The sequence below is a fragment of the Mauremys mutica genome, chromosome 3 (genome assembly GCF_020497125.1).
Source record: "Mauremys mutica isolate MM-2020 ecotype Southern chromosome 3, ASM2049712v1, whole genome shotgun sequence".
Taxonomy (NCBI): Eukaryota; Metazoa; Chordata; order Testudines; family Geoemydidae; genus Mauremys; species Mauremys mutica.
Window position 1 is genome coordinate 202,114,706 of NC_059074.1, and position 60,948 is coordinate 202,175,653.

The 60,948-nt window shown below is 42.0% G+C and overlaps 1 protein-coding gene across 2 annotated transcripts; it reads left to right on the forward strand.

Moving 5' to 3' along the window:
• The first annotated feature begins 7,809 nt into the window (after positions 1–7,809).
• On the forward strand, positions 7,810–60,314 carry TMX4 (thioredoxin related transmembrane protein 4). Of its 2 annotated transcripts, none has more exons than XM_045010786.1 (8): positions 7,810–8,021; positions 24,508–24,623; positions 36,125–36,170; positions 37,811–37,939; positions 39,075–39,120; positions 42,070–42,171; positions 55,524–55,587; positions 58,384–60,314. In XM_045010786.1, the coding sequence occupies exons 1-8, from the start codon at positions 7,819–7,821 to the stop codon at positions 58,692–58,694; spliced, it is 1,017 nt and encodes a 338-aa protein (XP_044866721.1). In that variant the 5' UTR covers positions 7,810–7,818; the 3' UTR covers positions 58,695–60,314. The 2 variants fall into 2 exon arrangements, with proteins under 2 accessions (XP_044866721.1, XP_044866722.1); XM_045010787.1 differs by having other exon boundaries at positions 58,387–60,314.
• Positions 60,315–60,948: the final 634 nt, after the last annotated feature.

The window sequence follows — 60,948 nt, forward strand, 5'->3', positions numbered from 1 at the left end:
AAAATCAGACTCACGGTCTTTTAATTAAGCAAAAAAGAGTGCTGTGGCACCTTATAAACTAACAGATGCATTGGAGCATAAGCTTTTGTGGGTGAATACCCACTTCGTTGGATGCATGATCCAGATCCAGACTAACACGGCTACCCCTCTGACACTAGTCTTTTAATTGACCAGCAGTTGACTAATTACTCCAGAACAAGGATTGCACATTTGTTGACAGTAGTGATGATGAGGATGAGGAAATATTATTTTATTCCAGGTTAGGAAGGATGAAAGTGGACTTCTCAAACAGCCGTCAACAGCTTGGTAATACTGGCAGGACATCAATTGCACAGGTTATGGGTTCCAGGTGCATTAGCTCTCACTACATGTGGATGAAGGGAAGGCATACTTTCTTGCTGTGGACATGACAGACTGACAGCCATCAGGAATTTGCATACGCACAGTGGTGAGGTAGGAACTGGTTTCTTTTTATCTGTTTATCTTGTTCCTTTCTTTCTTCAGCAGTATCTGGATTTGGGGATTTAATTTGGCCTGTAATACAGACAGGGGCCAACTGCAAAATTTGTGGAAGACTGGTTTGGGATTTATTTCCAAAGTTCAAGAATGTTTGCTTCTGGGGGTTTGGTTCAGGCCCATTCTTAATCTATGTGTCCAGATGCAGATTGTGAGCAAGAACACGGCTTATGATGCATCAGTTTCCATTATCACAGATATGCCGTTTTTCATGTGAGCGTTTAACTTTTCTATTAACATGAAGTCTTGAAGCATTAGGTGACCTTTAAAAAAAATCTAATTTATACAAGTACAATATGCCTGCTGTATATTGCTGAGAGCACCGTAGATATCATTCTGCTCTGCAGTGACACCCATGAAATCAGTGAATTTACTACAGATTTACACCAGCAGCATTTGGTCCAGTGTAGTTTACTAATAGCCTCTTTTTATATAAATATAAATCCCTGCGGATGTAAATGTGTATAGAGTGACTGTGTACAAAGCTGGCTGTTGCTAGAAACAATGTGATGGGTCGGTCTCACCAGCTGAAGCAGAGGGCATAGCTGCCGAACTGGCAGTATCTGATTTCGCCTTCACATACCTGATCCCTAGGCAATTACTACTAAAGTCAATGAGAGCTGGCCATGCAAATGTCGGCCCACAGCTGGTTTTGCAAACACAGATTTTCTAGCAGCAGAACCTCTCTGAAATGGCAACGTGTTTAAGTGGGACTGATGAGGAAACCCTCACACTATAGGAGAAGCTAGATTCAGCTTCTGTTGATACAAAGGGCCAGAATCTGGGCCTCTTTTGCACCAGTTTTACATGGGCATAACTTCATCAGCATTAATGGAATCATTCCTGACTTGACATGAGTGTGAGATCAGAAGCAATCTTGCACCTAAAGGTTTGTGTATGGAATAAAACATCCTCTCATTTACCCCTGTGCCACCATACTGATTTCAAGGAAGGCTTCTACTGTTGGGATAAAGAGGAACAGTGTCGTCACTGGAGGGGGACAGGGGTATGCGGGCAGAATTTGGTCCTACGTGTTTGCAGCAGATTTACAATTTGATAAGCATAGCCAGCTGGGGCTTGCCTCATAATCTAATAAAACCATTTTATCTAGTTTACACAGCAACATATAGCAGGCATCAGAGGTGTCAGGTCCACAAAGAGAGAATGGTATCTCTGCCTTATTTTTTTTTTTAACTGCAGAAAAGAAATAGATTGCTAGGAACACTTCTTCCCTTGGAAGAAGAACTCCTCCTTCTTGAAAAACGGAAGCAATAAAAATTCACACTTCTCGTCAGTGCTGTTCTGATTGGATCCACTCAAAGTGGAACACTTGCTCTTCTATCTCCTGCGCAACGTCATCCTTCATTTCATGCTGTTGTAGAGGCGAGACAGACATGCAGAGCAGATTGTGAAAGTGAACAGCAGCCGTTGGAGGGGTGGGGCCTGAATCCTGCAAAGAGACAGCTGCAGGGGTCTGTCTGCATACAGACTTCACTCGGGCACAGGAGTTCCCTTGCATGGCACTGGTCTCAGGACTGGATGCTCAGTAAAGTGCACGGAGCTGTGATTCTATTTTCTGGGCCATGCACTTTTATATACCGTGAGGTCAATTGGCCAAGCTCCAGTGACGATATGCTGAATGCTGCCGGTTGAGGACCTGTCCCGGCACGTGGGCCTGCTTGCCTGCTAGGGGCGGGTGGTGAGGCAATTTGAAATGGAGGATCTGGCAACATGAGAGATGCTGCTTTCTCTCCTGGGAGGATTGTATGTTGCTGGTTTCCCTTAAAGATGAAGTAAGTCACCTAGATCTATATTCTAGTCAACTGTCTCCAAGCCCACAGGAGGGAGGGGCTGGGAGCACTGTGGTCCTTATACAGCTGGTAGTGCCCTGGGTGTATAATGCAATGGAGGTAAGGGTTGTAGGCTCTCTAAACACTAGGCCTTTTAGGCTTGGGCCATGGTGAGTTCCCATAAACACCCAGAGGCTGATGGATAACCAAGGACTGCTGCACAAGGACTGCCAGGTACAATCAGTGCCATTACCCTATGCACGATGGCTTTAAGTCACAGACAATCAACCTGCAGTTCCTGTCCCAGGCTTTAGGGATGGCCCCGTTAAAGAGTATGAAAGTGGGTCTCTTCAGGCCTAGTGACAGGATATGCACACCAGACCACCACATTCTTCTAGGCTGCTCTGCAGATTTCCCCCAGACAGAATTCAGTCCTTTTGTCTGCACCCATCTGCATGGCTCCCTTGTTTGCAGGCTGCTTTTCAAACATCCACCTGCCATTGCTACCACTGCCGTCCCCGCTCCCGCGTGCTAGCAACAAGCACTTTTTCAAACATCCACCTGCCATTGCTACCTCAGCCTTTCAGTCCCAGCTCCACAACTGCCTCTGCAGTCAGCTCCCAGACCCAGCCTGCAGCTCCTGCGCCCGGTCCCCTCTGTGCTCTGGTGATACTTTCCTTTCCTGTGCTTTCTAGCCTGTGGAGTCCTCTACTGGCGGGATGTTGCACTGGGGGTTAACACTATGCTCAGTAATGAGCCGGCAGGTTCACTACACTCTTAGGTTTTTCTACTACACCCCTCACCATGGAAGCCACATGCCTTCTGTAGTTAGACATTCAAGGAAGATCAGAGGGTGCATTATTGTATGCCTTGTCTATGAGAAAAGATAGGGGCTGCACATCCTTAGCTTCCACTTAGGTTCCAAATAAGTAGTTGGATTTTCAAAAGAGCTCAGGATGCCAGGTGCTGTGGGTTGTGACCACTTGAAAAATCTAGCCCTAATTCCTTTGTGTACATATATGCAGGATGCTGTATGCTGGACTTTCTCAGATATAAATTCTTAACACCCTATTAAATTAAATGCATATTATTAATGTAGCAATTTCCCTTTAGCCCTGTATGTATTACAAGGGCAAAATGTTACGATGCAATGTTCTCTTACCATTTTATCTCTAATCTACAGTCCATAATAATGGTTTAGCAGATGCTCTGGTGAAGATCCCTTTTAATGCATACAAACAATGAAATGCTTTCCAAGTTTACTGCTGTAAAGAAGTAATGATCCCAGGAGTATGACTCATGCAGGACAGAAGCAAACGCTGTCTGTTTGTCATCTGGTGCCAAAACTGGAACTCTGCTTTTTGTGAAAAAATTTTGGTTCAGTTTAAATAGATACCAAGATTTAGTGCAATGGCAAATTGTTAACCAAGCACCTGCTAGTATTATAGAATATGGTGGTATTAATTAAACAGAAGAAAAACATTTATGTTTAAAAACTAAACATTCTGCTTAAATGTTACACGTTATGGTTTCAAATCACTATTGAAACAGGTTTTAAACACAGCATCTTGTATGCCGTTATGTAGGTGATATCACAAATGTTCTTACTTTCTACCAAAACGTTTGCCTCCATCATTAGGACTGGAAATGCAAATTGTAATTTGTAATTTATACAGGGTGAAATATACTTCTGACTATGTATTTCCCCATACAGTTGGGTTGATCAAACCAGGTGTAGCTTTCCTCCAGCAAACAATCAACAATCCTGTTGTCCATGTGACAATGAGGCAACTGAGTGCAACAGTTACTTTTCTATTAACTTGAACATTAAACCATAAAAAGGGAATTTTTTTGCTATTGTACTTTAGCTCCGAGAGATGTTTTTATGATATGCTCTTGAAAGACAGCAACAACAAAACCCAAACAAACCGTGAAACTTTAGAATGACAGCGCTGGAAATTCAGTATTGACCTGATAAAATTACATAGCTGATGCAATTAGGTGTATTTTAGGAAAATGAGTGTTACAATGATCTATTCTGCTCCGAGGCAGTGTCATGAATCTGTCATGGCACATAGTGAAAGAAGCCACTCAGATTATACATTCCTTACCATAGGGCATCCACCCAGCCTAATAATAGGACAGTGTTTAACAATGTAGAAAATAAACTTGATAGAAGGAAAGTTACAGAAGAGACTTTCCAAACACATGCTGTACCATACACTGTTGTATCTAGAACTGAGTGTTCTGTTAGCCCTTTTTTTGACAACAGCCAGGCAGACAGAAGTCCAAATTCTGGTCCAATGAACAAAGCATAAGTAAAAAGCCTTTATCCGTGGGAAAGACATGGTACTCTGTGTTAACACAGCTTTCAGTACAGTGGACCAGAGTGATCTATTACTTTAAATTATCAGGGATTCTCCTGGTCCTGCTTGCAGCCTACGGGTCTCTGTAAATCTGTAGGCAAGTGTGTGATCTGTCTGAGGCAACAGAGTTAGTCAGCAGACAGCCTAGAAAAAGATGGGGATGAATTTTGCCACTCTGTTTTAGAGCGCAGCCTGCTTTGTCTCTCTCTGGTTTTGGGTTCTTGTGTGTTATTGTTCTGAATTCTAAGAGATAAAATAATGTTACGCTGCAGCCTCTCAGCAAGAGTATTTTGTTTGTATCTAACTTCTCTATGTGTATGCCATGACCATAACAGGCACAGAGGGCAATCTTCCTCACAAACAACAAATGGGACCTGAGAACTCATGCAAATAGGTCATTACTACTGTGGCAGTTTATGAAAAATAGCAGACTCTCTGCTGTTGTTCTCTTTGCCAGTTAGTGGCTATGTGGCATATGGGTACATGGGTCACGCACCCAAAACACAAATTATCCCCTCCATTCCAGCGCAGAGAGACACTGTGGAGCTCTGTACTATGTGTAGTGGTTGCAGATTCCTACACTGCAGGCTCTCCAACATCCTACAGTAAAAGCAAAGAACTGCTGTGCTTAGGAACTTGTGCTTAGGAACTGTTGATAGAGATGCAGCATTTGCTCCATATTGTTCACCAACACTCAGTCTTCCCATGCGTGCATGTGACTTACTATGGACCAGATCCTCAACTGGTGTAAATTGGTTTGGCTTTGCTGAAGTCAATGGAGCTGCACCCTCTTAGAGCAGCTGAGGATCTGTTCCAGTGACTTCAATGGGAATCACATGTGGCTATAACCCACTTCATCAGATGAAAGCTTATACCCAAATAAATTTGTTAGTCTCTAAGGTGCCACAAGGGTTCCTCGTTATTTTTGCTGGGAGGTCTGTCACTTTAAGTATGCCAGTATATTTAAAGCAGCAAAAATGTAAATGTAGACAAGACTGTTAGCTTGTGTGTCACCTAAACTCACATGAACAAACTTATGCACACACTTAAGCATGTGAGTTATCAGGGCCTGAGGTCTTGTTTGCATGAGAAAGTGTTTTTTTTTTGTTTGCGGGTGGGGTATATCCTAAGATGTGAATTTAAATCATTATAGTTATTCCAGTATAACTTCCTGTGTGGACAGTTATTCTGGTGCAAGATTAGCTTCCCAAGTGACATAATCTAAAGAGAAAAAAGACATTCTTATACCAGAACAAGAAGTCCAGAGTTTGGTGAGGGGTGGGGGATATACCAGTATAATTATATCCACATAACTAGTAGGACTTCTGTATAGACAAATCCCAATATTGTAACAGAAGATTCACAGGCTAGAACTTCTTGGCTGTCATAAGAACATAACAATGGCCATACTGGGTCAGAACAAAGGTCCATCTAGCCCAGTATGCTGTCTTCTGACAGTGGCCAATGCCAGGTGCCCCAGAGGGAATGAACAGAACAGGTAATCATCAAGTGATCCATCCCCTGTCACTCATTCCCAGCTTCTGGCAAACAGAGGCTAGGGACACCATTCCTTACCCATCCTGGCTAATAGCCATTGATGGACCGATCCTCCGTGAACTTATCTAGTTCTACTCAAACGACTTCACTCAGGCCTTGCCCTACTGCTTGACATAAAGGAATTATTTTGTAGGAAAGTGGTTTTCAACCTTTTTTTCATTTGCAGATCCCTAAAAATATCTCAAGCAGTGGTGCTGATCTCTTTGGAAATCTTAGACACTGTCAGCAGACCCCTGGGGCCAGGGACCACAGGTTAAAAAAACACTGTTCTATGGTAATGACAACCTTTCTCAGGCTCCTTAGACATAGTCTGCAGAACCTCAGGGTCCATGGGGCACAGGTTAAAAACCACTATTGTAGAAGTATAGGAATTCAGCAGTCCTTTCAGTGGAGGGCATTTTTGGCATTTGCACTATTCAGTGTGTTGCACTAGATAATTATAATTGACTTGAATCCACTGTGCCTGGTATTAGCTGCATCATATCCCATTTGGAAAGTGGACTCTAACATTATGAACATTTTTTTATGGACTGTGATAAAATTACATACCCTCCGTTACTAGATTTTACAGTCATATTTGTAGTAGCACCTATACTTGCAACTGGTATTTACTATACCATAGGAAATGCTTTTGGGGTGTTATTTTAGTCACAGTGTAGGGATTGCTTGGGAGTCACAGATTCAAATGCAGTCTCAGCCCAGTTCTACTGGAAAGTCAGGCAGTCAATTTACAATGGCAAATGGGGACTAAGGGTACGTCCATACTACCCGCCCGGGTCGGCGGGTAGCGATCGACTTCTCGGAGTTCGATATATCGCGTCTCATCTAGACGCGATATATCGAACTCCGAACGCGCTCCCGTCGACTCCGGAACTCCACCAATACGAACGGCGGTGGCGGAGTCGACAGGGGAGCCGCGGACTTCGATCCCGCGGCGTCTGGACAGGTAAGTAGTTTGAACTAAGGTACTTGGAGAACTTGCGTTCCTTAGTTCGACCCCCCCCCCTAGTGTAGACCAGGCCTAACAAGGCCAAAGGAACAAACATACACTAGAACACTGGTACAGAAGGGTGTGCACACGCATTAGGCAATGGATGTGGCGGCATGATGGGCAAGTGCACTAGCGCACACGTGACCCATGCTCACAGCCCTGCCACACAGGTAGGGTGACCAGACAGCAAGTGTGAAAAATCAGGATGGGGGTGGGAGGGTAATAGGGGCCTATATAAATATAAGAAAAAGACCCAAAAATCAGGCCTGTCCCTATAAAATCGGGACATCTGGTCACCCGACAGACAGGTGCCCAGGGCACCTAGCCCCAGCCCCCTGGGCTGCAGCAGGACTCACACCAACTCCCCCCTGGCGGTTCTGCCTCTGCTTCGCCCCCACAGACCCCGCCCCCTCGTTCCCGCCCCGAGTGACGCCCCGCCCAGTCCTCCCCGGGCCCCACCCCCAGGCCCTGTCCCGCTGTCTGAAAGCCCCGCCCAGTCTGCCCAGGCCCCGCCCCCGGGCCGCCCTGCTCAGCGAGGCCCCGCCCCCTGGGCCGCTTCCTGCGCGCGGCTGGGCCGGGCCGGGCCGCGCCGGGGAAGATGGCGGCGGGCGCGCGGGGAGCCAGGCCTGGCGCCGCGGTGACAGCGCTCCTGGCTGCCTGGCTGGCGCTGGCGCTGGGCCCCGCCGCCGCCTCCCGCCCCTCCGAGGTGGGCAGCCCCGGCGAGCAGCGGGGCCATTGCGTGCAGGTCCTGAGCGCCGCCAACTGGAGCCTGGTGCTGCAGGGCCAGTGGATGGTGCAATTGTGAGTAACGGCCCCGCCGCCGGCACCTCCCCCCCGGGAGGGTCCGTCCTGTATAGCCCCCCCCCGCCGGACAGTCCGCCCCCGCCCCCCCCGGGACAGTCTGTCCCCTATAGCGCCCCTCCACCCCCCTGGGACAGTCCATTCTCTATAGCCCGCCCCCCCCGGGACAGTCCGCTCCCCCCCGGGACAGTCCGTCCTCTATAGCCCGCTGCTCCCCCCCCCGGGACAGTCCGTCCTTTATAGCCCGCTCCCCCCCCCCCCGGGACAGTCCGCTCCCCCCCCGGGACAGTCCGTTCTCTATAGCCCCCCCCCGGGACAGTCCACCCCCGCCCACCCCGGGACAGCCCGTCCTCTATAGCCCGCCCCCACCCAGGACAGTCCGCTCCCCCCCCGGGACAGTCCGTTCTCTATAGCCCCCCCCCGGGACAGTCTGTCCTCTTTAGCGCTCTCTACCCCTGCCCCCCGGGACAGTCTGTTCTCTATAGCCCGCCCCCCCGGTACAGTCTGCTCCCCCCTCGCGGACAGCTCATCCTCTATAGTGCCCTCCACCCCCCCGGGACAGTCCGTTCTCTATAGCGGCCCCCCCCCCCCGCGGACTGTCCCTATATAGCGCACCCTTCCCCCCCCCCCCCGACAGTCCAGCCATCCATAGCCCTGCCTGGGACGACCTATTGTCCATAGCTTCTGCCGCCCCAGGAGAGGGCCACCCCTCACCCGCTGTCATCCCTAGAGTGATATTTTCCCCCGTGTGTGCCGTCTTGGAACGAGAGCGTGACTGCATTACTTGGGACATCATTATTTTCGTTCACGTTTGTAGTAACTAATGTCCCCCAAATACAGTGTGTTTCTTCAGATTAGATAAGAATGTTCTGAAATATGGGCCTGATCCAGCAAATCCTTTACATCGGGGGTAGTCAATAGGCAGACCGCGGGCCAAATCTGGACCGCCAGATGCTTTTGAACAGACCCTAAAATCTTTTTATTTACTACTTGTTGTTGTTGTTTTCTTTGGCATCTGGATCTTGACTAAGAAATTTGGACCTTAACAAAAAATAAGTGACTACCCCTGCTTTACGTGGACAGCCTTACCAGGCCTATACTCCTGTGACAAATATTATGTACTGTTATCTCTGTCTTCAACAGGCAGTGGGAAATCCACTAAATAATGTTTGCATAATCAGGGCCCAAAACACTTAAGAACATGCTTAATTTGCTGCACGTTAGTAGTCCCATGGACTTTAGTGAGACTATTTGTGTTTGAAAAGTTAAGCATGTGTCCTGCATCTTCTTTGCACTCAAAGCTTCCATTGAGTTTTGTTGGAGTAAGGGATGCAAAATTGGGATCCAGTGGCACTATACATGAGTGTCAGTAGTTTTTTAAGCTAGTAACTACAAGTGCAAAACTACAAAGTCCATCCCTCTCTCTTTTTACTTCCCAGCAGGGTGTGTCCAATTCTCCTTGTCTTTGGAAGATATGAAACACAAAAAATGCCTCATGAGCGTGTTCTTTCTCCCATTGACATCCATAGGAGTTCTGCCATTGACTTCTGTGGATAGAGCGAAGTTCACTTACGTCAATGGAAAACTCCCATTGACTGGAATGATGCTAGGATTTCACCCAGGATATCAGACCATTCAAGTGTCTGAAGTACAGATATTTTGAACTTACAGGCTAGCCCAGCTGTATTTGTTTAGAAACAACAATTTTGTTTTTCCACAAAACATTTTAAAAACAAGCATTAAAAAGGGTTTATATTTCCCTGGTTTTGTGTGCAGGGATGCTGTAAAGTGCAATTTGTTTCTTGGCATGTTTGCTGCCTTTCTGTAAAAGTGCTCTCACAGCTTGAGTATCCAAGCAGTTAAAAACAAACTATGAACTACTAGTGATGTCCTTTGCAACCACGTGTACTTGTTTCTTAAATTTTTGTTTTCTAAAAAATGCTCTTCATAACAGAGAGTAAAGAGCTTAGTCCGAGGCTGAAGCAGTGAGTTAGTTTGGATGATCTAATTCTGTATGCTTTATTCCTAGAAAGCCTGTGCATGTTTAAATAACATGACTCAAAGTTGATGGTGGTGGGTGTTAAACTTCAGTAAATCCTTGGGTAAATTTATGATGTAAACTAGCATTGAGTCTATGAAAGCTGCATTCAAGTTTGTTTTTAGAACATTTCCCTAGGTTTGTTTCTGCCTTGTTATTTTTCTTCTACTGGGATTGAGTCACCCTGCATTGGGAGGTGATTAAAGGGAGGGACTGTCTAGCTCCACTAGGAATTTTAGATTTCACAAGCCTATTGGAGTCTTAGTAATATCAGTAAGTAGTCAAAATAGACATTATGCCTGACCATCTTGAAGGCCCTGCTTTAGAGACACTCCCTTACTCACAATTGTGAGTAAGGTTTTATAGGATAAGGGCTTGATTTTTCATTGGTTTATTGTATATCCTTGTTTATCTTAAATACAAAAATGTGATATGAAAATTGAAAGGAAAGCTTCTGATATAAATAGAAGGAAAACAAAAAAATAGAGTTGAGGTCATCAGGTAGTTAGTGTCTTGCCTTGTACTGCAGTATGAAAAATATTATGAGCCACTGATAATCATCAAATGATATATTAATGATTTCCTAGTACCTTTTTCAGTAACCATAAGTCATTTAGACTCTTTCTATGAAGGTTTATAAATTAAGGTTTTTATATGAAGAAAGAAGATGATTCACTAGCCTGTGTATGAATAATAACTTTATACTAAAATCAAGTGGGTGGTTCATGGTGGTGGCTCCTCGCTTTCTCTTGGCCATAAAAAGTAAGGTGGAAAATGTTTTAAGCAACCAGCCCCCAAACTCTCTCACAACCTGCCAAAAAAAAGGGGGAGGCGGAAAGGGAGCATGCAAAGATGGTGGTGAATGTCTAAAACCAAAAAGTGGTGGAGCAAGGACATTATTGGGTTAGTTTTCATTCCCTAATAGCTCATTTTGTCAGAACTCAGTGCTGGTTAGACCTCAGACCTTGTTTCAGTCAGATGCACTCCTCTTCTCAAAACTGGTGCTTAATTTAACTAAATCACCTGAATTATGTCACACTGGGACTTTTAAAGACAAAGTAATATACTTCTTGTGGTATTTTAAATTTAAAAATGAAGGCTCCTGTTTTTTTTATAACTGGCAACAAACTCCTCTGTTGGACTGATGTCTACAATGTTTTTTTTTGCCATTCCACTAACTTCATGAATCTGAAAATCATATTTTCCACACTACAACTGTAGTGTTAACTCTGCTTAGAAGTGATAAAGATAAATGATGCGTGGAGATGGTAGCCTGGGAAACCTATCAGCCCAGGTTTTACCACTAGCTGAGTATGAGGGTCCGGGGGGGGACAGGACTTGACTTGCATAAATTCTTTCCCCTTATGGTAGTTACATACAGTGTCTATGTATAAACAGAGTGCAATATGAAATAGCTGTTTAAGTTTCTCCATGCTCTTTCCTTGCACATCCTCAAGTGCCTCTGACTTGACCTCAAGGGGTCATCCCTCTAAGAGATAGTGAGCTTCAGTCTCTGTATGCATTTTGTGCTTGGCCTTTGCTGAAGGAGTTAATCCACTGGTGCTGGATTTGTGATCAGGAGCCTTGATGTCTTTCTACTAGAACAGGGGTGGGCAATCTTTTTGTCCTGAGAGCCACATCTGGGTATGGAAATTGTATGGCGGGCCATGAATGCTCACAAAATTGGGGGTTGAGTGTGTGTGTGTGGGGGGGGCGGTCAGGAGGGTGCTCTAGGCTGGGACCGAGGGGTTTGGAGGGAGAGAAGGAGGGGGATCAAGGCTGGGGCAGGGGGTTCAGGTGCAGGAGGGGTCAGGGATGCAGGCTCCAGGCGGTGCTTACCTCAAGCTGCTCCCAGAAACAGCGGCATGTCCCACCTCCGGCTTCTATGTGGAGGTGCAGCCAGGCAGGTCTGCGGCCAATGGGAGCTGCGGGGGCAGCGTGCAGAGCCCCTTGGCTGCCCCTACACGTAAGAGCTGGAGGAGGGACATGCTACTGCTTCTGGAAGCTCTGCGGAGCGGGGCAAGCCCCTGACCCCACTCCCTGGCTGGAGCACCGGAGCAGGCCAAGCCCTGGACCCCGCTCCCCGGCGGGAACTTGAGGGCTGGGTTAAAATGTCTGGTGGGCCGGATGCGATCCCCGGGCCGTAGTTTGCCCACCCCTGTACTAGAAACTAGTCTGAGATCCACTGGTATTCACAGAACAGCCATTAAATGATGAAAACTGTTTGTCATTGCTTACTTTGTCTGGGTTTGAACTGCTGACCTGCAGGTGAGATTCCCACCCAGTTAACAGTCTCTTGATCCAGAATTTAGCCCGATATACTCCTCTGAAATTGTTGCAGTATTTGACATAAAAATCCTAGCTGATTGGGAGGCCTGGCATTTTTTCCAATTCGTTTGGTGTCTCCAAAGTTTTCTTTCTACACTAACACATGATGAGTTCTCTTAGCACTTCTGTGGCAGCCATAACTACATGGAGATCCCTATTTAAAGGCTGTAAGTTGTCTGTCGTATAGTAAGGGCTGCTGTCTAGACCATGTTGACCTGCATATCTGAAAAATGCTGTCATTTGTTCAAAATGGTACAATGGCAAATACTTAGGGAACAGTGCATAGTACTGACACCATTTATAAGCAGCAAATAGAAAACAGAAAAGTCTTGAATGTCAGCATTTCAATTTTAACTTTTTCTACACAATACCAGATGTGAAGAGTCAAGTTCTTTTTCCAGAATAGTACAGTGTATCACTGCAGAACACACCAATAAAAAAAATGAGTTCTTGGATAGGTTTTTGTAACTGTTCACCCATTCACAGTTGGCAAAGTTGCAGGGTCTGGAAATACTGTAGAACATTTTGTCAATGAAATGTAGGATAACAGTCTTTGAAAGAAATTATAGCTTTTTTGGGTCTTCTGTTTGCATCAATGTGACAAGGAGCGTGCTGAAGTGTGTGAGATCCAACATTTGCAAGAAATGGTGATGATAGGAGGCTAATATGAACAGGATTGTAAAGGCTTTTAAATCATCTTCTATTTTTTCTAAGCTTACAGAGTAGAAAACATACATTCCACAAATATTTTTTTTGGTTTTATGTTGTTTGTATTATTGTTGGTTTTGTGTTATATGAATACATTGCTGACAAGTTGTCTGTGGCAACTTGAACCACTGTATCCTGTACTTGTGGGAGGAATGACTTGAGAGCCAGAAGGTTGTCCGTGAGTTCTCACACCTTTATATGCAAGTGTGACTGTTGACAACTGCACAGGCCTTGAACACTATTCCGGGTCTAGCAGTGGATTGAACGGCCTGATAGTGCCTGGTTTATCTGTTTGTTGGCCATGAACTCTGGCTCAGTGGCGCATTTGTTTTGGACTAGGCCTCAGTTGAACTAATGGTGTAAGAACTAGCAAAGATGCGTAAGGGCTTTGGCCTGCCACAAGTGCTACCCAGGCAAGTGCTGTGAGGATGCTGTTTGTAGATATCAAGTACCACTTATTTGTCCTCCATGTATAGTGTAGGCAAGTCTACAGTGTAAGCCATTGTGCTAATAGTCTATACAGCAATAGAATCCAGAGATAGTGTTTACTGTTGAGGGTTTGAGCATAGGGTAGGGTATGTCTACACTGCAATTAAAAACCCATGTCTGGCCCGGGCTTGCGGGATTTGGACTAAGGGGCTGTTTAATTGAGGTGTAGAGTCTTGGGCTGGAGCTCAGGCTCTAGGACCCTGCGAGGCGAGAGGGTCCCAGAGATTGGATTGGAGCCTGAGCCATATCTACACCAGAGTGAAACAGGCCCTTAGCCCGGGCCCTGCAAGTCGGAGTCAGCTGGCATGGGCCAGCCATGGTTGTTCAGTTGGAGTGTAGGCATACCGTCTGGGCCTTCTGCAGCTATAGTGGACAGATTGATGGAACTCACATATTTTTCTGCTCATAACAAAAAGCATCAATATATCAATCTTAAATTCAGCTCCATTGTGATATGGGTGTTAGTGGATTACAGAGGTTAATTCCTGGATCTTTGTGTTGACTGGCCAGATGAGTGCACTCGAGACTTACTGAGTTTTGTGAAAGGTGACACTCTTCTCATCTCATAGAAATCAGGTCTCTATTCCTGCAGAATCTTGGTGAGTCTACTTATCTTTTATTCCCTTGGAGAATGCAGCCTGTCCTGGATTAAACAACACAGAGTGTTGAGGCAGCTATTGTAAAAACAAGATTTGAATGGTCCTAAAATAACTCCTGAAGAGCAGTGATAACACTACCTGCATTCCTGATGTTTTGGTTTGCGTACTATGTATTTGCAATATACATCTCCCTTGCTTCACAATTCATGGATTAAGGAGGTTTAAAAAAAAAACCCTGCTTCATCAGCCTGAAACTCCTTGAATGTCGGGCTGGTGCTGCTGTGCATGTTAAGAAACCTAACTCAAGTGGTACTCTTTGCTATGCTTTGCCACTGCAACAACAGAAGAGGAAGAAAACAGTGCCAATAGTAGCTACTGCGGGTATATGTTAGTCACCAGCTTCCTGCTTAAGTGAAATGCTGGATTATTTTACCATATTCGGTTATAAAGGGGAGGAAATGCTTTTAAGAGCATGATTATCAATTCTTTTTATATATCTCTGTTTTGGACACACATTCAAAGATTTGAAATGTGATTTCCTCTCTATAAATAATGCCACACTTTGTAACAGACATGTTAATAGACAATAAATCTTACATACATACCCTGAGTGGAGTTCACTGAAAGAATAGACTGTAGGCTCATGTAAAGAGGAACTATAGCATGAAGCTAATCTGAGGAAAATGTATTACGGGAATGTAGAGGGTGCAGAAGATGATGGAAGGAAGCGCAGTATATAGGATATGAAGGGGAGATGCTGGTCTGTAAACTATTTGGGACTGGTGGAAAACAGTGGTAGGTTCCTGCGCACAATAAGATCTCTGAAGTGAAATCCTCATTCCATTGAAGTCAACGAAAATTTTTCCAATGATATCTGCTGGGCCATGATTTCCCTCTCATAATAGCATAAAAGTCCGTATTTATCTTCTTGATCAACAGGGTCTGGCTTTCTATCTTCACCTTCCTCTAGTATGGATTTTGGGTTTCATGTGTTCCTTGTCTCAAAGTCTCTTTTATGTGTCTCTGGGCAGATCTATGCGACCACTTAAGTTGATCTAACTTATGTTGCTCAAGGGTGTGAAAGAGACTCCCCCCTCCCCCCTCCGAGCAGCGCAAGTTACAGTGACGTAAGTGGTGTCCACACTGGCGCAATGTCGGTAGGAGACACCTTCCTGCAGACATAGCTTCTGCCTCTCATGGAGGTGGAGTAATTACGCTGATAGGAGAGTGGCGTAGAGGGTCTTCATGGTACACAGTACAGCGGCACATCTACATCGGATGTAACACTTCTAGTGTAGACCTGCTCTCTATCTCCCTTAGCTCGTCCAGGTCACCCACTCTAGTGTCAAGAATCTGTACTTGGTCTCTGAGGGCCATGAGCTCCTTTCACCAAATGCACACATACACCAGCTGCCCACAAGGCAGGTAATCATACATGCTGCATTCAGGGCAATAAACTGGATAGCCATCCTGCTGCTGCGGGACTTCTGCTTGCATTCTTTATACTCCTGAATCTTTTTTTTGTTTATGTTACATCATGTTATGTTTAATTACATCTCATAAAGGCAACAACTTCCTTACGTGATTCATACTGTTGCCAGGACCTAATGTAGAAGAAATATACTCTCACAGTTGCTTCTGGGCTTTGAAGTGCATGAGTCCACAGCTCCTTCAGTGGATAAAGCTTCGGAAAGCCCAGTGTTAAGTGCAGTCTCTGAGAAAGTAAATATAGAGATTTTTTTCCCCCTTGAAACCATTAATAAGTTTTAAAAACAAGGTGAAATATTCTTGCTTTGAGCACTTGAAAAGGGGAGAACCAGAATAGATCATTATATTAAATATACATTTCTAAATATTTGAGGATCTGTCAGTCTGGACCTTGAAAGACTGACAAATTACAGGCAAAATGAGGGTACTCTCCTGGTGATGATAGGCCACAGATGATGAGTATTCCTTCCCCCTCCTTTGAGAAAATCTTTTGCATATGATCTGAGGCTGCCCTATCAAATTTGGATTTGAACTTCCAAAAAAAAAAAAAAAAAAAAAAAGCTAATCCCCTGTTGCTGTAAAAAGGCATATCAAATTTGATAGGACAGAAGGGAAGGACATTCTGCCTCCTCAGCCGTGTCACTGAGCTGGATGAGTGAGTGAATAGTAGGGAGTACCTGCAGTGGAAGATGTAAGGGACCTCGCCATCGGACCCTACCTTGTGAGCCCCCTTGGTCCCTCCTTCCTCACACACCACCTGAGCCAGCTGTGAGACTTGCAGCCAGGGTGTCACTGAATCACGCCCAAGAAACAGCTGTACATGCTCGTGCTCCTCACTCTTAATTTCCTCACAATCATGTCCCTCCTTGAGACCAAATTGTGGGACCTTTCACCACCCAGGTAGGGCGAGGAACCATAGTGGGTCAGTCTGTGTTCCTGTGGCCCACCGGGGATGTTAGTTGGCATCTCCTTCATGGAGCTGTAAGCATGGGGTGTACTTGGTGTGGTTCACGACCTCCCCTGACACTTGTCCTTTCTGTGGTGAGAGGGAGACACAGGCACACATTTACATCAAATGTGCCAGGTTGCAGCTCCTCTTCCAGCTCCTCCAAAACTTCCTCCTTAAGTTTTGGCTGCACTTTACCCACACCTCCTGATTTATGCACACCCTATCCGTGGCCCCCCAAAGTTGCAAGACCGCCTCGTCAACCTCCTTCTGGCAGTGGCCATGGTGTCTGTCCATCATATCAGTAGGAGGAAGTTGGATGGGGGCTGGGGGCTCTGCAGCTGCAGGGTCTATTTCTGATCTTCCCTCAAGTCACACCTCCAGGCAGAGTTCCTCTGGGTTGCCTTCAAGGAGCAGTGGGCGCTGTCTAGGGTTCTCTGCTCAGTGTCCCCCTCTGGATCCCTCCTTTTGAACCTCCTCCCCCGTTTTCCCATTTTTTTTATCCTCTGTGATCTTTTGATGCCTGGGTCCGTTGGCTCCTCCCCTTAGGGTTTGTGTGTGTGTGTGAGCTTTAGATGTAGGCCGGTTTGAGTCTGTCCATCCCTGGATCCTCAGTAGGTGCAATGGAAGATGAACTCTGAGATAAAACTTAGGTGTGTTAAATATCTGTCCTGATCCCCACTACCACTGTTGATATGATCACAGTTCAGATTAGATTCTTCTGCCTCCCTGGCTTTCTGGGCCATTTGGCCACTTGTAAAATTTAGCACAGCAAATAGTATGGCTTTAATAAAGTTTAACTCACTGTTTTGAGGCTAGTTTTGTTGCCATATTTGGTCCCATCAACAGTGTGCTTCTCTGTGAGTATGTGCTTGGGTGTGAGGGAGAGAAGAGCAATCTAAGGATTTGTTTTCACTAGTGGCCTTTTCCAGCCTTACAAGTAACCTCAGTATTAGCTGGGAGCTGGCTGTACTGAGAGTGACTGAAGAGATAGCAGGGGTGAAGCAGTTAAGATTTGTGTGGAGGAGTCTTACTGTGTCTGAACAGTGCTTAATCCAGCTGGGTCTCAAATCTTGCTTTGGCTTTTGGGTGCTACTGCAGTATAAATAAAAACAATTTATAATTGTATTTTTAGTAGGGGCAAAACCACAGGAGGATTTGTGTGCTTTGTGTGGTTTTGGTGGCCTCTAGGAAATTACTTTTACATTCCGGGATGCCCAGAATTGCTGATTCCTGTGCTCTGTGAAAATCCACCTTTTTCCCCATGTGCTCAACAGCAAAATGCAATAATTGGATGATACAATACAATCAATAATCATGGTTAATATGTCCCTTTATCAGTTGGCTTTCTCTCCCTGCTGCAGTTCTGACTCTTGCACTCTTCTCAAAGGCATGATAGAGAAGAGCTGTCCATATAACCTCAGGTTACTTGGCATCCAGACTTGAAATTTTGACCTCAGTGATTTCACCTTTCTGTTTCAAACAGCGTATTGTAGATAGGATTTGGAAACATTGCCTTTATAACAAGATTGTAAATGCGTATTTGTTCAGTAACTAAAACAATTCTATACTCTTGCATCAGAGAACCTCATAGGCAGTTTTAAAAAGTATAAACAGATACACTTCAACCATATCTGTTTGTGATTGCATTAGGGTACGTGTTTTTGGCCCTGTTAACAACCTATGGATGTCAGTGTGACATTGACCTGTTCTAAAGGAGCAGATTCTGTTTAAGGAGTGGTGCCCTACAATTCTAGCGCGAAGCATTTCGCTGAGTTTTTTTTTTCTCTCCTGGTTGGTGCTCTCATTTTTTGCACTGATCTGAAAAATGTTGTCTACTGCATTGGTAAAATATTTTGAATATTTTCTATTTTAGCATCAGTGTAAAAAAAAAAAGTTACTTCAATTAAGTTACCTATAACTTAATAGACTCACAGGAAACCAGTTATCTGTCATATTTCTTCAAATGGTTTTTGTAGCTTTACTTTTATAACTAGTAGGCATGAAAAACTTCATTATCTAGGAATCTTATTTTAAGACCAGATTGTGCCGTTTTGGTTTAACATTCCCCCCCCCCCCAAAAAACACAAAAAACTTCTTTGATCTTGTAAATACTGGACATCTTGTGATTATCTTCTCAGGTAACACATTTGTAGTGCAGCTGGGTTTATAAAATTCCTATCACTATGTCCAATTATTAGGTTGTAGGGGCATAAACTGGCTTTAGCTTCTTTATTAATCTATTACCCATCCCACTGTTATGTAATTTGATAAAACCTAAATTCTTTCAAGAGCTCAGTCTTTGCTTTCCCATGAGCCTCATCTTTTCTGTAACTTTTATTGAAAACCATTGTCATTTTTAAAGAGGAAGAGGTGTAGACAGCGGGAAATAGGAGAAAGAATACAATTTTTTTTTGTGCTTCTCCATTCCATCCTTCACCTCCATTCTGCATGCACATTCTTAGTACTCTTTTCCTCCAGTTCCCATCCAGTTTAATTCTTGATTATTTTGGGACTTACTACGTTGTTTTTTCTGTACATTCTTTAATTTCACTGCATTCTTTTGATGTCTGATCACTACTGGACTGTAGTAGTTTTAAGGTCTGTAAGGCTGTGCCTGGGAGTAGCTTGCGAAGAAATGACTCAAAACCAGTTGACTTAAGGTGCATAAAAATATGAAGTGTGAAAGGGTGAGTAGATAGCAAGTGTGAAAAAACGGGGCGGCGGGAGAGTAATAGGCGCCTATATAAGAAAGTCCCAAAGAACGGGACTGTTCCTTTAAAAACGGGACATCAGGTCACCCTAAGTGAAAGTTAAAGGCGGGTTGCAGCGTCTCAAAATTTGGAATTGTGCCAAAAGATGATTTCAGCTCTTAGAGCTCTTTCTCACTGTTCTCGGAACTCCTGGCAGAAGTGCCTACATATGGATATGCTATCCTATAGCCCACTGAAGGGGAAAGACTGCCATCGCATATACTGTGTTAGTAGGTCTATGTAATTGTGGCACAAAAGCAGCAGCACCGAGGAGGACAGAGGGTTCTCTTGCCATTATTTTAACATGTTCAATAGTGTCACATTCATAATGCTTGTGACAGGTGCACAGTAGACTGCAGAATGTAGTAATAATCTCCTCTTTAATAATCCTGTCCTGATCTGCAATAGGGAATAAAACTAAATGTAAATACTTACTGTGAACACAGCCAAGCTACACCTAAAAACATTTGAGAGACCAGCACATCTATATCTATAAAAATAAAAATAAAATAGCATAACTGAGGTCAATGGCAATGTTCCAGCTATATTCCCCTTCTTTTAAAAGGATGGGAGGACTGCTGGCTGAGCCTTCTGCATGAAGTACCTGTCTGGAAAATTTCATGTTTGACTTCCTGGGCATGCTGCAAAACCCATTTCTTTTCTCACGTTTGCGGAGTTAGGAGGGAGGAATAGCTAAGGGAAAGATGTTTTTTTTTAATCTCTTCTTTGTAAGTTGTACCTGATTATTTTTGCTACATAGGAAAGCTTGGCTGCTGGGTCAGTCATATTGTGCAATTTGTTTTTAGTGTTAAAGGTGCCTGTAATAGGCACTTCCTCTTTTTACAGTTCTACACATATTACTTACTACTGTATAAGAGCACACTGTGCACCATCTCAACATTAATAAAATTTGTAAGCAAGAAACAGTTCAGTCATGCTGCCACTTCAGTCCTGGCATGTTATTTGTTTGTTTACTATCGACCCAAGTTATGTGGGTGGCCCCTCTTTGGAGTCAATGGGAACTTATGCCTGCCTGGAACCCCATTGACTACAATGAGGGTTCGTCCATGTAAGTCCCTTATTGGATGAGGGTCTACATGAGAGATGAGGTAACATAGGATGTTGGACATATATGAGAGAGAAGGCTGTGGGGTTGCTTATATTACAGGGTTTATGCATTGTATTGGGTGGTATGTGCATAACAGATGTAGGTCGATGTGCGAACAAGCGTCCTCTGGTTGTAAATGAAATTCCCATTGCTCTCAGTGCCACTTGCATATCTTGGGCAGGGTATGTTGTTATGTAATATAAACAGTCTTGTATAAGTCTCCTCCAAGTATCAGTGTTAAGTTCATCTTCATCTCCCTTTTTTTTCATCTAAATATTTATATGTTGCCTATTTTATTTTATATTTTCTTTTTTTGTGGTTAGAGTGGAGACTTCATGTTCTTGCCCAAAACCCTCCTCTCAATAAAACCACTCTCCTTTATTCAATATATTACTTTAAGTTGTGCCCAGCTTTTTAATATTGTCAATTTAATTTAGCCTACAGTGACACAGTCACATTTAGCCTTTCCTATAAATTTGGTTGTAGTGTAAGAGAGGGTTTTGCTTACATTTTACCCTCACAATATAAAATACTTCTGCTTTAGTTTAACATTTCTCATTTATTTTTTTCTTTCCCGTAGTTCTTAAACTTTACATTTTCAACTCTCAGCAAACAAGAAGCTTTGAATTCTAAAAGGATAGCACATACTTAATTCTCTTACTATTCTGAATGTGGAATGCTTTAGGTGTATTCTTAATTCCCAATTTTGCTTGCTTGGATGTTGGCCTATGGATTTTCTTTCTTTCAATACTCTTACTATATTTATCATAGCTCTCACATCAGCTGTCTGCAGTGGCTTTATCTCTTACCTTTTGCTTTCTCATTAAATAGTTTTTCTTCTTGTCTTTTGTATTTTCTGACTACTCTCTGATTTCTGAATGTACCTCAATGATTTATTCTTTTCTTCATAGAGCACAGGGTTATTTTACAGACTTTTTTTCTGTTAATATTATCTGCTTTATTTGTCAGAAGCTCTTTCTCTTAGGGAATCTGACTTAAAAAGTACAGTACAAAAATGTGTTGCTTCTCTATTGGGAAATGCATTTCTACAATATTATCTGTAAATGTTTGTTCCCTCTCAGGATATGTTATATTCTTTTGTTTTTAAATGGTCTCATACATATGCCATTGCTTCATAATTCCACTATATTAGCTTTCAAGCCAAGGCTTCCATTTCTAATTATCACAAGCAATACACATTTTTTTTTCCAATCACAATTTCCCTTTTAATTTCTAAAATGACATCAAATTCTCTCATATGTTATTAGTGGCATTGAAGCAGCTATCAGACAAATTTTTAAGCAATCATACTAAGCAAAATTCATAGTTTTTCTCCCCTATGAAATTGCCCCGGTCATCTATTCATTTTGTTCCAGATACATAGTTATATCTAATCAGAAGAAGTCAGATTTAAGAATAGAAAAGACAGCATCTTTCAACTAGAAATATTGTTGTGTATGCTGCCTTAGCTCATTAAAGGAGTATAGTTTCTTGGTAGTCAAAAGAGAAAAGGCTTGAGAAATATATCTAACACCTGCTAACCTAAGGGCTAAGACTACTAACAAAGATTAAAAAGTAATTGTTCTTCATTTGTGCTAGGGTCCACAGATTTGTTAAAATCCTGCTTATACCTTGGGGGCAGAACCAGACCTGTCAGTCACTGAAAGCAAGGGGAATGCCCTGCCCCCTGGATTTTACCTGTTTTATCTACCTCCACAATTTTGCTGGAAGCCCAACCAGACCGCTGAGCTGAGGAAAATGTCAACCTTTTATTTCAAATTTCTAACTAGCATTTTGACTCCGCATTAGTCTCATCAGTTCTGCATCCTCTTTGGCGATGTTTGCAGTAGATGGTGACCCTTCAGACTTCATGAAGAGAGCTAAACTAAAGAAAACCTGTGGCAAAAGGAAAAGCGTCAAGCAGGGGACAGACGTTATTAAGTGCGTCATTGGGAATCTTGGCTGACTTAGTGGGCAGGATGGAGTTTGCTCCTCAGAACCTAGTCGGGGTGGTGGACCTTGGACCCTTTCCCCTGGGGCAGGAAAGGAGCCAGGCAGGATTGGAAAAATCAGGTCTAGGGACAGCCTGTCCCCCCATCTCCATGAGGGGAGTGGAGCCAGAAGGGCAGTGTACCAAATGAAAGATAGCGCCTAAGTCTCTACAGCCCACATCAACTGCTACGATTGTAGAGCTCAGCATCTTTCTCTTCCTCCAGTTCTGTCTGAGTCACGGCTGGAGTGCACCAGACGCAACATGCACCTTTTTAATGCCAGAGAGTGCACTAACAGGGCAATTTAGCACAGCTCCTTCCTGCTGCTGCTGCCTCCTCTATAACATCCCACCCCCTCACTCCCCAGGGGATGCCTACTCCTATCCCAGTCTGAGACCTCCAGGGAAACACAGACCCATCTGGTCCATGTGGCTTCCATGGAGCAGAAAGGGGTAGAGCTTCTGGGGAGCCCTTCGCTGACACCCAAAAGGAGCCCAAGTGGAGGAGGGGAAACAATAACCCCATGCTTGTAGAAGGCAATGGGAGTACTAGTCACTGGAAATTGTTTTGAAAACAACCTGAGTCCAATTTTGTGTTCCCCTCCCAATCGCCCCTCCTCCCCCGCACCCCAAAGCAGGATCATAGTGACAAACTGTGAAAGAGGAAATAAATAAAATAACACTTTCCCTTTCTGACCTACGGAGCACAGCATGGTGTTTCTTCCCCTCACTGCTCTCCTTCACAGAGTGGAGCACAGGGGGATAAATGCAAAAAGATCAGGCCACAGACACGGTGATTCGGTTTGGATGTGTGCACATGGTCCCACACAGGGAATCTTCCTCCTTTAGCGGAGGAAGGCCAGCTGTCCAAAGTAGAATTATAGGATCAAATAATAAGTATTTATTGAGGATGATGCGGTTGGGTGGGATGCCATTCATGCTCAATGGAGGGGGAGGGATAGCTCAGTGGTTTGATCATTGGCCTGCTAAACCCAGGGTTGTGAGTTCAATCCTCGAGGGAGCCATTTAGGGAAGTGGGGATTGGTCCTGCTTTGAGCAGGGGGTTGGACTAGATGATCTCTTGAGGTTCCTTCCAACTCTAATAATCTATGATTCTATGAAAAACAAATAAAACTTTCAGACACAGAGTACTGTGAAACTATCCTTAGCTCAACAGCTGCCTTAGGCAAGCTATCACTGTTTATCTCCCTCATGTTCTTTGGGAGAATATAATAGAGGGATGGGGATTTCCTGCCAGACCTTAAAAAACGAAATTGTGCTGTTGTTGCCAGCTGCCACTATCAGTTGCCATGTTCTAATGTCCAGGTTGTTACTCCTAGCTTCTGTTGCAGGTTGTGGTGCCTCTCCACTTTCCCAACCCCCTTCCAGTTGGCTCTGGAAACTCATTGTTTCCTCTTCTGTTTAAGTTTCCCACTTTTTCATATCAGATGCCTACATGTAGTCTTTATAGGCTCTTGTTTGCCTTTTTCCTGTTTGATGAACTTTATTTTGTCAGGGTGCATCTCTAAAGAATGTTGTCAAAACAAATATGCTTTGATAGCATAGGTGCTCTGCCTTGATAATATCAAGTAACAAATTAGAGTCAATGTAATTTAGAGGAGGGCCCGGAGATGTATGAAGGTGATGTAGAATGTCGTCTTTAGGACATAATTTTTGAAGATACGCCTCGCTTCAGTAACTCTTGACAGCGTCCATGAAAATTAATCCATTTTGTGTGTAAATGGAGTTATTTGTTTGCTGCATTGTGAAGGATTTGGAAAAGATGAACTTTTCAGACTTGTGAATTGTTTAAACAACTTCTATAAATCCGTAGGGATTTTTTTAAAACTGGTTGGGATTTCTTGATTTTTTTCCCAAATCCAGTAGTCTTAATAAGAAAAAATTAGAAAGTGTCTATTTATCTGTGATCAGTACTTTTATATTTCCATTGTATCAGATGTGTGTTTTCTGGAAAGCTTGATTTTAAAAAATATTTCAGTGTGTGTATATTAATCTAATACATTTTTCTCTGTTCTTAGTTATGCCCCTTGGTGTCCAGCCTGCCAACAGATTGAAGCAGCATGGGAGAATTTTGCAAAAGAAAGTGAACATCTAGAGATCACTGTAGGAAAAGTGGACGTCACTCAAGAACCAGGTACACTGTGAAATGGGCACTATATATAAGCATTTAAAAGGAACACCCGAACCTGTGTAGCTCTTAACTACTGGGGAAATGCTCCATTTTACTGGGGCAACTGAAAAATTGGCCAGCTCAGAAAAATTAGATTATTTAATCAAAATAAATGTTATTTCCTTCCATTTCTTTGTGCTGCTCGCATTGTGAATTTAACAGCATAGTGTTTCTATCTTCCAAAAGAAGGATCAGTGTGGGTCTTCTGCTCTAGTGCCCTCTGTAGTGGACATCCCCTAGAAGCGTCTACCTACAATAACAACAAGGAGTCCGGTGTGTTGATCTACCTCTGCCATGGAAGGCTGTTACTTGACTGAGATATTTCCACTGCCTGATAGTAGGGTGCCCAGATTTCCCGATTTTTATAGGGACAGTCCCGATTTTGGGGGCTTTTTCTTATATAGATTCCTATTATCCTACGCCCCCTGTCCTGATTTTTTACACTTGCTGTCTGGCCACCCTACTGGATAGTAATGGTTGGGGGAACAAGAAGGTTGAAAACCATGGATTATTCTACTTGGGGAAACAATCTTGAAGTCTGCTCAAGCTAAATGGACATTTTTATAAACTCTCTCTTTTTAGCTGGCTGCTTTATTGCTTTATTGTATTATCTAGCTATAGTAATGGTTTTAAGTACTTTGAAAGGACCAGTTTAATTTGTTTCTTGTAAATGAAGTTTGTATAGAAAAAAGCTTTTACAAAATTTGTTCTATAAATTATACTTTCAGATAGGCTATTTCCTGCCTTCGGTTTGTTTTTTGAATAAGTCTGACACAGATAGGTAACATTTTGAAATAAAAAAAGCTTTGTTAGATTTATAAGTGTGTGCAGATAAATGCAATATGTTTACAATTCTATCCTAGCCACAAAGGAATGAAGTTTATTATAGTTAGGATTGGAAGGATTAGTTTTTTATCAGTAAATGTCGGTAAACGTCAATTTCACTGTAGACATATAAACCTATGAAAAAATATTTCCATTGATGATTGAAACTTTACAAATGGGCAAAGTAAGAAAAAAGCTGCTTGACATCTTTTATTAGCATTTGATTTAAGGGTACTTTGTGGTTTAATGGTTATAATCTCAAAATCTACGTTTAAATAATTACTGTCTGTTCCCCCCCCCCAAATTTCCCACAACTATGAAAATTTATATCAATGACAATAAAAAAATACTTTAAAATAAACATCAGTATCATCCATTGAAATTTTTAAAAAAATGAATTCTGCTAAGCTTAATTATAGTAATGATTTGCGATAAAAGTGGGAGGAAGTTCTAGTTACATCCAAATCAGAAAACCATGGCTGATGGTTTTGCTTTATCAAACCGTGGAAGCGCATACACACTTTAAGGGTTTATTTCTCAAGTGCAGGTGATACTGCAATTAAGTTAACTCCATACTGTTAATTTTAACAAGTTCAGACTTAATTTTCTGTACCTGTGAAGCTGAACTCTAATCTCAAGGACAAAGAATATTAGCTGTTCCTAAGGGCTCACTGTGTGCTTGTGAGTTGTATTATTAGAAAGTTGGAGGAACACCAAAATTCTCTGAAATTGAAAGGCTACCAGTATGGGTTCTTCAGTTAGTGAATCCACAAATTGTTAACAGATTAATAAATGGATGAGTGTGAAAACAATTCTTCTTTTCTCATGGGCTAAACCTTAATTAAAACGAACCTCTGCTTCCTCATATTAAAGAAACAGTGAGCTCCTAAGTATTGCAATATCAACACTCTAGTTAAGATTGAAACCAGTGTTCCATTGTGAGCTTGATCTTTCAATCCCTATTAGATTTTAAGCTCTTTTGTGTTTGTACTGTGCTAAAACAATGGGACTTTGATCTTTATTAGGCCCTACAGGCACTTATGTGATGCATATGATTTTTTAAAGAAAATGATTCTTTCAAAAATAAGGCTGTGAGAAGCAGAATTGTTTGGGAAAATTTCAAAGAATTAGTCTTTCTGATAAATAACTTAAAAATTACTGGTAGGATTTTCAAATACAGTAACTCCTCACTTAAAGTCGTCCTGGTTAACATTGTTTCGTTGTTATGTTGCTGATCAGTTAGGGAACATGCCCATTTAAAGCTGTGCAATGCTCCCTTCTAACATTGTTTGGCTGCCGCCTGCTTTGTCCACTGCTTGCAGGAAGAGCAGCCTGTTGCAGCTAGCTGGTGGGGGCTTGGAACCAGGATGGACCAGCAGCCCCCCATCAGCTCCCCCTATCAGCTCCCCACTCCCCGAAGTTCCTTGTGCCCAGCAGGCTATCAATTGGCAGTTCAGTTGTCCCTCCCCCCACTGCCATGTGCTGCTCCTGCCCTCTGCCTTGGAGTTGCTCCCAGAGACTCCTGCTTGCTGTGCAGGGGGGCGGGGGAAGAGGCGCTAATGTCAAGGTGTCCCCCTCGCTCCTGCACCCCGCTTACCCCTTCTCCATATAGAGCAGGGAGGGGAAACGGAGGGAGAGAGAGTGAGCTGCACACTGCCCCTTTAAGTAAGCTGACCCACTCTTAAGTGCACTGTCTTTTTAAGTGGATCAGGAAGTTGAGACAGCAGCTGCTGCCCCAAGCTCTCTCTGTCTCTCTGCTATGCTGTCTCCCCTCCCTCCTGTTCGTGCTGCCTTGATGAGAAGCTACATTAACAACAATGTGTTAACCCTTGAGGGCTCAGCTGAATGCTAGTTCATCATTTAGCAGCAAGGCATTCCATGGGAAATATCCCTCCCTCTTCCACCCTGTAACTTCACCATCTCAACGAAGCGTCACAATCATCATAGCTGTGAACAGTATTAAACTGTTAGTTTAAAACGTATACTGTGTGTATATCTATATAAAATAGTTTTTTGTCTGGTGAAAAAAATTTCCCTGGAACCTAACCCCCCCCATTTACATTAATTCTTATGGGGAAATTGGATTCGCTTAACATCATTTTGCATAAAGTCACATTTTTCAGGAACATAACTACAATGTTAAGCGAGGAGTTACTGCAGCCTAAGTGGTTTTGGCTCTCTATGGTTTATCATCTGATTTTTCTTTTAGTAGATAAGTTTACAGTTACCGTGTGCCCCATGTGGGAATTCAGTTGACCATAGGCTTCCATGTTTTTTGTGCTCTAGAAAGTTTTTTGCAAGGGACCTGTTAAGGTTACTTTAGTTTAGTCAGTTTTTGGCTGTAACCTAAGTTGAAGTATTTTTCAACCATAGGGGCAATCGTATTGGGGGCTTTGCCCATGTCAGTGGAGCTAGTTCTTGGCTGGAAGGTGTGTGCTGGGAAAGATCATTGTTGGAAGTGGGAACCTGGTTGTAATCAACAGGTGGGGAAGAAGTTGTCAATGCCCTTGCCCTGCTCTCCCCCAAAAAGTCTCCATTCAGATGGAGTGGGTAATTGGATAGGAACGGGAATACTTAGGGATAGTGAGGGAGACTTTCAAAGGCCTAAATGATTTTCAGGTGCCTAACTCCCACTGGTCAATGGAAGTTAGGCACCTGCCTCCCATCTGTGCCTTTGAAAAGTAGACCTATTAATGGTCATCATTCATTACAAACTTAATAAATTTACTGAATGAATGCCTTATGCATGTCTCTTGGGATGATTGCCACCATGGCTAAACAAGAGAGTAAATGAAACGGTTAGAGGCAAAAAGGAATCCTTTCAAAGTTGGAAATCAAACTGAGGAAAATGGAAAGGAGCATTAATTCTGGCAAGCCACGTGTGAAAGTATAGTTAGGCAAGCCAAATTTGAAGAGCAACTAGCAAAACACACAAACTAACGGCAATTTTTGTTAAGTACATCAGAAGTAGGAAGACTGCCAATCAATTAGTGGGGCCACTGGATGATTGAGATGCTAGAGAAGCTCTCAGGGAAAAAAAGGACATTGCGGAGAAGCTACATGAATTATTTGCATCAGTCAAAGAATTCTCTGTATTTGTCAAAGGTAACAAATCTGAGGAACTGTCCCAGATTGAAGTGTCAGTAGAGGTAATTTTGGAACAGATTGATAACTTAAACAGTAATAAATCACCAGGACCAAATGGTATTCACCCAACAGCTCAGAGGGAACTAAAATGTGAAATTACTAATTGTGATATGTAACCTGTCACTTACGTCTTCTGTGTAGATGGCTGGAGGATAGCTAACGTGATGCCAATTTAAAAAAAAATGCTCCAGAGGCAAACTTTGCAATTATAGACCGGTAATCCCAACTTCAGTACCAGGCAAATTGGTTGCAACAATAGTAAAGAACAGATTTATCAGAAACGTAGATGAACACGATATGTTGAGGAACAGTCAACACGGCTTTTGTAAAGGGAAATCATGCCCACCAATCTATTAGAATTCTTGGAGGGGGTCAACAAACATGGACAAGGGTGATCCAGTGGGTATAGTGTACTTGAACTTTCAGAAAGCCGTTGACAAAGGTCCCTCACCAACTGCTCTTAAGCAAAGTAAGGAGCCATGGGATAAGAGGGAAGGTCCTCTCGTGCATCAGTAACTGGGTAAATGATAGGAAACAAAGGGTAGGGATAAATGGTCAGTTAGCAGACTGAAGAGAGGTAAATAGCAGTGTCCCCCATGGATCTGTACTGGGACCAGTGCTATTCAACATATTCATAAATGATTTGGAAAAAGTGGTAAACAGTGAGGGGCAAAGTTTGCAGATGATACAAAATTACATAAAATAGCTAAGTCCAGTTACAAAGGAATTTTTCAAAAATGGGTGACTAGGCAACAAAATGGTGACTGAAGTTCAATGTTGATAAATGTAGAGTAATTCACATTGGAAAACATACAAAATAATGGGGTCAACATTAGCTGTTACTACTCAAGAAAGTGGAGTCACTATGGATAGTCTTCTGAAAATGTCCACTCAATGTGCAGCTGCAGTCAGAAAAGCGAACAATGTTAGGAACCATTAGGAAAGAGATAGATAATAAGATAATAATTACAATAATGACACTATATAAATCCATGATATGCCCACAGCTTGAATATCGTGTGCAGGCCTGATTGCCCCATCTCTAAAAACATCCATTAGAAATGAAAAAGGTACCCAAAAGGGCAACAAAAATGATTAAGGGCATGGAACAGCTTCCATATGAGGAGAGACTAAAAAGACTGGGACTGTTCATCTTAGAAAAGAGATGACTAAGGGCGGGGGGGATATGGTAGAGGTCTATAAAATCATGAATGGTGTGGAGAAAGTGACTAAGGAAGTGTTTACCCTTTCATATAACGCAAGAACCAGGGGTCACCCAATGAAATTTGATAAGCAGCAGGTTTAAAACAAAAGGAAGTACTTCATCACACAACACGCAGTCAACCTGTGGAACTCATTGCTAGGAGATGTTGTGCAGGCCAAATGTGTATTTGTGTTGAAAAAAGAATTAGCTAAGTTCATGGAGGATAGGTCCATTAAGAGCTATTAGCCAGCATGGTCAGGGATTCAACCCCATGTTCTGGGTGATGCTGAGCCCCTGACTGTCAGAAGCTGGGACTGGACAACAGGGATGGGTGACTTAAGATTTCCCTTTTCTTTTCATTCCTTTTGAATTATCTGGCATTGGCCACTGTCAAAAGACAGGATACTGGGATAGATGGACCATCTGTCTGACCCAGTATGGCTGTTCTTTTGTTCTAGAAATTTATACTACTATAATGGGAACTGTTACTATGCAGATATAATGAAAATGGTGGTGTAGAATAATTTGACATATCAGTGCTTTACTTTATTGTTATGACTTTGAAAAATATTTTCTCTAGATCAAATAAAATCATAGCACTAATCTAAAATGATAAAACAGAATATCTGGCAACTGATGTGAAAAAGTTAATATCTGTTTAGACTCCAGTTATATTTAAGAAAAAAATGGAATTACTAAGCATGAAGGAGAGTTATAATTTCCTTTGATGGTGATGATAATAGAAACACCAGGAGTTAAGTACTGCTAGGTAGAAATTTCCCGCTAATCTAATGCAACTTGGTAAATCAAAAAATATGCAGTGACTCCAGAAAGTGAATTTCCATTTCATTTTCCATTTCAGTGATTATATTTTTAAATGTTCTGATGTGCTACAGATTGAATTAGATCCCTCGATAACAAGTAATACATAGCTTTAAATCTCACATTGTTTCCTCCTTATTTAATCTAATTGCTTTTCCTTCCTTTGTTCCTCTCCCACTTCTTCTTCTTCTTCTTTTTTTTTTTGGTCTTGCGTTAGAGGTGAAATAAGCAGCAGGTTCTTAATCCAGTGCCGTGTCTTGGCTGATTAATATGAGATTACTCTGATTCCCTCTTACTGCAACAATTTTGAAGGGCTTTTTGGGTATTTGAATTTTCACTTCTAGTTGACCCATTTAGCATCTCATTTTTAACACAGATTTTGGTCTAGTGTAATGCAAGAGTCATAGAATCCTTATTTTAAGCATCATTTAACAAGACCTAAAAAAACCCCCAAAACATGTTTTTAAAATCCAAAGTGCTGGCTAAGAATAAACAAAGCAAAATGCCTCTCCAAATACTTCCTTTGCCAAGATCAGGGAGTTGTGGGGATTCAGAGGTTTGATCCTTAGGCCTGGGGGGAATATACAAGTGAGTTGGCGTTTACACATAAGGCCCTGTGCCTTCTGATTGGCATTTAGGGCCCCTTGCTACTGTCCCTGACTTCCTGCCAGGCTGCCTTTTAGCAAAATTTTATAGAGCTGTGTGAAGTTGTATGCCTGAACTAATGAATATATACATGAATGAATGATAGTGAAGGTTAGAGATAGCAGAATCAGTAATTTCTTCTTGAAGTATTTATCCATGTGGATACCACTCTAGAAGCACACGTGCCTGACGTGCACAAGATCTGAATCTTTGAATGACTAGACATCTCTGTTGGGCTTTGTCAGTGCTTACTCTCCTCCACTTGAGGGCATAAAGGGCAGAGTGGCCACAAGTCCCTTGGTTCCCTCTTACTGCCCATAGCAGAATTTTTCCTTTCTCTTGCAATGTCTTCACCTAGTTAGGGTTAATTTCCGAACAAAATTCCTTCTTTTAAAAAAAAATAATTAATTTCTCCATGGTACTTTGTGCCACTATCATAATCCTAAAATAGCAAATTTGAAGCCTTCAGGCTTCAAACCTGTGTTCCTCTTGCAGCAAAATCATTGCCCTCACAGACTGTCGAAACCACTACCTTTTTTTGTCTTGGTGAGAGCCATGTACCACGCTGCTGCTCGGTTTGCTGATCTTTTCAGCCAAAACAAGAAAAGCCTGGAACACTCAGTATGTTTTTCAGTAGTTGAAGAGAGGCACCTCAGAAATGAAGAATGGACCTCAATTTCCAATATGGGACTAGTCACTTTTAAATCCCAGTCTGCTGGTGCCCCTGTTAGCCAGTATGCAACCCCTGATGTTGATACCCGCAAAAGATCTGCCCCAATGCTGTCTGATAAGGATCTGAGACTGCCGAGCCTCCCGCCCCCTTCCCCCCCGACCGTATGGGCTAGCACCAAAGACCAGTAGTGCCTCTTGACTAAAACTAAGGAGGTCAGAACATCATTCTTCATGCCAATCTTCTCATTCCCAAAGAAGCGTAAACCTTTGCTCTCCACTTGGGATGGAGCATTAAGACCACTCATATGATGGGACAAGTGACATGGGCTTAACTTCTGGCTCAGACCTTCACGGGGCCTGCACCTGACAATGTTGGCAATTGCTGGCATTGGCACAGGCGCCAAGAATAGCAGCATTAATTGTACCAGCTGACCTCATGAGAGAGGAGGGTTGCTACGCTGTGCCTGTTTTATTGAATTCTACTGTCCGGGTTCTCTCAGACACAACAGTAAATAACTACAGAGGTGCTTGTTCATCACTCCAGTGTCTGGAGGCAGTGAAATTATGGACATGGTGTCAACAATCCAGGATAGTTCTAATAGCTCTTCATTTCCCAGGAGCCGGTAACAATGTAACAGACTTCCGAAGCAGGAAATCCATCAGCAACAACAAATGATCTCTGAAGAGCTCCATCATCATGCCTGTATTTCATAGATTTATCAATTTTAAGGCCAAAAGAGATAGTTGTGATAATCTAGTCTGACCTGTGGTATAACATAAACCATACAATTTCCCCAAAATAATTCCTAGATCATATATTTTATAAAAACATCCATGGGGAATCTTCTTATAGTCTTGTTTGCCACCAAAGAAAATAGTGTCTGGTCTTTTTTGCTTCAGAGGATTCATGAGCCGGGATCCTTGAAAGATGCCTGTATCATGGTGTGGAATCACAGTCTTGTGTGTTTCTCCTCTGATCTTTCTGATAACCTGCGTGATTTGGAGAATCAGACAGGCTGCATCTGTACTTATCTTGATAGTGCCATATTGGCAAAGAAAATTCTGGTTGATAGATCTTAGTCTCCTCCTACTCAGCTTCCAATTGCACTTCCAAACTGTCCAGACAGACCACAGAACTAATATAAAGTACTTCACCTAGAAGCAAAATTGGTACACCTGATAGCCTGGATATTCTCCAGTTGACTGCCAGTGACAGATTCATTGCAAGTCCGAGAAATCCTTCTGCCAAGCAGAAAGCTATTTACAATGATAATGTACTCCTCTGAGTGGAAAATATTTTCAATTTGGGTAGCCCAGCACAACCGTGACACATTGGACGCTCCCAGACCTAAAATCCTTGATTTGTATTCTACATTTGAAACACTCTGGACTTTTATTTCGTTCCATTCAGGTCCACCTTGCAGCTATTTATTCATGCCATCCTGTCCAGTCATATTCTGTTTTCTCTCGCCCCAGATTTCTAAGGGTTTCTATAGTTTTCATACTTACCCACCAAAGAGCCCCCTCAAATGTGGGATCTTAATATTGTCCTTACAAGCATCATGGAATCTCTTTTTGAATTTCTCGTGAATGCTGTTTACACCAACTTACTCTTTAGATGGTCTTTTTTATTGTGACGTCAGCGCTCGTAGCTGATGATCCTCACACAACATTCCACAGAGATAAGGAGATGTTGAGATCCCCTCTAAAATATTATTCCCAAAATTGTCAGATTTCCATTTAAATCAGTCTGTTTATCTCTCTGCTTTCATTCCAAAACACCATTCCTCTCCAGGGGAAACAAAACCTCACACTTTGGATCTTTTCAGAACCTTGTTATAATATTTTGATAGAACAAAGTCCTTTAGGTAAACTCCCTGTATTTGTTGCCAAAAGTAGTGCTGCTAAGGGAGAGGCCACTTCTTTCTAGAGAGTATCGAACTGGATTACCCAGTGTATCTATCACATGTTGTGAATGCTTCTTCCGCTAAGCCTCAAAACTCATTCCACTAAACCACAGTTTCTCCTTTGCATGCTTTAGAAACATCCCCATATCAGAGATCTGCAAGATAGCCACTTTGTTTAAACACTACGTCCTTGACTTCGCTGCAAGATCAGGTGCCAGATTTGGTAGGACAGTGTTAAAATCACTTTATTTACTGGCAGTTAGGATTGCACAATTCTACCTCCCATAATGGCATTGCTCATCAGTCACCGGGAGAGAGATCTCCATGGATGCATATTAAGAACAAACGGTTCTTCTTCGAGTGATGGTTCATATGCATATTCCACACATGGGATACATGTGTCTGTCATGTGCCTGAGTCCAGAATTTTTTTTGCAAGCCGTGTCCATTGGCATGCATGTGCGCTGTAGCTCTCCTTGTGCTCTGAACCAAGGGCATAAACGGTGGTGCGGGCTGACACTTGTCCAGTTCCTTCTTACTGCCGCAAGGTCTGAGTCAGAATCTTTGGTGTCGTCAGCACCTTTTTTACTGCATCATAGCTGTAACATATTGCAGATAGTTAGTTTTTTAGTAGCTTTAGTAGTTTTTATAGTATAGTCCAGTATAGTATAGTTAGAGAGCTTTCCCCCATTTCTTCCCCGCCCCGGGGCTTTTTCTCCCCAAGACATCTGGGATTATGCCCAGGGTTCCGGAGTTCAAAAACTGTGTCTTATGCTCTCACTCCTTTTTGGGAAGCGATGAGCATCGGAGCTGCCGCTATTGCTTGGGTGAGGCTAATGTTCTTGACGAGTGCAGCATCTGCCCTCCCTCCACCCCTTCCTCAGAACTCATGAGGGTTGGAAACTGAGACTTAGAAAACATCTCATGGAGAAGATAACAAAAAGGTCTTATTGTGTCCCCACCCCAGGTTCATACCTAAAATAGTTTCAGTGTTTCATGAGAGTCACCTTTCATGAACTGATCATTTTTTTTCCTACACCACATGCCTCATATGAGGAGAGATGGCTGCATTCTCTTGATAAAATAGCTTTGGCCTTTTATCTGCAAAGAACAAAGGATATTAGAAAGATGCCTAAAGTATTTATTTCCATAGCTGAGTAATCAAGCTGTATCAGCCCAGAGACTTTCAAAATGGATTTTGGATCGTATTACTCTTTGTTACCAACTAGCTTGTGTTCCTCCTCCAGAGTGGGTGAGGGTACATGTTGGGCAGGGCCGGCTCCAGACCCCAGCGCGCCAAGCGCGCGCTTGGGGCGGCGTCCCGCGGGAGGGTGGCAGGCGGTTCCGGCGGACCTCCCGCAGGCATGCCTGCGGAAGGTCCGCTGGTCCCGCGGCTCCGGTGGAGCATCCGCAGGCATGCCTGCGGAAGGTCCGCTGGTCCCGCGGCTCCGGTGGAGCATCCGCAGGCATGCCTGCGGGAGGTCCACCGGAGCCGCGGGACCAGCGGACCCTCCGCAGGCATGTCTGCGAGAGGTCCACGGGACCGGCGACCGGCAGAGCGCCCCCCGCGGCGTGCCGCCCTGCTTGGGGCGGCGGAAATCCTAGAGCCGCCCCTGATGTTGGGTACAGATAGGGACTACACATCTCTAAGAATCTTCTGTTACAGGTAAGTAACCTCCATTTACTTAACTTCTAGTAACTAGTAACCTTTAGATGTTGTCATCTGCTGGATCCCCCCACTCACCCTCTCTCTGCTTTTTTTGGAGTGTTCGTTAACTGTGGTTGTGAATTAGCAAGTAAACTGAGGGACTGATGCAACCACTCTGCACTTTATGCCCTCGGGTAGGGATGGGAAGGGGGCAAGCACATGAATGTTGCAGGCACAGCTCAACAGATGCTGCTATTCAAAGATTCTGATCTTACATGCCCACATCTAGATCCACACAGACAAAACTTCTCAAAGAATCAGTTACCATAAGGTAAGTAACAGTTTTTCATACTTTTTTTGCTATTATGCTAGACAATATTTTATATTGAATAGTGTTGTCATGGATTTACTGCGGTATTCTCTAGAACAAAACAACTAAACGTGTTATTAGAGATGTGATAACCCCATTCATGTTCACATTTTGTTCTGAAAAGACACATGTTTATAGGTATCTTTAGAAAATCAAAATAGAAATTTATTTTTCAGAAGTTGAGCTGAACAAATGTGATTTGTATTTTTTTTTCCCTCTCTACTAGGTTTGAGTGGCCGTTTTTTTGTCACCACACTTCCTACTATTTACCAGTAAGTCTCTATCAGACAGGAATCAAAGCTGTCAGTTTCCATACAGATGAAGCATCATGCAGAGCCTGTGAACAGATGCAAATTAAAATGATTCCTTACATACGGTTGTTGATAGCCACCACCTGTTGAACATAATTCTGGCATAGTGTATGTTATGTGACATAATTCTCCTCACTTTCCCCAGAGCATTAGCTGTTGCAGTGGCTAAGAACAAGACTTGCAGTTTATTTTCCTTCTCTGCTAAGGCTGTTGGAGGGTGTGGGATGAGTGGTTATTGCTATAAGAAGTCCTGTGTCTGTCTGTTTTGTGTTTTAATTTATGGGATAAGCATCCAGAACCCTGGATAGCTGCTATAGGTTTTGTTTTTTTTAATTGAAGAAATAAATTTTAGAGCTTAAAATATCTTTGTAAAACAGTTTTTTTGTTCCAAGACAAAATAGCCTTGCTGTGCATATGTAGTTCAGATTAATATAATTTAAATCAGCTATTTCTTAAAGACAATTTTAACTGCATTTTTGCCAACTAATGCTATAGTTTAAATTTGCACAAAGATTTTCCTCTGTTCTCACTTGGTTGTGGTTTTCCTAGAAATTTTCATTTTGAGTTGAGATTTACTGTGACTGTATCATCCCAAAGTGAGAATTTTGTTGGAAAATGTATGTAATCATGAAGTCTGAAGGGAATTATTTGAGCAGGAAAAATAGGAATGTTAATATAACATTAAGGTTGCAAATATAAACATATCAGGAGACTGAAGTCTGGGTTTTCATCTCAACAGTAACTTGCTCGCACTGCATATATGTAGTACTGGATTTTTTATTACTAGATTGTTTTTAAATGTATGAAACTTAAAAATAACTCTCTCTAATGTGTGCACATACCGTGTGTGTGTGCGCGCGCGCACATTCCAAATTCTGCTTGCAACTTTGGTCTTAAACTGGTATAATTGAAAGCAGAATGGGGGTATGAATGGACAAAGAGAACACTCTAATTCTCTGAAATGTAATTCAAGCTTTGGGCTAAAACTTTTGTTTGTGATAACACAGGTAAATTCCTCACTTAAAGTTGTTTCCAAGAAAAATAGTGTCTGTAAATGCCTTGTTTATGCATAACATAATTAAAAACATTCATGGAAGAGATTGTAAGGTGTACACCCCCTCATCTTTCCGCTCCATTATGTTGTAAGAATCCTTCAGATAAATGCACATAAATAATGTGTCACACAGTTAGGTCTATTATAATAAACTGATTTTTAAAAATAAAAAAGCTAAAGGCTATTTCAGAGGAGCCTGAGGAAGCCAGGTGCCTGAATTCTATTGAATTTGAATGAGATTCAGAATCCCAACATTTTTAGGTTTCTCAGAAAATCGCTGTCATAATGATGTGTATATGTGGGTATATTTCTTTTAAAAAGATGTTTAATCCCTCAGGATTGTTTAGTTTGTAAGAGTTCATGAAGTGAAGTATTCATAATTTTTTTGGAACCCTAATTTACCATCGAGGGTCACATTTTGTTGGAGTGCAGGTCAAGCTTCATAAGTGGCACCAGTACCTCTTATGCTGGGTAATTCATTTTGGCTGCAAAGGCAGTTTCTTATAATAAAGGGCATTATTGTAATTACCATGTGTCTGCTCCTCAGTGCGATGGATGGAGTATTTCGCAGATATCGTGGCTCAAGGACGTCGGAAGACCTTCAAGGCTATATCCTAGAGAGAAAATGGGAAGCTGTAGAACCCGTAGCTGGATGGAAATCCCCATCTTCTATAATGTAACTAGAGTATAATTTTAACTTAAAAATAAATGTTTTTTTGACGTTACTAATAAAAGGTGCTAGACTGATAGCATTAAAGACTGAAGTCCTTGTCCACTGGACAAACATAGCATAGGTATTGGCAATCTAAGCTTCTGCAAGCTACCCTGCTATGGTGCCTCAGCCCTGACCCTTTGATGTGTGAGCAGTTTATTTTCCTTGCCTATTCAGTCCTTGACATCTTTAAGATTTGTACATTTTAAATACAGAGAGTTCTTTGAAGGTGAAAAGCATAACTGCTCAGCATTATTATTAACAGGGATGGCAGTTTTTATGTCCACTGAGTATTGGAATGAAACGGTTTTGTTATGCAGGTCTGCCATATAATGACTTCTGGTCACGTGGGCTATTTTGACTCACTAAAAATCCCTGTAGTTAAGTGACTAGCAAATACCTCAAAGTGCAGTTTTCCTTTCTTTGTTCCTGAATGGTAGGAGATAAAACGTAGTGCTAGACTAAGGTATTTTCCTGTAATCTGCTGTGTTTACATAGGGTTTTCTTTGAAGGGAAAGCCACACTTTTACCATCTGAGATGGTGATGAAACAATGAATCATATTTGTGTTGGACTCCTTTTTTACCTTAGCATAAGAGAGTCCTTTGGTCATCATGAGTGAAATTCACATGAGGTGTGGAGAGCCCCAGCATAAACCCCTTTTTGCTGTTTAAGAGCTGGGAAGGCTATAGGAGTTCTACAAGTATAAGGAGCCTCTCCTACTCCAAATAGGCTAGTGTATGTTTGAGGCTGGGCTGGTGAAGAACCACAGGATCCATGGCTGTGCCCTGCATGGGGGTTACAAAAAGGCAGTAGTGGCTGTTCTGCCTATTGAATGAAGTAGTGGCTGTGGACAACTGTCTGTTTGAATTTCTTCTCCCAAGCCTCTACTTAGTGCCCTCTACAAAGCTTGGCTTAACTCAGGCTAAGTGCAGGAGGGGTGACTTTCATCCTGTGTTCACTAATGTGCAATATAAATTTCTGTTTGAACGGCTGGATGTGATAGATGTTGGAAATTTTACATCCATCAGTTTTCATTCAATTTGTACAGTATGTCATGCATCGAACACTTATCTAGAGTGTGTCCTTTTCTTTCTTAGGATGCATGGAATGGCAGGTCTTTTTCATTTCTCTGGATGGATCAGGGTAAGTAACACTAACCACTATTGTAGCGTTTAAGATCCGAGGAAAAAGTATATCAAACAATGTTTAAACAGATATTTGACAGCCTTATATATAACTTACATTTTTCTTATTGTGGCTGGCTATGCCCTTGATGTATTCCTGTGTCCTTATAACTGAAGGCAGAAATCGTGCCCAGCTAATGAATTGTTTGCCAAAAATGACATTTTAAGGTTATAGATAAGATTATGATCAATGGCAAAGAGTACTCTCTGTTCAGTGTTATCTTAATATTGGTTAGCAGCGCTAATAAAATGATCCATCCTAAAATTTAATTCTGTACCGGTACTGGGAGTTGCTCTAGTCTGATTATTACCATTTTGCAGAATATATTTTGCATTCACACTAGAGCTAGGATGCCATCACATTCTCTAGATGATTCTCTTCTTAATATTTATATTTTAGGAGTGGATTGGTGAGATTCTGTGGCCTGCAGTTTTCAGGAGATCAGACTAGATGATCATGCTAGTCCTTTCTAACCTTAAAGTCTGAGGGCATGGCTACACTTGCAGATGTAGAGCACGTTGAGTTAAACTGGCCCTTGAAGAGCGCAGTAGGGAAAGCGCTGTAGTCTGTCCACACTGACAGCTTCAAGCACACTGGCGTAGCCACATTTGCAGCACTTGCAGCGGCGTTGGGAGTGGTGCATTAGGGGCAGCTATGCCAGCATGCAAGTGACTGCAACGTGCTTTTCAAATGGGGGGTGGGATGGAGTGGAGTGGAGTGTGATAGGGAGTGTGTTGTGTGTATGTGTGGGGAGACAGAGTGTGTTTTTGGAGGGCTGAGAGCATGTCAGCATGCAGTCTTGTAAGTTCAAACAGCGGCAGACCCCCCTCTCCCCCACCTCTCTCTCTCACATAGCATTCCACACTAATGGTTGCTTTGTCTCGGAGCAGATAAGCACCAGCTGTCAGAAACGGAGCTTTTGAAGGGCATATCCGCATTCCTACAGTGATTCAAAACAATGACAAGAGTGGCCACTTGACTTAAGGGGATTATGGGATGTTTCCGGAAGCTGATCAGAGCGTAGTAATGCAACACCCCGTTCACAGTGGGGGTGATGGCAGTGCTCTACTGGGGGTGATGGCAGACGGAAATATTGCTTAAAGGGCACCCTTTAGAAGATGCGATGGCAGAATCCAGTACACAAATACACATACATCCAGCGCTCAGAAACACGAGTCTTTCCTCCCTGTGAGTCTAATGCACATGGTATTGTGAACAAACCAGGTTTTTTCTAAAAGGTTGAAGATAACAGAATCATTGATTTCCCTAAGTCCCATAGTACTTGCGTTCTATTAATCAGGCAAAACTAGGTTGATCAGTATGCTCTATCAAGCATGCAGTTGTAATGAAGTACAGAGCTGCTCATAAGTGTGTCACTAGAGCACAAGCAGTGGGTTTCAGCTTCCTTTGAAGGAGAGGCCACATATACCAGAGTAACTTGCAACTCCTAAAGAAGGAAGGCAGAAAAGTGGGCTTTGCAGCAAATTAAAAGAGTGAACTGAAGGGAAGGGAGGCTGAGCAGCTGAATTCCACGAAGGTAGGTTGAGCTACTCGTTAGTTGTGCCCTTGGATGGAATAGTGAATGGCATAGCTTATTGCTCTTTCTCATTCCTTTCTTAGTTGGTGCAAATCTTTTCTATGCCATTTTACAGGAGGGCACTTTTAAGATTCAGTGGTTACATGACTTGCACACTGTTGTGCATCAGTGCATTGTACAAGTTGAATTGGACACTTGGATGGATAACAAGAATATCCAGAGTTTATGGAATATATTTTTAAAAAGAGGTTTCAGAAGGAATATAAAACCTTTTATTTCATGCATGAAAGCCAGTCTAAACTATAGGGATTAGGAGGAGACATTCTCTTGAGGACAGTAGATTATCCTACATCTATGTATTATAAGGTTTCTTGTATCTTCCTCTGAAGTATCTGCTGCCAGCCAGTGTTAGAGACAGGGTAATGACTATGGGTCTGAAGCACGATGGCAGTTCTTATGTTGATTAGAAATTGGGGTAGAAGTCCCCTGAATTGTAAACTTCCTTGTGATGCTAATTGCTGCATGACTATGCGCAGATCACATAATGACGTTTTTAATTTGTTCTACTAGGGCCCCTAACATTGCTAACACTGATGGATCTGCATGATAGTGCTGAGCACAGGGATCAGATCGTTAGGATAATCTGAAGCCTTAAATTTGTTAATATTGTCCTTTTGCTGGTTTCTGAGCAAAAGTAGATGTCAAGGACTGCGTGCTACAAGACCTAGGCAAGAGAGTGAAAAAGATTCAAGTCAGTAATGTGAAGATCACTATATGTAATTATTTCCTTATGACATGGCTTTCTTTTCTTTAATATAAAGCATTGGGTTTACCCTTAAAAGTGCATGTACAACTTGAGTACATATTTATGCGCATGTGCCCTCTTACAAATGTAGGCCCTGTCTCTGTCCCTTCCAGTATGACGAATGGAGTGTGGAAATTGCATTGTAAATTAGTGATGGAGCCAATAGGAAATTTCAATTCAGGAAGATTTGATGTTGTAGCACTAATCACTGCAAGTATTACAGGAAGGAAAAATTGTAGTTTCCTTCCTGAAACAGCTTTTACATGTAGAATTATTAAATAAGAAAAACAAATGGTTTGATTTTATCACTATCATATGTCTCATAAGAATTACAGTATCAGTAGGCTTAAGTATAGTGTGGAAGAGCATGAGGGCAAAGGGGGAAGATTCTTTTAATGTAAATAGTGGCTGTTGCATGAAAGGTCTCAACTGGGAATTAATTTGAGAAGAACAGTTTACAGAATGGGTGGCTTCAGAATAAATAATTAGCCTTCTTTTCTTACGGCGCAGAGTACTAAGTATATGTAATACGAGCATATTAAATCTGTTTTTTCTCCTTCTGCAGCAAATTCACAGCTACTTCACAGGCACTCTTGGAATTCATGTCTGGGGTTCTTATGCAATCTTCATTTTATCCACCCTGTTGATTGGCCTGATCCTGGGTTTGGTAAGAAAGCAAAATTTTCCTCTTTAAAGCAATGAGTTCACGTTTGGCTGTAAAAATTATCTAGAGATTTTGCTTTACAGTAATTGCTGAAAAAAACCCAGGAAGGGTATTTTATTTTTAATGAAGGGCTATAAGGTGGCTCTTTTGTAATACTTAAAATTAAATGTTTGTTTTAATGTGTACGTAGTATATATAATGGCTCTAAACTGTCTTCATAGGGCTGCAAAGAAGAAAACATGTCCCATTAATGGCTGCAGCTACTGTCACAGTAAGATCTTGATACTAAATAGCATCAAGGTACTTCTGTGAATATTCCTCACCTCTGTGGTGTAGGTAGCAGCTGTTTTGTGGGATACTCTGCAGACTGACCTCAGCCCCTGCATCCACACTTTCTGTATGGGAGGAATAAGAGGCACCCTGCCACCAGCCCCTGAACTAGTTCCCTAAATTGGTCGCATTCATGAACAAGATGCTACTGTCCTGTTACCTGGTATGATGAGGTCCTAGCTTTAAAGTTCTACAGTAGGTGGGACTCAGACCTCAGGGTTGGTCTACCCTATGGAGTTAGGTTGAAGTAAGGCAGTTTACGTTGACCTAACTATGTCAGCGTCTACACTACACCCTGCTCCCGCCAGCGTAAGTGCCCTACTGCACTGACGTAATAACTCCACCTCCACGAGAGGCGTAGGGCTTATGTCGGTGTAGTTAGGGCAATGTTGATGCAGACTCTGGGGTACTTACTGCTGGAGCCATGAAATTGACAAGAAAGGCTAATAGGTTCCCTGCTGAGAACCCTGGGCCTGGCTCACAGCTCGGGCTGACGCCCCGTGGCAGGTGTGTGGCTCCAACTAGAGCCTGGCTGCCCCCTGGGCTCCCGGCTACCTGCTCCCAGTAGGCTGCTGCCCTAGCTCCCTTCTCCCTGCTGGGAGCCTGCTGCCCTCCAGGCTCCCAGTGGGCTGCTGCCTGGGCTCCCCGCACCCCATGGGGACCCCTGCTTCCTCCGGCTCCCTGATCTCAGTCGGGCTGCTGCCCAGGCATCCTGCTCCCAGCCCAGCTGCTGGGTGCTGAAATCCCAGGCTCTCAGCTCCGCAGGGAGTGCCGCTGCAATAGCAGCATGAAATTGACAAGAACGTCCCTGTCATTGCTGGTAGGCATTGTGCTGTGAAATTGAGCCTGCATGGGGCTCATAGCTGGGGCTGTCACCCCAGGGTGGATAGGGGGCTCCAGCTGTGAGCCCCGCATGCCTGTCAGTGCCTCACACTTGCCCCACTGCAGTCAGTGCAAGTGTTCCTGGTGAGAACGTGCTCCACTGGCAGGAGGAGAGTAGTGTGGACACCACCAGCCGATTGAATTATTGTGGTGGCTGTAGGTTAACCTACATTAAGTTGACCTATTTTTTTAATGTAGACAAGCCCTCGTATGTAGTTCAGCATCTAACCCTTGAAACAGAGACCATTGGTTAAGTACTTGCAGTATCTCATAGCAGGGTATGGAGAATGCCTGGTATGACAGCGAAGCTGACATTGCCATCCCACCATGGTTATAGTTGCTTCCTATTACTGGTTGATGTATATCTGGAGAACCAAAGTATAAGCACCTGTATTTACACCCATTCAATCATTTCTTGTTTAGTGTCCCCCTCTCCCAATCTGTCCCCCCTCCATCCCTTTGTTGCTGCATTCACTACACATGTACATTCCTGGAGGTGGTGTTCTGAGCTAGCTTATTTCCTTCTCTCATAAGTGAACATCCAAGTATTTCTCACGTTTTTAAGGATCCCAGTTAAGTTACAGAATGGATGCGTGTTTAAAGTTTACCACTTACAAATATATTTACCTTTCAAACAAAAAACCTTTAAAATTAGTTCCTCTAGCCGCAATATTTTCATTTACCCTGCTGATGTCATCACTAACATCAAAAAACTGTACTGTAAGCAAAGCTTTCTTAGGGCATGTTCCCACTCTGGGTAACAGAGCACTAACTCCAGCTGGAGCAGGAATGTCTATACAGCTGTGGTTAGCACCAGAGTGTGAGCCTCCTGAACCTGAGGGTACATCCAGACTACTTGAGGGTACGTCCAGCGATCGATTTCTCGGGGATCGATATATCACGTCTCATCTAGACGCGATATATTGATCCCCAAACGCGCTCCCGTCGACTCCGGAACTCCACCGGCGTGAGCGACAGTAGCGGAGTCGACATGGGGAGCCGCGGACGTCGATCCCGCACCGTGAGGACCCGAGGTAAATAGATCTAAGATACTTCGACTTCAGCTACGCTATTCACGTAGCTGAAGTTGCGTATCTTAGATCGATATCCCCCCCAGTGTAGATCAGCCCTTAGTCTGTCGACCTGGGCTCTGATACTTGCTGCTGCAGCTTTTTGTGTGTGTGTGTGTAATGTAGACATACCTTTAGAGCCCTGCTGAGCACATATTACTCAGACAACGCTCAGTGGAAGATTTGCCTGAACAAGGAGAGTTGCGTGGAGGCCTTATGTGACCGCAGTCAGCAGCAGTAAGGGAAGGAACAGAATGTGGGTTATACTAGCTAAACAAGGAAGCCAGTCTTCAGATAGCTTGTTTTAAAATGTAAACAGATTAGTTAGTTTTTTGAACTCTAGTCTTCCTCATCATATTCTGTCAGCCTCTTTTCCTTAGCCTCTCAAACTTGCAATCTTTGACTTTTCTTTGTCCTTCTCAGCCCTAGGGTTTTTGCCAAATCAGTCAGTTATACATAATCTTCAAAATCCACTCCTTCCTCTGCATCCATATTACTAAAACTCTTGTCCATGCCCACATCATCTCTTGCCTAAACTGTTGCAACCTTTTCCATTCAGCTCTCCGTAGTTCCAGTTCAAGGACACACTTCCTTGTCCGTAGCTCTGATCTTGGTCCAGTGTTTGAGTTCCTTCACAGTGCTCCCATCTCATTCAAACTTCTCTTCCTCAGATCCAACGCTGTTCATGATGATGCTTCTTTGTGTACCACTGATTTTCTCTCAAGACATCTCTTTATGCTCAGCTTGCCTTGCCAATCCCAATTATATAATTTTAGAATGTATTACATTTTTAAACCAGTCTGCACGTATGTTCTCTTATTGGTTTCAATGTTGCTATATTGTTGGGCTTTCTCAAAAGCTAAGTAACAGATGGTGCAACAATACTGAATTAGAACAGGATAGATTGTTCAAAATTTGAGAGCTATTTTTTTCTTCTTTACCCATTTTCCTGTTTAGAGGTTTAGTTTATTTCCCAGTTCTCAACTCTGAAAGAGGAAGTTATGGGAGTAATCTTAGTTGTCTTGGTTATTTGACAAACCAAAAAAAGATTTGCAAAGAAGTGATAGACATTTTTAATTGTTTTTAGCTCTCTTTTAATACTGTTTCAAAATATAATGATCTCCTAAATAGCAGTTTATTAAATAGTCAAGCTGTTCTGTTCTGTCAGTTGTCGTGTCATCACACACCTCTTCCGTACTTTACGAAGGAATTACTGATCTTGTGTAAAAAGAACAGGGGTACTTGTGACACCTTAGAGACTAACAAATTTATTTGAGCATAAGCTTTCGTGGGCTAAAACCCACTTCATCGGATGCATGCAGTGGAAAATCACACACACACACACACACACACACACACACACACACACGAAACAATGGGTGTTACCATATACACTATAATGACAGTGATCAGTTACGATGAGCTGTTACCAGCAGGAGAGAGAGAAAACTTTTTGTAGTGGTAATCAAAATGGCCCATTTCCAGCAGTTGACAAGAAGGTGTGAGGAACTGTAGGGGGAAGAAATAAACATGGGGAAATAGTTTTACCTTGTGTAATGACCCATCCACTACCAGTCTTTATTCAAGCCTAATTTAATGATGTCCAATTTGCAAATTAATTCCAATTCAGCAGTGTCTCGTTGGAGTCTGTTTTTGAAGTTTCTTTGTTGTAATATTGCGACTTTTAGGTCTGTAATCGAGTGACCAGGGAGATTGAAGTGTTCGCCAACTGTTTTTTGAATGTTATAATTCTTGACGTCTGATTTGTGTCCACTTATTCTTTTACATAGAGACTGTCCGGTTTGGCCAATGTACATGGCAGAGGGGCATTGCTGACACATGATGGCATATATCATATTGGTAGATCTTGTGTGTGACCTTCTTGCAACACTTGTAGAACCTACAAACACTTTCTTCCCTTTCATTCCTGTTGCAGGTTTAAATATTATCCATTCTAGAGCAGAGACTTCTTTTGACTTCAGTAATTATCCTAGGCAGGGATCAGGGCTCATTGGTTCAATCCAGTTAGGTTTTTCTTTGATCTTTTTGTCTACATGGATGGAGTAAAAATATTCTTTTAAATTGACTAAAATTTAGTAGTAGTAAATAACTTCACAAGGTGTACCATTATACTGAAAGTTTCCATGTTTACAGGTAAATATTTGGCTCTTTTACATACCCATCTGATTCAGTTTTTCTGAAAGCACAACCACTGTGGAAAAGATTGTGCATAGTAGGTGGAATGGAGATATATATGTAGCATTGTAGTGCTTGCAGTGCCAGTATCTACCCATACTGTTGCTCAAAAACCAGAAACAGTGAAAAATAATCTTATACTAAGGATCAGTTATAGTGAAAGCATAAAGTCACTTTGATTCACTCTGTGATGTTATAATTAATTAAATTTCAAGGTTTGACTTTTGGTCGTTTTGTGGGGGAGGAGCCCAGATTGAAAGAGGCTTTCTGTAATTTCATTGTGTATGAAGATGTTTGCTTTTAAGAGTGGTACATAATTTCTGTTTTGATATTTTAGTCTATACTAAAACTTCATTTCCCACTGTTTCCTCCATGTGTTCCATCCTGGTTTGAGTCCCCCTTGGTGAATCAAAATCAAGCATCTGTGACATTGCCATCTGTTGTACTGAGCAAAACTGACACCCAAGAGTCTTCTGAAATCCCCAGATGGTCACAGAACTACAGTTGCTGAAAAAAGTACTTACAGTAGAGACTTGTACAACATAGGTAACATACCTGTACGCTGAGGACCAGATTCTAGAACCTCCTGTGATATCTGGGTATTAACTCAAGGACTGTGTTAAGATTGTGTCTGGAAGTGAGAAAATGTAAGACCGGAAATTAATCAAAATTGGTGTGTTGGATAATTGGCCTAATTGGTGGTCAAAAGAATGAGGGGATGGGCTGTTCCACCCACCATTCCCTTTTGGGATATCTCCTGGGACTAAAGGCCTTCGTTATCCTGATCCTGAGAGATGTCCTGCCCAGACCAAACCAGAGAGGAACCCAGATGACATTGCCATCTCTGCTGGCTCCAGCTGAATCCCAAACATCTGGGATGAAATGGGATTGGATTTTTACAGTAACAGCTCGAGCCCATCTCAACTAATTTTTCACTTTTCTCCAAAAAGACAGGTTTCAGAGTGGTAGCCATGCTGGTCTGTATCAGCAAAAAGAACGAGGAGTTACTTGCGGCACCTTAGAGACTAACCCATTTCATCGTATGCATGCAGTGGAAAATACAGTAGGAAGATATATACACACAGAGAACATGAAAAAATGGGTGTTGCCATACCAGCTATAACGAGACTAATCAATTAAGGTGGGCTATTATCAGCAGGAGGGAAAAAACTTTTGTAGTGATAATCAGGATGGCCCATTTCCAATAGTTGACAAGAAGGTGTGAGTAACAGTAGGAGAAAAAAATAGCACGTGGAAAAAGTTTTACTTTGTGTAATGACCCATCCACTCCCAGCCTAATTTAATGGTGTCCAGTTTGCAAATTAATTCCAATTCAGCAGTTTCTCTTTGGAGTCTGTTTTTGAATTTTTTGTTGTTGGAGTATTGCAACTTGTAGGTCTGTGATTGAGGGACCAGGGAGGTTGAAGTGTTCTCCGACTGGTTTTTGAATGTTATAATTCTTGATGTCTGATTTGTGTCCATTTATTCTTTTGTGTAGCGACTGTCTGGTTTGGCCAGTGTACATGGCAGAGGGGCATTGCTGGCACATATCACATTGGTAGATGTGCAAGTGAATGAGCCTGTGATGGTGTGGCTGATGTGATTAGGTCCTATGATGGTGTCCCTTGAATACATGTGTGGACAGAGTTGGCAATGGGCTTTGTTGCAAGGATAGTTTCCTGGGTTAGTGTTTTTGTTGTGTGGTGTGTGGTTGCTGGTGAGTATTTGCTTCAGGTTGGGGGGCTGTCTGTAAGCGAGGACTCGCCTGTCTCCCAAGATGTGTGAGAGTGAGGGATTGTCCTTCAGGATAGGTTGTAGATCCTTGATGATGCGCTGGAGAGGTTTTAGTTGGGGGCTGAAGGTGACGGCTAGTGGCGTTCTGTTACTTTCTTTGTTGGGTTTGTCCTGGAGTAGGTGACTTCTTGGTATTCTTCTGGCTCTGTCAATCAATGTTTTCACTTCAGCAAGTGGGTATTGTAGTTTTAAGAATGCTTGATAGAGATCTTGTAGGTGTTTGTCTCTGTCTGAGGGATTGGAGCAAATGCGGTTATATCTTAGAGCTTTGCTGTAGGCAGTGGATCGTGTGATGTGGTCTGGATGAAAGCTGGAGGCATGTAGATAAGTATAGGAGTCGGTAGGTTTCTGGTATACGGTGGTGTTTGTGACCATCGCTTATTAGCACTAGCACTGTCCAAAAAGACAATTACTTTACCAACTTTGGTATCATCTAAGGGACTGTCTGTCAAGGGGGGTTTTCTTCTAAAAACTCTCTCTGGATAAAGGGAAAGGGAGTGAGCGGGGGATGTTAAAATGAAAGCTTTACTTAGTACTTTATGTTACCAACGCTTTAACTGCCTTTCCTTCTTTTCTTTATCTTTAATAAAAGGTTAAAAAGATTTTTTATAGTGTGTTTGCCATGGTACTAAGCAGGCCAAGGTCTCTGTATACCAAACCCTGAACCTTGTTTAACACTGTTCAGTTTTACCTTTGGCTCATATATTCCATCTAAATTAATACACACCTGTGCACTACTTCAGCAATGGAAAGGGACCATATAAAGCTGACTTAACTGGACAGCTGAGGATTCACCTATCCTCCCCAAGATGGTGTAGCCAGCATCATACATACTCACCTCACAGCCCCTGGCATGGGGAGTGTGGCTGGAGTAGCAGGCACGGCTGGGCTGTAGTATTGTTGTACGCCAGTGATCCACTGGCATAATAAGCTTCGTGTGCTGGTTGCCAAGCAGCATCAGAGCTGTTCTAACTTGTAGCAGGGGCTGAACTAGATCCCCGTCTGGCCTAAGAACCACCTTTGGGGCCTTCCCCTTAGGTCCTGAGCACAGATTGCTGGGATTGGGATTGAATAAAGGGCCCTGAGCATTTGATTATAAACAGAGCAGTAATTGTATCAAAGCAGTGTATGTACTGTATGTTTCTCTATCCTTTAATATATACAGCATATTGTAGGAACCAGTGTATAACCTGTGCTAAGATGAATGTCCTGTATTATAATTTTTATAATCTTTAGATGTCAGGATGTTCTTCTAAGTAGTAAATGGGTATTTTTATGAGAGTCACAGTTAGCAAGAAACAATATATTTATTACCCAAAAATGGATGAAGATGAAAAGTTTCAGCTCATGGATCATTTGTTTGCCATTACTTCTAGAAAAATGGTATTCTGTGACTGGAAGATCTGTTTCTTGAAATATATGGTACCATTTTCTTGTTTTTCTACCCTTTTATATACAAATTTTAGTTTTAGCACTTACGTGGTGCACTTTGCAAGAAGTGATAAGATGATGTTTGCATTTTAAGTCACAACTTACTCCGACAGCAAAGCCTTGTTTAAAAAAACAAAAAACAAAAACCCATAGCAGGAGGTGAAAATATTCTATGCAAAAATAACTTGGATAATTATCCAGTGGATAGAAAAACTTCATAGGCATTGCAAATAAATAAACCCCCCAAGCCAGCTCTTTAATGTGAAGAACCTCACTTTATTAAATGGCAGTTGTTGGACATTCCCTTTTCTCCTATCCTAAGGCATTTCAACATGCCATACATAAAGGAAGCAGGAGGAAAGGAACTGTCAGGATAAATACCCTGGCGCCAGCCACTTCCCTTCAGCATTTTTTAGCTTCTTTAGAATGAAAACAGGGAATTCTCACTCATTCCTCAACTTTGAACAAATATTGTTTCATACTTTTTATTGTGAATCTTAAGAGGGGGAAAAGAGATCATTTAGATAAAGGAAGAGGAGGAAGAGGGAAAAGAGGTTGAAAAGAAAAACGTGTAGCTTGGGAATCACCATTGACGCTGCAGGTTCCCAGCAAAAAGAGGACAACTGTCTGAGTCATGACCCTACTGTTTGTGTTCCTTTCATGGAACATGGATTAAAGTTTCATGCTGAGATTCACTGTAGGCTTGGACACGCGGCTTGCCTTGTATACTAACCTTACATCGCTTCTACCTCCAGAAAACTTACTGAAATAATTACTGAGAAAGCACTGCAATGATTTGATTGTGGGAACCTCCATTGATGTTGCACTTGAAATTTTGTCTGAGGCAAACATGCCATTGCCCTTGCAATGTAGCCACAATAATTAAGTTAGTTCTTGAGGCCTTTCAGCGACGACATTGAGGAGTCTTCTCAGTGCATGTTTGCCATCCAAAAATAGCAAAGAACAATTAGCGATTATCATAAAAACTGAGTGGCAAAGCAGTGAATTTAATAAAAACATTACAACTGTCATTTCTGCTAACTTGGCCTTCAGTGTAGCACAAAACGAGTAATTTAAAGACATAACTGAAGTGTTTCATACTGGATATACTTCTCCAGACAGATTTAAGCTTGTAAATCCACTGCTAGATACTGCTAGTGAAGAAATAAAGGGAAAATGAAAGGATTAAACTTATCAACATGGCATTATTGTAAGATTTTTTTGAATGGAGAAATATGTTCCTACTTACTGCTATTTATTCTTTGTCTGAAAAGTAACTTGCAGAATATTGTATCCAAATTGCTGCCTGTAGGCCAGGAATGCAGAGAAGTATAAGAAGGTCTTTGCTCACACAATAAAAAGAAAAAGAGAAAGTTGGTAACTTCTTTGATTCAAGCAACCTAAACTTTGTGTGTTCAGCATGCTCCTCAAACCTCTTTGAGGAAAAAGTAACATTAAACACCACCCTCTATAGCACACTGTGGAAGTTAGAAGAGTCTTTGGCCACCACCCATTGTTGACTTATTGAAGGAGGAGGCTAAATACCGTAGCTTTGTAGGGATAGGAATCTCAGGAAGTTGTCTTTTTGCATCCCATTCCCATAAATATGCACTGAGCAGGAGGTCGTCTTTGATGAAAACATAACCTGCATTTTACACCCAGCCTTTCCAGAGAAGCAATGAACTTACAAAAGCAACTGAAGACCTGAAGAAGATCTCTGTGTACCTTGAAAGCTTGTCTCTTTCACCAACAAAAGTTGGTCCAATAAAAGAGATTACTTCATCTGCCTAGTCTTTGTAATATCCTGGGACCAACACCGTGACAACAACACTGCAAAAAGCAACTGAAAAGTTTGTGAGGGAGTTGACAGATTACAGGCTGATTCGACTGTTTCCTTGTCAGTGGAAATGTGGCTTGATTCACCAAGAGCCTTCATGTCCTGAGATCATAAGTTTTTATGTCTTTAGTCCCTCTTCCAGCTCTGAAGCTCATATGTCTATTAGATTCCTTTGCAGGAAGATAGCGGTGCACCATGTAACACGAAAATGGAAAAGTCACGTTGCTATAGCTTATACCAATGTGCCAGTTCCTCCTGGAGGGATTCTGTGGGACCGCACGCTGGGAGAAAATGTCCCCCCTCCCCCATAGATTTCCTTCAGAAAACAGCGAGGAAGCTGCGTGGGGATGGGGAGCGACCATGGGTGCAGGTTTTTTGTTTTTTTGGGGGGGGGGACTGCCCCCTCCAAACAGAGGCGAGGCATGGGGGGGGGGGCACATGAGGTTACATGCCACTGCCCCCCGCTCATTCCGCAAGCACAGAGCTACCCAGCCGAAAGAGTCTGTGCCTGGGCTCTGCTGACTCTGCAGCTGAACGCTGCCTCCTGGGTCTAGTGCCAGTCGTGCTCCCCGTGTCCATGCTGGGAGCCTTCCTCTTTTCTATTCTGTGCAACAGTGGTGCACTGGGACAGGGCCCCGGGGTGTTTCTAGGGCAGGCCCAGCCTTTGCACTGAGTCAGGGTTAGGTGCAGCTTCACTGCCGAGTCCCTATACCAGGGGAGGTGGGGGCTTCAGGGTGATCTCCCACCTCATTGCAAGTTGGTGGCTTTGGCTCCAGCATGGCAGTGGGGAGCACCACTTATTTACTGACAAATAAAATGTGCAGAATTTTAAATTTTTGGCGCAGAATTCCCTCAGGAGTAAGGCCTGTAGATTTGCCAATGCATTGTGTCTCTGTCTACACATTGCACACATTTCATTCTTGAATGAAGATTTCGTTCCCGAAGTTTCCAAATGTCTGCTAATAGCAGATGATGATCCACTTTGTTGTCTTTAAACATTTTATCCTAGGCAATTGAGGACCCTTAGTCTCGCTGGAAGTCAATAGGATTTAGCCTCCTAAGTCATTTAGTTGCCCTTGAAAATTTTACTCTCTTTTTTAAGGTATAAAGTTTGCTTTTTCAACAAGTTCTTGATTTTTATTTTAACAGGGTTTAAAGGCCTGTCTACTCTAGGTAATTTCTTATCCATTTTTCTGCACTGGTGTTAATAATGTAAGCACTCAGGTAGATGTGATGTAGGTGTCTTTTGATATTGTCGTGTGGTGTAGATGTACCCCCAGCATCTTGGGCTTATCACCAATTGTTCACAGATACTATTTCTGCTGTTTGGTATTTCATAGAGGAATGTGCTTTTTTTGTTCACATCACTTTCCTGGGTTTTTTCCTCCAGAATTTTGATTTGCGCAGTTCAATAAGCACACTTATTTTCCCTCAATGGTACCAACTTTATGTTTAAACGTGGTATTTTATGGGTTGTCTTTTTAAGACTCTGGTAAAGGCAGCCTTTCATTTTCTTTCTGCCCAAATAACCTTCTTAAGTAGAGCTGGTCATTAATTTTTCCACAAAACGTCTTTCTGTTAGGCAGATTTGTCAAAACCCAAACTATTCAATGGAAAGTCAATTTTGATGAATTTCCCATGTCAAAATTTTTTTGTAAAGTTTCAGAATTGTCAAAACATCCTGTTTGGCATTTTCTAAATGAAAAGGCTGCTTTTTTGGTTTGAAATGACTTATAAAATAAGAACATAAGAATGGCTGTACTGGATCAGACCAAAGGTCCATCCAGCCTAGTATCCTGTCTACCGACAGTGGCCAATGCCAGGTGCCCCAGAGGGAGTGAACCTAACAGGCAATGATCAAGTGATCTCTCTCCCACCGTCCATCACCACCCTCTGACAAACAGAGGCTAGGGACACCATTCCTTACCCATCCTGGCTAATAGCCATTAATGGAATTTACCTCCATGAATTTATCCAGTTCTCTTTTAAACTCCATTATAGTCCTAGCCTTCACAACCTCCTCAGGCAAGGAGTTCCATAAATTGACTTTGCGCTATGTGAAGGAGAACTTCCTTTTATTTGTCTTAAACCTGCTGCCCATTAATGCAAAGTTAATATACAATAAAAAAATTTTAACAAGTCAAAATCTAAACAAAGCATTTCCAGATTGCGGAAACAAAATGTTTACATTGACCAAAACTGATTTTTTTTTTTGAGATTATCAGTTCATAAACATTTGAGATTTTGACTGTCCTGATATGGGACAAGAAAATGTTTGAAATCTCAAGTTTTCTTGGTATAGGAAGATCATTTCCTGTCCAGCTCTATTTAAGTTGTGACCTCTATTGGAAGAAGGGAGATATTGGACCACCTCACCTACAAGTGTTTTGCATAAACTTCAGGTTTCTTGCACACTTTTCATCTCAATGTTGGCAGCACATGAGTTTTCTATTTCTCTCTGAACTATTTACTTCAGTGCACAGAAGAAATTCTATAGCGTAGATGTTAAGGAGACAATCAAATTGGATTTAGCATGGATAAAGCGTCTCTGTAAATCTCTCAGATTTTGTTACATGGAAAAAATGTTTTTAATTTGCTTTTTAAAAGCCACTATTCAGTGGCTAGAAGGCAATAAGACCTGTTAATAGACACTCAAAAAGAATGATGGTTTTTAGGAAGGGAGGATCCGCTTCAAGGCTTGATACAGACGTGTCTGCTGTGTAGTTCTCTGTTCAGTCATTTACTGTGAACAGCCAGACCTGCTGTTGTCCTTTGAGGTTGTAGTTTTTCTAGGTTGCTATTTAGGGTGAGACTAACTCTCATTTTTTGCATTGGTCGTACTGTCTACTTGCTTGTACTGGAATTATTGTAGGATGAGAGAAGCTGAGCATACAGCAATGGAAAAGCTAGTAACTTCGTCAGCACCATCTCCTATTCTCCTTCCTCCCTTCTTGTGTATTTAGTATTAAGGTTTCCCAGTCTTTATCCTCTTTATAAATTAAGGCAAGGGGCTTAAGCGTGGATATTTATACCACCAGTCACTGGTTGTTTTTTGTCCTCTGCTTCTTGGTAAGTGAGGCTATTGGAATTCTTATTGTAGGATAGGAGAAGACGAAAATGACCCATAGAATTATTTGTTAGTACTAATTTCTTTCTGAAAGTGGTTCTGCTTATGGTAGCTGTTGTTAAACCTACCTGAGCCTGGCCACTGCCATTTTTTTCCCCTCTGCTTTTGAAGAAATTGATCTGTTGCATTTGCCACTTTACCTTTGTGTAGATATTTGTTAGTAACCAGATGTGGAGTAATACAAATTCCAAATATTGAAATAATCCTTTACTTGATATTAAGGGTATATTTATATTTATAAATGGTTAATAAATGATTAATACATGTTCTAAGCATGTTAGATATGAGTAGAATGTGTTATAGGTGGCTATAAGCAACCCTACTGATGGCTAATTGTTAGATTGTAAAAAAGTAACAGTTTATTAAAATGGACTAATCATGTATTAACCTTTTATAAACATTCTTAATACAAAGTGTGACCCCTTTCCTAGTGTAAAATGAATTAATTATATAGAAAAAACATTAGAACTATGCCCCTGCACCGTGGGGGACCAGCATAGCCATGACTTAGTCAGGTTGATGCTGTCTTCTTCGAAAAGTCTTCTCATTACACGTTCACCAGTTACATTTACTGTGAGCTCATAAACCCAGTTCAGTGGTGCAAATGGACTGATATATTGCAGGGGCTGCGAGATAAAAAATGCATCCTGGTTAAGTCACTGAATTACATTTTTTTTCTTCTACTCAGATATTGGTTTTGATTGCAGACTGCCTTTGCCCTTCCAAGCCTAGGTACAGAGAAGAAGCATCCGGTAAGCACTCGACATGTCATGGATATTCTTTTTTTGGAATGATTTATGCCCACTAATGTAAATTTTTTTTTCATGATAAAGCTTTCCTCTAAGATTCATTGATGGCAGCTGACTAATCCTGACAACAGTCAATTCCTTCATGGATGTCTGACATGTATTTGCTGTTGTAAACAATACTGTGATTTTCATGTCCTTCCATCAGAGGAACTCAAAGCACTTCATAAACACCAAAGAGTTTAGCCTTGTAACAGTCTTATTAGGAAAAGTAGTAGTAATCCCATTTTACAGATAAACTGAGGCTAAAAACATCCCAAATCAATCAGGAAATCTGTGTTAGAGCTAGAAATAGAAATAGTTCTGCTGATTCCCATTTTTATGCTTATCCACAAATTTGTCTAATTTAAAGGTACAAGCAGTCTTGCTCTCTAACAGGATTTTTCTAGTTCCTAATGCACATTCTGAATACAGGCAGACATTGCACAAACTACACTTTGGATCCACGTGAACCTCCCTCTGCAACACTTAAGTGGAAGTTATGTTCACATATGGACTACAGGATTGGATATTGTGATGATTAAAGTCACAGAAGGTGTAAAAAAGTTGGCGTAAAGCAGTTTTATAGTAATTGATTACTTCTGTAGCCAGTATGCCCAATTTACAAGTTGGGAAGTTTTCTGCCTCTTATCTCATTACCAGAACTAAATATTTTGCTGTCGTATCTTAGCTGACACTTTTTTATTGGTGCTTAGGAGAGTTCATCTCAATCGTTGCTGCTAAAATAGAATGAGAATATTCTTTTTTTTTTTTTTTTGGTGGGGTGAGGGCTCTGCAAAGGAGGCAGATGTACCTCAAAACATATGTGGCACAGATTTGCTGTGTAAGATTTCCTGAAAGGCATACAGTGAGTGCATGGTGGAAGGATGACCAGAACTAAGGAGTTTCTGGCTCCAAGTCCCTGGGACAATCCAGTAGACCAAGCTGCCTTTTACGGCACAAAGTGCACTTTTAATAATCTAATATTATTTCATTATCTTTGTCTGTAGTCTCAGCACATTGAAGGCTGAATTATCCCCTCCAGTATATTTAGATAGCTCCATTACTTTAATGGAAAGCAATATGTGCCTCTGAGGGTTGAAACTGCCCTTTAGAAAGGTTCAGAAACTTTTATACAGTAGATTCTGCTTAATAGCGGCCCCGATATTGATATCTGGTTAATAGCAATATTTTGCTGGGAACCAATCCTGTCCCAGTGACTTTAATGTTAATGGGATTTGGATATTGGCAACGGGCATGCTGCTTATTAAGAACATTTTTTGTTGAAGAAAGGACCCAGCTGCAGGCAGGTTTGCAGGGCTGTATCCAGGGAAGGAAGTGCTGGGACATGTCTTTCCTGGCTGCAACCCTGCAAACCTGCCTGTGGCCAGTGCTCAGCACTTCCTTTGGGGTGCAGCCCCACAGACTTGCCTGTGCACAGGGACCCCAGAGAAGGTAAGGGGCTATGAGCTGGGAAGGAAGGAGGCTGTGGGCAGAGCAGTAGCACGCAGGAGGGCTGCTGTATACCTCTCTCTGGGCTCTCCGGTCTGTGTTTTGCCGGAGGGCTGCACCCAGGGAAGGAAGTGCTGGGATGTGCTGATCCCCATTCCCCAGAGAGTGCAGGGGGAGGTACCATGCAGCACTGTGGGCCTGCCGCGCACCCTGCTCCCTATAAAGGCCCCAGCATCTGGGATGCAGCCCCTCTCCCCTCTGCTTCTCTGCCCAGCACTTTCTTCACTGGTTGCAGCCTTGCAAACCTGCCTTCCACTTATTGACAAATGCCAGATAAGAGCAACTTTTTGCTGGCAACCGAGGGGTTGCTAATAAGTAGAATCTGCTGTATATAATTTATAAAGGAGACAGTCCTGCCACCTTGTCACTGTGAAGATTCTTACAGTAAGGTTCCACTCTACAAAAGTAATGGTGGTAGCAGTGGGCGCAAAGCAAAAATCTCAGTCCCCAATGAATATTTAATCATTAATGGTGTGTAGGTTTAGGTTTGATTCTGGAGCACCATATTCCACGAATCTTATCTTGACATAGTTGTACTGACACCTGGAGGTAAAGAAATTGATTTGTATCTATGTATATGATTTATGGAATCATAAATATCTCTGTAATGTTTGTTGGTAGGTTTTTGTGTTTGGTTCAGTAGTATTGAAAATAATGAACTGGGTGTCTCAAATGCATCATTTAAAGTGATACTGCCAAGTAATTAGGTACCACTTTGGCCAAATTTTAAAACTTGTGGAGAATATATTTCATGTAATATTAAGACATTTGTCACTCTGAGAAACAATGGGAATAGCATATTTATGACGGATTTACACAAATATGTGCTTTTTGTGTTTGCTAGATTGGCTCTGTAGCTGCAATTACCTAACAAAAAACATTCCCAGAGCTGCTTATGTTCCTGCTAACACTTTTAGGATGATGGTGGACATTCAAAGAACTAAATAAAATTGAGCTACTGTTCACTTGTAATCCATTAGGAACAAAATGAAAATAAATATTTTCCTAATAATAAGGACAGACCAATTATAGGAGGGTGGAAATTATACCTAGGTTTGAGAGTACAGAGAAACAGAGTAAAATAATAAAATGAGAAGATGATAATGCTACATTAGAATTACACTAAGGATTTTTTCATAAAGAATATTTTGCAATTTTTGCACTCTTGGGGTAGTGTAGTAACTAGAAGAGAGGCTGTAGCAGATGAGTTGCCCTATGATTTAAACATTTTCAATTTGTATTTTGTTTCAGTAGAGTTGATTGAAAAGGAGAATGCAGAGCTTACAGCAGTAGAAGAGGTGGAAGAAGCTGAAGAGTTTTCAGCAAATGAGTTAGAAGAGGCTGCAGAGGAAAAGAAGGACATTTCAGATGGGGAAGATGGAGCCAAATCAAGTGAAGAGGCCAATTCAAGTGAGGAAGGCACAGAAGAGGAGGACTCTGCTGTTGATGAAGGATCAGGGACAGAAGAGACAGAAGACATCTGTGAACAACATCCAACTGATTCGGAGACCCAAAGCTCAGTAAGGCAACGTAAAAGCCAGGTGGCTGACAATGGACTATAGTTTCCTTGGTGTTTTCCATAAACTCGGACCAAAGAAATATCTGGGGCCCTTTTGGTCTGCAGCTGATGCCAAACACTTGATTTGTAATTTGTGTTTACGTAAAGCAAAACCTCTGCTCTGCATCAGTTGGCTTCTTTCTTTTTTCTAAGCCAATATTTGCTCATAGACTCTCATTTTTATAAGCACGCCTTTATATATTCAGTTAGCCATGACAATCAAAATCATAAGTATGATTTGATCTGCTTAGAGACTTAGGGGGTGGGGGACATGACCACTGGGATGAAAGACTTGGTAATGAGATGCTTGTTCATGCTTGTGCTCCTTTATAGACACTGCTCTAAGCAAGATGAGGCAAGAGAATTTGAATTCACAAACCTACATTAACGAGAAGTAGCTCAGCAGGAATCTTGACTTCCTTTTCTTTCTGTCTGAATATGTTCCTTAAATGCCATAATAACATCAGGCACATCATAAAACAGCAGACAGAGGCACCTTAATTGTCTTCCATTAAAACAACTTTGTGTTTGATGATTTTGCGTTCATCAACTCAACTGAAGCACCTTCATTATGTTGCTTTTTTTTCTCATTTTTTTTTCTGCTGAATAGTTATTTTGAAACTATACCATAATATTATAACAGTGACTAGTTTTATTCTATGCTTGAGGAGCACCCAAAGCGTCTCAACTGTTGATTATTCAAAGGTATAGTGCACAAGTCAGGCTTATATCAGCTGGTGATTTTAATCATTTTAAGGGGTTTAGATCATCAAAAACTGTCGGCTATGGAACATAAACAACTAGATGCTTAAAATGACATGTTTGAACCTTGGCAGTTGGAAGGGAAATGGTTTAGTGAGAGCAAGGAATTTTTGCCGAAGTGTAACCTTTTTCCTTTAAGATGTTGCAGTGAGAAGTATTTGTGTCTAAGACAGTAAATGCCATATTTCTTACCAATACAAGCTAGTCATATACAGAGAACTTCAGTTTTCTTTTGCTGTTTGCAGCCCAGAGTAGTTGGCAGTGAGAACTGCTTTAGTAATATTAACTGAAAAACCACTTATGGTTTCACCTCTAGTGTGCTGGCTTTAATGACGGAAGTAGTGGGGAAAAAAAAACATCAGGAAATTAAAGAAATAGTTTTTGGTTACACAGCTGTCTTTTGTCTACATAGATATGCATCTTTCAAATTGCACAAAGTGGAAATGGCTCATTAGCTAATCTGCTGGCAACACCTCATGCTGTCAAGTTTATTCAAGAAGTCTGCATTTTATTCATTCTAGTTGGCATGACTTATATTAAGAATTTTTTTTAATAACCATATCCCATTAAGTGAATGAATATCTGAAGGATAATCCTGTACATTCCCACTTTGGCAGCATGCTGATCCAGATTGCACAATAAGAAGCAGAAAGGTGGTTTCCATCTTTTTTTATTGCATATTTAATTACCATATTGCATAAACCCAGCCGTCTAGCATTAGTCTCTTCATTTCCTTTTGTGAGAAAAGGAGTATTCTGTGAGATTAATATGGTTGCCCCCTTGTGTTAGAAAAGGGATATTACCAGTGCACAAAGGTGATTTCTTGGAGACAAAAAGAACAGGAGTACTTGTGGCACCTTAAAGACTAACAAATTTATTTTAGCATGAGCTTTCGTGAGCTGCAGCTCATGTTCATGCTAAAATAAATTTGTTAGTCTTTAAGGTGCCACAAGTACTCCTGTTCTTTTTGCGGATACAGACTAATACGGCTGCTACTCTGAAACCTGTTCTTGCAGACAATCAGTCTTGACAGGGCCAGTTTACATCTGTCTTCGGAGTTGTTTTACTGTTAATGCAAAGATTTTATTTAGCAGAAAGCAATCTAACTTACTGTAGTTCGCTGTTTTTTAAATGTTTCCAAAAGTACAACATTTGCTAATCTAATATAAATCCTACAGTCATAGGGCCTGATTCTGGTCTGTTGTACAAGTGTAAAGCAGGTGTAACTTCACTGAACTCTTGAGCATAAACGAGATCAGGCACCTGTTTTTTAAAATCTTGACATACGGGTGTTGAAAAATCTGTTAATCTTGCAAAGAGTTACACCTCTGTCTGCATTAACTAAGATTTTAACAAATTATATAACAAGCTTATTGCCATACAAGACGCAGGGATTACAAGATGTCCTAAGAAACAACAAAACTTTAATTACATAAGCTAATTTCTGGAGTCCCTTCTGTTCAAGTAACTCCTATTGAAGTCAAGGAGCGTGTCAC

Excerpts from the sequence above, each read along its gene's own strand:
- TMX4 (XM_045010786.1), top strand. The coding sequence starts at position 7,819 with ATGGCGGCGGGCGCGCGGGGAGCCAGGCCTGGCGCCGCGGTGACAGCG. Across the intron at positions 8,022-24,507 it reads GGCCAGTGGATGGTGCAATT|TTATGCCCCTTGGTGTCCAG; the intron begins GTGAGTAACGGC and ends CTCTGTTCTTAG. Across the intron at positions 24,624-36,124 it reads GGACGTCACTCAAGAACCAG|GTTTGAGTGGCCGTTTTTTT; the intron begins GTACACTGTGAA and ends CCTCTCTACTAG.